Raw genomic sequence first — 72,089 nt, forward strand, 5'->3', positions numbered from 1 at the left:
TGAATGATATCGTTGATTTAATAGTCCATTAACATTCGTCACTGGTCTTCGATTTCATTATATTACGCAATCTAGAAATATGTTTACAGCCTATTCTATTCACAATTTCCAGTTTCAAATTTACAATTCTTCGCGAACTTCTTCATTTAAAACTCATCTTGTTAGTATATCATGAGCAAATAAAATATGTTATTACTTTTTATTTTTCCAATACAATGAATCAAATATTTTTTTCGTCGTTTACAAGAGCGAGAAAAAAGTGCAACTTTCTACATGCTTCAACCCTGAGAACAATTCCATCATATACAAAGACTTCAGTTCAAACCATTTAACAGCAACTCAGCACTCTTTCTTTACTAATGTAAATTTAAAAAGGAAAAAGAAAATAAAAACAAATTTTGACTATTACAAGAATATGACAACTCTAGATTAGGAAACGTACCGTTAAATAAAATTTGGGAGAACTATTAATTATTTTTAACAAAAAAAAGCTTCTTTTATTTAGACGCTAATAATTTAACTTAAAATCTTGTTTTTGATAATTGATCAGTGAAATTCAACAAGCAATGATGTAGGTGCAAGATAGTTTGAAGGATACAAATTTACCCGTTACTCTATTAAAATTACTACAGTACACTATTGTTCATGTCTCCCGTACCTAATTTTCCTTCAATAAAAAATGTTGCAAGAACCTACAGAACTTGAAATTTCAATTGTAAAAGAAACAGTATTATAGATTTATGAAGAGCTTCTTGGAGACGACAGTGAAAAGCAGTAAAAAATTAATACATAAATTTGATATGGGTAGAATATAAAGGACATGCTCACACAGCAAAATCATGTAGCATATGTCAAAGCTTCGCTACACCCACCGCCGCCTGTTTGCTCACCGTATAGTCAAATATCCCTTAACTTAAAACTAAAAATTGCTATATCATGAAAATTAAACGAACAAGAAGTGGGAAGAAACCAGATGCTGACACAAAATGCGGCTGTAAGTGATCAGCATTTTTTAAAAATTATTTATTTGAAAAATAAAGAAAAGAACACACACAAAAAAAAGTAATCGATCTTAAATATTTTGTTTTCTTAAGTCCTCTACGCCAGCGCTTTTTCAGGTTGTGTTTTTGAATTGAACGTTAATCCAAAAAGACAAGTAAAAAACAAAATAATAAGTAAAAGAAAACAATAATATTTACGTTAATTGTTTATCACACACTGTTGTGGAGAATCACAAACAAGCCTAAATTAAACAACCAATATATTATATGATTTCATAAGGCAACGATGATAAATTCTAATAACATATAGATGTATTATTATGAACTATTATTGAGAGCTTTCAATTAGTGGAAAGAAACTAATACAATCTTGTTCCATTAATACCAATACAAAAGTACGGAATTTGAATTAAAACGAAAATTTTCCTTGCTGGTATTTCTGGTTCTCTATGAAAGATCTATTCATTTACCAGATATATGAATGATTGGTACTATAAATGTAGCACGAAATGTTTTAACAATATAGTTCGCATAATGTAAACTATGCAACACCTTTCAAATTGGCTTAAAAGATAGTGGAACACTTGATTGCAATAAAATTTATTACTGATAATTTCTTCTCGTTTCTGTTTGTACGCGCTTAACCTATACACTTAGGAACCATTAATTAATGTTTTGAATAAACATTAATGGTAGAAAAGAGAAGAGCTAATCAGTTGTACCAATGCTCATTTATGCTTTATTAATTTACTGGGATAAAGACAGCTATGGGCATATCCTCTATATTACACAACATCCTTAGTACAATAACGCACTTTTTCAAAAATTTATTATTTCACCATCTTATTACAGTTTAACTATATAAAAAAAAATGTAACCGGATTATTATTCTTTATAACTTCTGATTGCTTTAGTACATGTACTGAAATTTTTGCAGCGCAGTAATGAAGTTTGTATTTGACATCAAAGTTCTCTTTTGCCGAAAATTAACATATCTATAACATCCAACAAAATTCAATAATACAACTCTAACTTAAAAAGATAATAACAGACATTTTCAGTGCTAACTGAAGCAAGCGAATGTAAAACACACACACACTCACATTTAGAGAGAAAAAAAAATGGAAGTGCAGAATTCGGAAAGGTGGCAATCGCAAGTTGCCAGCTTAAGCTAATAAATTTAAATTCATATTTGTAAATAGCACTTTCTTAACAAATGTAATTTGCTCCCAATAAAGAATTAAATGATACTAAGCAAAACAGAAAATAATTGTAAGCAAAACATGTGTAAAGGTACGCAAAACCAAAATAACTTAACGACTTACATGCTACGGTGTGTAAGGAAGCTAAGGGTAAATCAACAATAATTAAATTTTATTCCAACTAAAATAATTGCTTTCAACTTTTTAAATCACATAATTTTACTTCATTTGCAGCTCAGCTTATTACAATTGCTGACGCGAATTGCCCTTAGGACAATTACCAGATCCATTGATGGAATTAAAAGACACGTCCGCTCAGCCACAAATTCATTTATTTTAAAAAATTTATCTATATAACCCATACGATTTATACATTACACCCTCCGTTCGTTATTCACATACATCCTCATATCAACAAAATGATAACCTTCATCAACTTATTATTTACAAAACATGTGAAACTAGAATTAACTCTAAAATCATGGTTGGCAGCTCAGCGTATTACAATTGCTATCGCGAAATGCCCTTAGGACAATTACCAGATCCATTGATGGAATTAAAAGACAAGTCCGCTCAGCCACAAATTCATTTATTTTAAAAAAAAAAATATCTATATAACCCATACGATTTATACATTATACCCTCCGTTCGTTATTCACATACATCCTCATATCAACAAAATGATAACCATCAACTTATTATTTACAAAACATGTGAAACTAGAATTAACTCTAAAATCATGGTTGGCAGCTCAGCGTATTACAATTGCTATCGCGAAATGCCCTTAGGACAATTACCAGATCCATTGATGGAATTAAAAGACAAGTCCGCTCAGCCACAAATTCATTTATTTAAAAAAAAAAATCTATATAACCCATGCGATTTATACATTATACCCTCCGTTGGTTATTCAGATACATCCTCATATCAACAAAATGATAACCATCAACTTATTATTTACAAAACATGTGAAACCAGAATTAACAGTGAAGTCATGGTTGATTCCTTCACCCTTGTTACAAAATATAACCAACTGTTCATCATTGGCTTTTCAATTCTTTACCAATGCTGTAGGATACAATTTTATTCCAGTCTATCTTTGTTCGTGTAACCGGTAATTGCCTTTTCATTCTCTGCTTCCTTCACAAGTTTGATGAACACGTAGCAAAGGAATTCATTGTTCTGCAATGAAAAATGTTCAATTTATAAAATGCTACGAATCCAAAATATCTGGTAAACAATAATTAATGTTGGTAAGTTTTGCAGCTACCTTCTTAATAGGCCTTGTAAAATTCAATATGTATTATTTCCGTAGCTTTGGTACCTTTCTTAATAGTCTTCACTACAGTGAAATTGAACTATCGCTGATTTTAGAGTTTCTCTCTCATATCTTCAAAACAAACAAAAATATTCGAAAAGCAGAAACGTAGTGAACTAGACGATACGATTTTGCATATGATACCTTTACCACAATTCACCTATCTGCTTTTGGTATGCCGCTATTTACTGAACCCGCAAAAAAATGCAAAATCTATCTACAGTTCCAAATCGAAAGCAGATAGATGGTGTAATAACGGTTATCACATGCAAAATCGTATTGTCTAGATCACTACGTTTCTGTTTTTTGAATATTTTTATTTATTTATTTATTTATTTTGAAGATATTACAGAACTCGAAAATTTTGCTGTAGTGAAGACCCTTAACGGAGTCGAGTTAATTCAAAAGCACTTTATAACACTCATCAAAATATTATCTTGTACTTTTTGTGTGCAAGGATGGGGAGTGGTAAATTCAACAATTTTGAAATATCAGAATCCTTTCTTCTTTGGTATTTCTTTCTATAACATGCTTATTTCAAATGTTGCACTGGAAATAAATTTAAAAAAAGAACTTTCCTTTATAAATAAGTAAATAATAAACCTAAGTCTGTCATTCAATATACTTTTGTATTGTAAATGAAAATGAAATGTTATCTTTGTTTTACACCCAACGGTTATACCAGCTAGGCTAAAGGAGACTGCGAAGATGATAAATGAATGCAATGGTGGAATGAATAAAGTGGTTGGAAACGGGAGAACACCGAGAAAACCCACAATTAACTTCACAATGAACGAAGAGACTTCGGAACCAAAGATTAATTGTGTCAAGATCTAGTTACCATCCAGAATCTCATTTTGGTCAAGCATGAGTTGGCAACAAGAAACAAGATATGGGTTTTTATAAATATCAAACCAATAACGTTTATCATTTAATTTTTTAATAGGCAGAAAATGTAAATAAGTATTTTTAATAGGCACTTGTAAGTATCAATATATTTCCAATTTTCTACTTACGTTCCATAATTTAATCATGTGATATACACGAACACAAGTATATTGGATTTTAGAAGTTGGTACGAAAATAAAGAAAAAAAAATAAAAATTTATTTGTTTCGTGTGTTATATTGGAAAAACTATCTTATTAGAAGAAGCACCAAAGAAACAAGGACCCATTTTTTTAAAGATTTTTTTAATTCACCGCTCGCCGGCTTTGCAAGCACAAAGCAAAATTTGAAAAGTGATGTGATGTGCTTGTGAGTTACCCAATTCTATTGAGAAAATGAGCACGGACAAACTACACTTACTTTTATTATATATATTGATTATATGATAAGAATAACCTAAAATCAGTAGTTTACCCAGTTTAAAAAATATAATTTAAATTGATTTTTTTAAAATCAAATATATGTGTTCTAAGGAAAAAGGAAATTAAGATAAAATGATTCTCTTGAAAAAAAGGAGCGATTTTTATCAATCCTGGCAATAATACTTACTTTTTGCATTCAACCTGTTCAGCAACTTTTGGCTGACGAGAATACTGTCTTGCAAAAATATTGCAAGCGATTGTCGCTCTTCACGGCACCTCCGCACAATTTCCGCAGCTATCCTAAAAAATATAAACATATTTTCAAATAAATATAAAGTATATATACTTGCTACTTGGTCCACACAATAACATACTGGTTTGATGCAAAAGTTCATTCCATTTTTATGACTACTTGAAGAAACGGTTGCTTTCTTAACCATAATATTTAATCAAGAAAGTATGTGTTCAATCACCTTTCTACATCTCTCTGGTGGCTGCATAATCCCACGACCATAGTACTGAGGTTTCTGGCGAAAGAACTGACACAAGTGATTTTTCAGGTTTTCCAAGGAAAAGAGCTGTTTGAACCGAGACATCCCAGTCAAGTTACAAGAGTGTGTCGGGTGGCCAAAAACAGGTGTGGTCTAGCACTGTCGTGATGGAACACCATTTCTGTTGGCTAATTCAGGGAGCTTATGATCGACTGCTTGTTTTAATTCAGTGAGTTGTGAACAGTAATCGTCCGAATTGATTGTCTTGTTTTCAGGTATTAACTCATAGAAAAAAATTGCTTCCAGTCTCACCAAATGCATAGCATAACATTCTTCGAATCTAAAAAATGGCTTTTGAAATGTTTGAAGGTGTATCCCCGAGCTTACATCACGATGTATTACGCCTAACTTTGTTACACACAATACATTTTTGATCACCTGTAACTATCCGCTTTAAAAATGAATCGAGTTTCAATAAAGAATTGAAGGCAAAATTTCGGTCTATCAAATTTTTATTCGTTAACTGATGTGGCACCCTATATTATCCTTGCTGTTGACGTGGTCGCCTTGACACTGTTAACTGGTTGATTCCAAGATTTTCTCCAATCTCTTGAGTTGTTGTGTGGAGATTACTTTTAATCAAAACCAATATTTTATTGCCATCAGCCTCGGCCGGTCGTCCCGAACGTGGTGCATCACTAAAATTAATTGGTTTTCACGAAATTTTCTGAAGCACTCACAGTACGTGAAATTGTCAACGGCACCCTCACTGTACACGATACATTTCTTCTTTCGCGCCTGCGACGCATTATTGCCTTTAGGGAAATAAAAAAGTACAATACGTCGAAGGTGTTTCTGCCCAATTTGTGCTGCACAAAATGCAAACAACAAAACCAAATCATCAATTCTTTTCCCCCGCGTACTCATGGAAGTTGTCATAAACAGCAATACTTTACACGTCAAGAAGCAAACACTTCAGTTTCGCGCTTCAATGTCATCCAAGACCAAAAAAACGAGACGAGCTTTTGCATCAAACCTATAGGAAAAAAAGAATATTATTTCCGGTTTTTGACCCTAAAAAGTAAAGGACGTACGGCATGCATGAAAACATACAAAAGCTGGAAAAAAAAAATGTCAAGTATAACTTAAGTGACGTTCTGCCAAATCTATTTTCTTTATATTTCTTGTTCCCTCAAGTCTTCGGCTCCCTACGCTACGGGTTAAAATCACGCTTAATTAAGAGTTCTAGTTATTTACAACTAACTGCCTAATGCTCAAATCTAAATATGCTTAAAGCTTTCTTCCTATTTAGAAATAATTAACTTATAACAATGAAGTTTGTAAGCTGCAATTACATTGTCGCAACAGTTTTAAACCTACGAATTGCATGCACCCTATTGCTGCCAACTAGCGTCGGGTATATAGTCATATTAAAACAAAGGAAATATCGTACTGAAATTGAGTAATCACACTTAAGTATTTGGAAACTGTGGAAGCTAATTTTTAAAACTGACGAAGAAATTTATTAATTACGGAATATTCATAATGCTACTCCGTCAATATCTTCCATCTTCGTAATTATACGAAGCAATCAAATGTGAAGGAACGCACATACAGTAATTTGTCGTACTACGGCATATTCATGTCAAGTTAAATTCTACGTCTCACTGGTTTATCTTTTTTCTTTTCTTTTCTTTTTTTTTCATTCTATAGATTACATAATCCCTCAATACTTCACCTTTGTACATAAACCCTGAAAGCAGATTAACATGCAAAGCCGTCCCTCCTTTTATCATGTATTAAAAAAAAAATGCATTTTCCATGTTCAGTAATAGTAACCTGTATCTGCAAATTTTAAAACTTCCGTAACAGGGTGTTTACAATTTCCGTTTACATTAACCCTAGAAACACCATAAGTATGTGAGGGAGGGGGAAGAGGAGAGGTGCTGCGAGGCCCACAAATTATTATTATCAATGAACTTAAAAAAATGAAAATGAAATCTTTAAGTTTTACGTCCCATGGTTATGCCGGTTAGGCTAAAGGAGACGGTGATGATGAGAGATGAGTGAAATGGTGGAATGAAGAAAGTGGGAGGAAACGGGAGAACCCCGAGAAAACCCACGAGCACGGTGTTTGTCCACCACAAAGTTCACTTGCGCGGAGGCGGGGATCGAACCCGGGACCTCAAGCACCAGAGGTGAACGCTCTACCACTGAGCCACCGCGCCCCCATTCAATGAACTTAACTTCGTTACTGAATTGTTTCTTTGTTTTCTCTCTCTCTCTCTCTCTGTCTGCCTGTCTGCTGTCCGTTACTTGCGACTTTTTTTCACTTTTGAACCCTGAATTCGACAGAGCATCAAAAACTGAGAAAGTGATTAAATTTTTCGCGTCAGTCTTGCCGCTCCCGAGATATTGGCCAAAAAAATGGCCGATTTCCAGAGATTTAAGGAGCCATATCTCGGGAACTGTAAGTCATAGAGAGTTTCATATTGGTGTTGATCAATATCTAAAAGGATGGTAAATATGTTGCTACCAAATCGTAACCGGTGGCCACTGTCCAACGGACCACTGGTTTGGCCAATGGCCACCAATTATTATCGGTACCAAAATGTTTACCATCTTCTTAGGTATTGATTAACACCAACATCATCTCTCTATGACTTACCGTTTCCGTGATATTGGGCAAAAGATGGCCAATTTCTAGATATTTAAGGAGCCATGGCTCGGGAATCATAAGTTGTAGAGATGATATTGATGTTGATCAATAACTAAGAGGATGATAAATATTTTGATACCAAATAGTAACTGGTGGACACTCTCCGACTGGCTACTGGTTTGGCCAATGGCCACCAATTAATATCGGTACCAAAATGTTTACCATACTCTTAGGTATTGATTAACACCAACACCATCTCTCTATGACTTACCGTTTCCGTGATTTTGGCCAAAAAATGGCCAATTTCTAGATATTTAATGAGCCATAGCTCGGGAACCATAAGTTGTAGAGAGATGATATTGATGTTGATCAATACCTAAGAGAATAGTAAATATTTTGGTATCAAATAGTAACCGGTGGCCACTTTGGAAGTCTCACAGAGATCATATTGGTGTTGATCAATATCTAAGAGGATGTTGAACATTTTGGTACCATATAGTAACCGGTGGCCACTAATGAACTCTCTACTGGCCAACTGGCCACCGTTACCCAGATATCAGCCAATATAGTTCGAATTACTAGATATTTATGTAGCCATATTTCGAGAACTGTAAGTCATAGAGAGATGATATTTTGCTAATTTTTGCGAGAAAGAGAAGGTGCGGATAAAAAGATTTACTTTTACATCTAAGAACAATGACAATTATCGTTCCCGCTCCATCTCCATTCATTTTAAGTTCGTTCTGGCAATGCTTTTGGAGCATTCTCAACTGGTTTTATTTTGTAACTTTTATAACGATAGAAAAATTTTTAAAAAAATGATATTTTCAGGCTTGACCCGATTCGTCATAAACGTACTTGCTAAGTTTTTAGTGTCTTGTTTCTTCTATTTATAAATAAACAGAACGTTGTGGGCCTCAGAGTACCCCTCCTTGGTAATATTAAGGGGCTATTCACCAGATACACTAATTCATACATTCAAGTGTTTTGGCTATTTATTTTATTTTCCTGTGAAACAATTTTGGTATTACATCATGCAGGGACACACTGCATTGAAACTATTATGATCCAATGTTGACAACTACACATAATAAATATTTAGTATTTACATTTTATTTGATTATTTCCTTGGTACCTCAGGATTTTATTTTCTATTAGTTTATTTCTTAAAACCTGTTAACATCTAAATATGTCACTTCATATGTTCTCTCTCTCTCTCTCTCACTCACTCACTCACACACACACTATTGTATATATATATATATACAGATGGTGATCAGAAAAATGGAAACACATGTAGTTGGCAACACGTCAGATGTATGGGTTGGCAGTGGTGTCATGGCGCCCGCAGCGCCAGACCGCTGGTGGTGGTGTGTTAGATCGGTCTCCATACTACGTCAGGCGCAGTAGAACAGCAGTGTCCAGTGGCTGCAGCAGACGGAGATAGTGTAAAATGGGAGACCTCTCAGATTTTCAAAGAAGGCAAATTGTTGGTGCGCGGTTATGTGGAGTGAGTGTGACGGCAGTGGCTACTGTGTTAGGTGTGTCGCGCGGGACAGTGTCGAAGGTGATTATGACCTACACAACACACGGGAAAACCACATCGGGGAAGCGGAACAGTGGGCGGAAGAAAATCATGAGTGACAGGTCACGCCGGGTATTAAAGCGCATTGTCACGCAGAACCGTCGTGCCACTGCGGAGCAAGTGACGGAGGAACTCAATCAGCACCTCCCCCACCCTGTTTCGACAATCCCAGTCCGCCGCGAATTACATGACATGAACTTACGGGGTCGTGTTGCACGGGCCAAACCGCTCATCAGGGACCATAACGCTATCGCACGCCGCAAATGGTGCCGCGACCATGCAACTTGGACCGTTGGGGACTGGAAACGTGTGGAGAACGCCCAAAGAAGCTTATGATCTGCAGTGTCTCCGCCCAACTGTGAAACATGGCGGCGGCTCGGTGATGCTGTGAGCCGCAATATCATGGGTTTCATTGGGTCCTGTGGTCACACTTAGCGGACGAATCACTGCCAACGATTATGTCGCAATTTTAGGAGACCACCTGCATCCTATGGTCCGGATGTTGTTCCCGGATAATGACGCCATCTTCCAGGATGATAATGCACCCATTCACACAGCTGGCGTTGTTGTAGCGTGGTTTGAGGAACATCGGGATGAAGTTCAACACCTCCCCTGGGCCGCCCAATCCCCAGATCGCAACATAATTGAACATCTGTGGTCCGTCTTGGAAACACGACTCCGGCGACGATTTCCACCTCCATCCTCTCTCACAGAACTGGCCGATGCCCTACACGAGGAATGGTGTAAAATTCCACTTGCTACCATTCACGACCTCTATGCCTCCATCCCACGTTGCATCAAAGCTGTTCTGAAGGCGAAAGGTGGCCCGACACCATATTAATCTGGTAAGTTGCAATTTCGTTCAGGTGTTTCCATTTTTCAGATATATATAAACCACATGAACTGACAAAATAAAGAGGTTTCCGTGGAAAGCTAAAATTTGGCATCGTTGTAGCTTTCCCGGACTAACCGACAGGAAAATTGCCAAAAGTGAATATGTTTAATTTTTAGGGGGTCTAAAGGGGGGGTTGAAATTCTTCATGTTATTTATATGGGCCATTTTTTGGACCTATAATCTCATATTTTAGGCACTTGGAATTAGAATAAAAACTTGAAGTTCAGTGTGCTTGTATGTTTTCGTTAGCGTTACCTAAGTAGATCACCAAAAATAAAAATTTGCAACTGTAAAGTGGCTTTATAGGGAACTGAAAAATCCTTCCCATGTTATTTATATGGAACGTCTTCTACACCCCGAAGTGTTTAAACACTTCCGGCAGGATTAGAACAATAAAATTTGGCATGAATGAGCCTTCCGAGAATAACCCACACGACAATTGCCAAAAGTGAAGATTTTTACTTTTAAAGGAATCTAAAGAAGGAGATGAAGAAGTGCCTATGCTATTTAAATGGACGTTTTGCTGGGATACACAATCTTATCTTTTAGATATTTGAAATATGACTGTAGGCTGGATAACAATATTTTTACTATTTTATAATAATTATTTTCTATGCTAGCTTGATTCCTTTTCCCCAACCTTATATACAAAGGTGAGAATGCATTTAAGAACACTCGAATATATCGTCCAATTCGAACAAAATTCGTACTGCAGAATGTGTAGTAAGCGTGAGGGGCACACTGAGTTTCGTTGAAGGTCCAGTACGCAGGTCAATATAAAAGTCAGGCTGTAGCTTGTGTGCGTGTTAGTTGCGTCTGGATCCTGCAATGATCGGGGAGCCAGTAAAGGTCCACTGTGAAATTAAATGACTTTGAACATGACTGTATAGTAAGATTGGCAGAGGCAAGACGGTTGCTCCGCAGACTTGTCGCTCGCGGACGGTTATGACATGCCAGTGGTCTATCGTCGGTATACACAATAAGAGGCAAGGATTCCCATAATACATGTATCTCCAGACATTGTGTCATGCGGGGAAGTTCCTGGATAGGAAGATCATTCAGGTCACGCTAACTACTAACAAAGGCAATGACTGCCAGCACAATCAGACCCACCGTAACCCCCACTAACAGTAAGAACATTAAGCAATCATTGAAGGTAGGTATGCATTCCTGAGTTTGTTTCACAGGATTACTCCTGACATCTGCTCATCGAAGAAAACGTCATCGATCTTACCAGAAAAGAATGTGAAGTCAGTGATATTTCTGTCTGGAACACAGTGACTGCCGTGTGCGGGTACATAGATATGTAGGTAAGTGAAAAATCCAGCATTGGTTCACACTCGCCATAAATGACTCTGATATATCAACTAATAAGATTCACATGAACCTTGCCTCTAGTTTTCATTCAGGGTAGTGTGACTAGTGTATCGTACACAAAGGTGTCCGAAGTCATGAGATCGGCGCTCACGAGTTAGAAACTCACGCTCATTCGATCTCAACCTCACGAAGTGAGCATGACGTCGAAGGAACGTAATGCGATGTGAATATGATATCAAAGTGATGTTATGAGCGTGAGGTCGAGTGAATGTGATGTCAAAGTACATACAAAGTGAATGTGAAGTGCTTATGAAAATCTATTTCATATCACGACTCTCCTTTGATCCATTCTCTTGCCAGCGACCCTCCATAAAATTATTTCCGGCTTGCAATAAGCTTTCTGATTATTGCTGCTCATCGCTTGTGACGCACCAGAATTGGGTTTCACAATAGACATAATTTAGAATTGTATTTCAATGTACAGATTTTGTTGTATTAGTATCTTTCTTGTATTTCAATCTGCAGTTTTCACCAGTTTCATTTCTCTTTTATCATAATCGTTTTCTATAAGATTTTTTATTTGTTTACAATTTTGTTTAATATTTTCTGCTGTATTTTGATAATAGGTATAGAAATAAAAATACGCCTATTAACCCCTTCACATATGACTTCTTTCGGAATTTTTTTTGCAATGCTGTAAACATCTATGCCTTTTCTGGCGCTTACTTAAACTAACAGATGTTCACAAAGCACAGGAAACCTGTAAGCTTCTGCCTCCTATTGGCAGCAAGCGGGATACAGCCGCTCAAACATCGGAACGCGTGACACGCGTCAAAATACAGAAGTGAAAAGTGAGAGGAACGCGTCCAGCGCGTCAAAATATGGCAAGGGGTTAAAATAATAATTTTTAAAAATATTTTCCGCTATTATTTTCTAATCACGTTTATTTTTCTCAGCTCTGTTTGCTACCCCCAAGCTAAGAAAATACACTCCAATTCCATCTGGCAAAATTAACCTGAATGTCAAATTTCAGGTCAATTTATACTCATTTGTAATTTACTCAATCTTTCTAAGTTATCCTAGTGTGATAATGACTTCAAAAAACTCGATTTTCAATTATTATAGGAGCGTGGAGCTTTCGGCATCTATGGCATATAAGCCTGTCTCGTATGAGGGATGACGTACCTCGGCGACCACACTGCCCGGGGAATCGGGAAGGATTGATTGATTGAAAGAAGTTTGGCTGGATGCATCGACAGCGAGGTCTCTTGCCCCTTCTGTGACATTAAAGATAAAAAAGGAATAAAAGCATATTATTTCAGGAAAAATATAAATTAAATGCGCAGTCTATAGCATAATAAAAGGTATCAGTTCACTTAGGAGGTAAAATGTCATAGCATTTAAGAAATGTGCAAACTCAATACACAAACACAAGGACTGGTTAATATACAAAGACAGGTTAATCTTCTCTGCCGGAGCAGCTCAGCAACAGGTGAACACACATGGGACAGTCCGTAATTAGTACTAGATATGACTGCAGGAAAGAAAATAAAAAGCAGTCAGGACTTGAGCATAGTGTACGAAGGAGGAAACTTTGAGGATCATCTGGGCATCGTCTTCAAGGAAAGCATACCAGCTGGTAGTCCAAGTCGGGCTCGCTCAGGAGCAAGAGGAAGACACTCCACGAGAAGATTGCGGATAGTAAGTAATGCACCATAAAGGGTGCAGGAAGGCGGATTCTGCCTATGCAGCAGATAACCATGGGTCAGATGGCTATGTCCGATACGCAAGCGTACTAATTTTCGTTCTTCTAGTCGTAAAGGACGAGAACTCGTGACCCAAACACCAAGCCGAGGCTTGACAGCGTACAGTTTATTATGTAGGTGTTCGTCCCAGTCTGTCTACCAGCGCTGAAGGACATGGCAGCCGACGACAGGACGAAGATATGAGCTAGGAATAGGTAATTGATAGTCAGGTCCTGTAAGGACAGCTTCCTTGGCAGCACGGTCGGCACGCTTGTTCCCTGGAATACCAACATGGCCAGGCACCCAACAAAATTGTACATCACAGCCTGCCATACGTAAGAAATGTCAGGAAAGTAGAATTTGCTGCACAAGTGGGTGCAAAGTCGAGGCGTCAGTAAGGCTTCATAAAGCACTGCTAGAATCAGAGCACAGGAGAACATGTCGAAGATTGTGTCGATGAATATAATGTAGTCTGCAAAACAGCTACTACTTCAGCCGTAAACACTGTAGAGTTCGGATGGAGCGTGGAACCAGCGCTATGATCAGCCATGAGAAAGCCACGACCAACAGAGTCCGTATGCTTTGAACTGTCAGTGTAGAAGAGAGTGAAGGTTCAGTACTGATCCAGAAAAGAGAACTCCTTCTTGATTACTGGTGACAGACTTCTGGAATTGCGCTAGATGGAAGCTAATGACTGGTGGAAGAACAGTCCACAGAGGAATGGGCAGGAAGCCTAATGGACAAAGTGCAGGGACATTCATTCCAAGAGAAGTCGCAAGGTCTATACCACGAATGCACAAAGATCGAGTAGCAGTAGGTCGTGCTTAATAACGTTCATAGCGAGTATCAGATTCAATAGCGAATGCTGAAAGATGATCAGGTTGTTCACTAATATGGATGTAATAGCGCAAGAGCAGGCAATCCGGACGGTGGGAGAGAAAAGGTTCATGAGCCTCAACATAAAGACTAGAAATAGGGGTGGTCCAGAAGGCTCCAAGTGCTAGACGAAGTCCAAGATGAACAGTATAGAGGGAACGTACGATGGAAGGTCGGGCAGAACCATATGCAACATAGCCATAATCCATTTGTGAGCGGATAAGGCCACGATACAGACGTAGAAGCACCACATGATCAGCACCCCACGAAAGATGAGACACAAAACTTAGTAGGTTCATGGAGCGGAGACACCGCTACTAGAGGTATCGAATATGAATAGCCCATGTGAATAGTCTGTCAAACTGCAGGCCCAGAAAACAAACATGGTCCACAGGTACAGTGACGAAGGCGACAAAAAATGAACGCAGTGTGTTTTGGTGAACGAAAAGGTAAAACTAGTACTGTCAGACCATCGGTGAAGGCGGTTGAGCGCTAACTGCAACTGGCGAGTAATAGTACAGAGATCACGTGAGCGACAGTAGATCGTAAAATCATCCACATAAAGCAGCCCATGAACAGGAGTGGAGAACTGTGACATCACACTGTTCACCGCGACAGCAAAGTGACACTCAACACACTGCCCTACGGAACTCCATTCTCCTGCGGAAAGTGAGCAGAAAGAGTAGATCCATGTTTGACTCTAAAATAACGTTATTGAAGAAAGTTCTGGAGAAAGAGCCAAGTGGCCGTGTAAGCCACAGATGTGCAGTTGCTGTAAAATGTAGCGCCAAGCCGTGTTGTAGGCCTTTTCTAGGTCAAACAAGATTGCTATCAGAAGTTCTTGATGGCGGAAGACATCCTGGATAGCACTTTCAAGATGCGCCAGATGATCAGTAGTGGAACGAAAGCGCCGAAAGCCACACTGGAGATTGGAAATGAGTCCAGACTAAGCATGTATTTATAATCTTCTCCAAAAGTTCACACAGACAGCCAGTCAAGGCGATCGGGCGGTAGTTTCCACTAGACGTGGCAGGTTTGGCAGGCTTCAAAGTAGGAATATTATATGTTTCAAGCCAGGCAGCGGGAAAAGAATCTTGAAGACAAATACGATTGTACAGTTCAAGAAGATATTGCTTGCCATCTGCAGGAAGATGCCGGAGCACAGTATAACAGAGCAATCCTATCCTGATCAGGGTCAAGCGCGGTGTCCTTCGTAGAGCCCAAAACAGCATCAAGTTCAGCAGCGATAAAAGGCAGATTATAAGGTTCAGCATTCAAAAACGGAACTGAAGTGGTGCACGCTCGGTATGTTGTTTCTGAGTGAGGAACTCTGCTGAGTAGTGAGTAGAACTGGAAACAGATGTAAAATGACGTCCTAACTCAGCAACAATCCTATCCTGATCAGTGACCAGTACACCATTGATGACAAACTCAGGAATTGCAACAGAAGAAACATGCCCCTAGAGATGACAAAGCTGTGACCTGACTCCAGTCATGGAACTGCGAGCAGTAAGATATGAAACGTAAGTGCGCCAACTATGACGTTTAACTTGTTTAATCAGATAGCGAGAGCGAGCTGGAAGGAGGCGAAACTGAGCCAAATTATCAGCAGCAGGTACACGATGAAAAGTGTGGAGTGCTCGTCGTCGGTCCAGAATAACGTAATGAATCTTCTCAAACCACCGGACTTGAGTACAGGCTTTATAAACGTGGAGAAGTGTATTCGTCGTGCTCCTGAAAAGGAGCCTGGTTTCGTGTGAAGTGTGTGTGTTCATTGTGTATGTGAGTTTTTAGTGAACACAACAATGAAATCAGGATAAAATTTGGTCAAGTGGTTTAAAAATAACAAGCACACAACAATAATAATATTTTGTGTAAATCACCATTATAAACCAACACAAACATTATTTTAAAGAGAAGAACTCTTTAAAAAGTAAAAACTCATGAATCATCACTTCCTGTATTGCTGTCGTATCATCTGTTGGACTATAATGGTTGAGGTGAGTGATTTTTGTCATTTGTGGTAGTTAGATAACCCTCGTGGCAGCCTCACAGGACAGGCTACATAACTAATAAGGAGTAAATCAGAGAACATTAAGATTCTCAATAGTCATCTTAAGGGTCTTCACTAGAGCGAAATTAAACTACCGCTAATTTTAGAGTTTTCCTGTAATATCTTCAAAACAAATAAAAATTATTCGAAAAGCAGAAACGTAGTGAACTAGACGATACGATGTTGCATGTGATAACTTTACCACAATTCACCTATCTGCTTTTGGTATACCGCTATTTGCAGAACCCGCAAAAAATGCTAAATCTATATACAGTTGCAAATCGAAAGCAGATAGATGAGTTATGATAACGGTATCACATGCAAAATCATATTGTCCAGTTCACTACGTTTCTGCTTTTCGAATATTTTTATTTGTTTTGAAGATATTACAGAAAAACTCAAAAATTAGCGGTAGTTTAATTTCGCTGTAGTGAAGACCCTTAAGTTGAAGAAGCATCAACACGAGTGTAGTATAAGCAATCCTTCATACGTTAGTGCGCTGCGGGTTATCCGTACTTTTTAAGGGGTACTATGATGCAAAGGACACCACCATCGGTGAGAAAACAAAAACAGACAAGAGAAGACTCACCAGTTAGTCATTCCAACGCTCAAGCAACGCCTACAAGAATGGAAAAAGAGGAGGCGCGTAAAACAACAAGGAAGGAAAAGTATCACCAGACACAACCTACAAAAAACCTATGACATCCTACGGCTTTGACACAATTGATCAATATGAAAGCGAACTCAGCTACTTAGATAGCTTTCTAGATTGGAAAAAGGTAGGGGAAGGGTCATCTTGACAAACTAAAGAAAAGAATGGTCGTATGGGTTAAAGACAGAACACTTTTAGAAGGGAAACTCCAACAAATGGAGAAAATAAATGAGGAACTCCAGAGTAGATACAAGGATCTCCAGAAAGAAAAATTAATAATTGAAATGGAAATTATGATCGGACACCAGGGTTCAAGACTGGAGGATAAACACACAATCGAGAACCTTCAGGAGATCATAAAAGACCAGAAAAAGGAAATAGAAGAACTGAGGAAGGATACACAAGAAATAAGACAGGAAAGGGACAAACAAATACAAAAAAATGGAGAGCAAACTTAAAGAAAAAACGTCACAGCTGAGGAAATCAGAAGACAAAGGAAACCAACTGGGAAAGGAAAATAAAAAAACTGAAAGAGGAGGTAAAGGAACTAGGTCTCATGATGAAGAACACGGAAATGAAAACATTATGAGAAATTTCCATCTTAAAAGAAAAAATGGAAAATACAAATCTAAACGACGAACTAAGAGAAATAGAAAAAAAAATCGACAACCTAAAATCAGACAAAATGGAAACAGATGAAGAGTCTATATCATGGTCAGAAGTGGTGAGACAGGGAAGGAAGATCACAGAGAAGGAGAAACGGATTATGGAGGTATCGGCTAAGACAAAATCGGCACTAATCTTTAGACCAACAAAGGAGAAACCACCAAATAAACGGCACAAAGACTGGTCGAAGTCATTGATTCAAGGAAAGAAAAATTTTAAAAAACCCGGAATGAGAACCACGAAGGACATTGTCGTACTGGAAACCGCCACCAAGGAAGATATAAATAGAATAAAATCGAAAGAAGAAATTAGAAGTAACTTCAACTTTTAGGAAAACAGATAAAGGAATCCACTAATGATCATATATAGTGTTCCATCCGATCTGAAAGATGAAGAAATTATGGAAACAATGATCGAACAGAACTTCGAAGACAACTTACCGGAAGCAAAAGAGCAAATTAAGGCCAGATTTCGTGCAGGGAAAAAGAACCAAAAGAAGTGCCACTTGGTAATTGAAGTTACACCTAATATTAGAAAGTACTTAATAAATAAGGACAAGGTTTATATCGATTACAAATCACACTGGTGCCTAAGTGTTACATCTGTCAAGAGTTCGAGCACATCGCAAAATATTGTGATAACAAATATAAAACAAGATGCAGATACTGCGGTACACTGAGACACAAAAGTGAAGAGTGTGATGAAAAAAATAAAAACATTTGCGTTCCTTGCAAACTGAGACACAAAACATGTCAAACCTCAAATACAAAGAAATGTGTGTCCTATAAAGTAGCCCGAGAGAGGATAATTAGTAAAATAAACTATGGGTAAAGATATCCAACAAAAAGGTAAAAATAAGAAAAACAAATCCCCGAGCAAAGTTAAAAGAGACAGAATAAGACTGGAAGCATTCTTAGGAAGGAAGAGAAAAGAGAATATAACAACAAAGAACAAATATGTACAAACAGAAGATCCAGATACAGTGAAACAAATACAGAGCGAATTTACATTATTGGAAAATCGGAAGAAAAACCAAAAGAAGAAACATACATCGGAAGAAAAATTGGAAATACTCAAACTGGAAAATTCGTTCACAAATGGCGAAGAGAAGTACTTATTTCCACCCAAAGAAGAGCAAATCCAAGACTCAACAATTACAACATCCACAGATATTTCAGAAATATCTCCAATATTCACAGAACCACGGCCACTTTATGAAAAAAATGGAAAGACAATATAAGCTTGCCAAGTTGGAGGATAAGCAAATACTAACAGTGGCGTTTAGGCAAATAACAAGGGATCTTCATGAGAAGGGTAGATCTATAACATATCCCGTTCTGGAAGAAGTAGACAGGATGGAATTACGAACTTATGACTTACCGGCGAACGGATGGGAATTAGTAGATTTAATCGACGAAGCATTTGAACGACGGGGAATTTATTGGAATTTGGAAAATGTGTACAAAGAACTCGTTAATCCTCATGGACGAATATATTCCGACTTCAGCAAGTCCGGCAAGGAGGCATTGGTCCATACTAAATATGCATAATAAATTTACAAAATTAAAAATAGGCAAAACAACGCCCAAAGATCAAAAATTGCCACGATGGAATTAAGAAGATTTGTTGAAATCAATGAAATAGACATAGTAAACATACAGGAAGCATACAAGCAAGAGCAAATTAACAGCATTTCCGCCGACAGCAAGAATAATAGAGGAGGAAACGATCCGAAAGCAATAACGGTAATCATGAATAAAAATATTGAAGTACTAAAAATTGCGCAATATTGTGACGAATGGACAGTATGCACGGAGGTAATCTTCGCTAACAAATCCTTTTGGCTGATAAATTCTTACTTTCAATACAGTTTAAATATACAGGATTTCATACAGAAAATACAAACAATAATTTGGTAAAATCAAAGGACTAATTTTATTATTACAATAGATGCAAACGCAAAATCAAGTATGTGGGGCTCACCGATAACAGATGACAAAGGCGAAATCCTGGAAGATTTTATTCTACAAAATGGTTTAAGGTTATAAATAAAGGTAACAGACCAACATTCGCAGGCCCGAGAGGAAAGTCCTTCATTGATGTTACTTTAAGTACTATCCAATAGTGAACAAATAGTGAACTGGACAGTTCAAGACAATGTAACAACAAGCGATCATGCAGTAATAACATTTAACATAGAAGATACTACCCTTGGAACAAAAGGTGAGAATTATAACATACGAAAAATAGATTGGGAACTTTTCGAGAAAAACCTGTGCTTACCACAAATTGGTGACTACGACGACCTAGATAAATTGGTAACAGATAGAAAATAAAACAAAGAAATCTATAGAGGAATCAATTCTAGAAGTCAAGACAAAGAAAAAATATAATGACTTTTGGTCCCCAAAACTAGAAAGACTAAAGAAGATAGCAAAAGCAAAAAGAAAAAGCTACCAATCTACAATAAATCCTATACTTAAAGAAAGAAGACTAGAAAATTATAGGCTAGTGAAACAAAATATACAGAGGAATTATTAGCTGCTAAAAAGAAGAGTTGGGAACAATTTCTAAAAAATAATATAGAACTGGGACAATGGGGGCTTCCCTACAAACTAATCATGCAGAAAATTAACAACATAACGCTAACTACACTAAAGAATAATGATAATTCATATATGAAAACAACAGAATAAACTATACTTAAACTGTCAAATAAATTCTTTCCAAGAGATGACGTAAATGAAGAAACAGATCAACAACGAAAACTAAGAGAAGACTATAACCAAATTATCAGAAAAGAACATGAAGACCAAATAGACATAGTAACAAATGAGGAAATCGAACAAATAATAAAGAAATTGAAATCAGGAAAAGCCCCTGGACTAGACGGAATAAAAAATGGAATATATAAAAAGAAAAAAGAAATATGGATACCCTAACTAAATTATGTAATGCTTTACTAAGGAAGAGGAATTTTCGCTCCCTTGGAAGGAATCAAAATTAATAATATTAATGAAAAGTGAAGATAGAGACCCAAGAGATGTAAGCTCCTACAGACCAATATGCCTCCTCCGGAATATTTCCAAAATTTATGAAAAAACAATAGCTTCCAGATTACACAAATATAGGAATATTGAAGGAGATAACTTGCAATACGGCTTTAGGAGGGGCAAATCGACTGAGGACGCTCTAAATGCTTTTGTGGAGAAAATTTTGGATCGCAGGTGCGAGAAAAGTACGTATTAAACTTGTTTATAGATATAGAAGGGGCTTTCGACAATCTGTGGATTCCCTCGCTGGTACGAAGACTAAAAGAGCTAAAAATATCAGAATACCTAGTGAACACAATAAAAAATTATTTTAAAGACAGAAAAATAATAATAAAAGAAGAGAATGGAGATATAAGCATTAATACACAAAACGGGTGCCCACAGGGATTTATTCTAGGCCCATTGAATTCCAGCCATGTTTAGAAGCATTAAATAAAAATAAATGCGTAGATAGAGTAACAGCCTTTGTAGATGACCTAGCAGTAATAACATCAGCAAATACAAGAAGGGAAATAGAAGAAAATTCAAAAGAAATAATAAGAATATTTCAAGATTGGAGTTCAGAAAGTAAACTTAAAATTATCCATGAATATATATATATATATATATATATATATATATATATATATATATATATATATATATATATATATATATATATATATATATATATGATTTTCGGAACAAAACTGGCAAGGGACCCAATCATCAAAATTGGAGAAGAGAAAATAAAAAGAGTAAGCGAATTCAAATATCTTGGCATTCAGGTAGTTGATAAACTAAATTTTGGACATCACATAAATTACATTAGTGATAAATGACAGAAAGTTACTAATAAATATAGCAAGTAATAAATATAAGCTTCCACGAAAAATAATAAAAATATACCACGACTCAATTTTAGGGGCAACTATGAATTATGCTGCCAGCGTTTGAGCTCACAGGTTGTTAGAAAACAATACACTAAAACTGAAAATAGAAAGAACCCAAAGAAATATAATGATCAGACTAAGCGGAGCATTTGGTACTACTTCCCACAATGCACTAGCTGTATTGTTGGGGTTAAAACCAATGCATCTATTAATAATCCAACGGGCGGCAATGTATTGGTTTAAAAAAGGAAACAAAAGCAGAGTACAGGACCTAATAGGCCATGAAATAGATAGCATACAAGACAGAGCAAGTAATATTAGAAAAGTGGCAAAAAGACTGGAATAACTCAAGAGAAGGTAAGAAGAACACATAAATTAATCCCAAACATAAGTGAAAGACTAAGATGGAACCATTTTGAACCATAGTAAGAATTAGTATCACCCACAAACAGAAATGGGGATGGAAGCTGATGGGCAATCAGTTCAAGATCTGCAGCAGTACAGACGTCACGGCGAATAAGGTAGGCACAATAGATAGTAACAGGTTGCCTCAAGAAAGACACGGACAGCTAAAAGCTGCAAATCACTATTCACATGTAAGAAAGCAGAGTGATAGACATCAGAAACACGAATTGCCACACCATCAGCTGCACGGCCAGCAGTAAGGTGATCATGACGATAAAAAGTGTAGCCAGAGAGAACTGAGTTGCTTGTAGCAGTAAAATTAGTTTCCTGAAGATAGAAGATAGTAGGATGAAACCATGGCAACAATTGCTTAAATTCTTTATAGTGTGGGTAATAGCCATTCAGATTTCATTGAAGGAGAGACATTCAACGAGCGTCGGGAACAAGAAGCGGAGCGCTGCGCTTTTCTTTGTGACGGCTTTCCACAAGAGTGAAATTATCAAGATGCTGATCCACAATACCATCCATGAGAGACTAGTTATCACTGGGGAGACTGTGTGATGAATATTTCGGTTTCTTTGCTCCAGGCGGGCTAGAAGACTAGGTGCGTGGCGTGGAGATTTCTTCTTTTGCTGGTTAGAAGCAGCAGCTGTGAAAGAGATGAAGGCAGCCTTTGAAGACTGAGACAGCCTGAAGCTGTTTATTGAGTTGCTTCTTGGACAGTTGTTTGGTAGAAGCCTGGCTGTTCGACTGCTTCAAAAACAGGTCTATCTATGAACGAGAAGGAGAGGCAGTCGAGGTGGAGCCAGCAGCCAGAGCGGCAGGTGGCTGCAAGGTAGAAATTTGCTTACCGGTCTGAGGAGAGGAAATCATCATCCTGCGGAAGGGTAGGCTGCGAGGCTGAAGAAAACCTGGGCTTCGAGCGGAAGATACCTGATTTGGCAGAGGAAACAGTAACACGGGACTCCTTGGAGGAGACGGGCACACTGGGAACGTCAAGATCAGTCTGGATAGAAATGTCAACTGTTTGGGTACCTTGAGACCGAGTTGTCTTCAAAAGTGATGAGAATCTGGTGCCAAAGAAAACCTTCGGTTGAAGTTGGCGCTTAGCCCCAGCAGCATAAATCTTCTCAAGGACCACAAGTTCACGGATCTTATTTTCAGCCAGCAATTTGGCACATTGATGTGACCAGGCGGGATGAGCACCTTTACAGTTAATACACAGAGAACGTACATGGAGCCTGACCATGAGCTGGTGCGTTACAGTTTCCACAGATGGCAGAAGCATTACTTGATCGGACAGAGTGACCAAAGTGCTGGCAGTTGAATCATCATAATGGTAAGGGAATATAAGGTCGGACCTTTAAACGATGGTAAGCAACACTTGTGTGTGCTGGAAGGCTAGACATATCAAATGTAAGGATGTAGGAGTCCGTTAGCTGCAATATACCTTTCTTCTTACTGGAAATCCGATGGACAGCAATGACATGACTATCCGTAAGTTCTTCGCAGATTTCAACCTCCGGTACATCTGTGAAGTCGAAACATGTAATGACACCCTTGCTTGTATTAAATTGACGATGAGGCTCAACGATGACAGGAACAGACACTAACTGGGTACAAGATAAGAACAATCAGGTTTGCGTGTCAGAGACAGTTTGTACTAGTAATGTTCCATTTCTCAATTTTCGGATATATCCAGGTGGAAAGGTACCCGCCGTAATATGTTGTAATTGCCGATGTACAATAAACGGTGACAGTTTACTGAGGGCTCCAGCAGTGTCAGTAGATTTATCTTTGATAATTAAATATCTTAGTGCGAGATCAAGCTTTTCCTCTTTGCTGCGGATAGTGCCAATATCCGTGTAGGGTGTATGATACAAATCCTTAATGTATCAAAGCCCGAAGTCCTCCCTTCTTCAAAGTCTTCGTTCGAAGCGGCCAACGAATCTGGCAGGTCCTACCTGCGTGACCCTTGTCAGCAAGCTGAACTATGACACCAAGTCGAAGTGACTAGGAGGCACAGCCACTTGCACCGCCGACTGATGAGCACTAGCGAGAGGATCCACGTCTCACCGTATAAGGGGAAGGACCAATGGTTCTTTGGAGATTCCCGCACCGCAGACTCCTAGCATTTCCTTTCAGGGCATCACTCCATCCGATCCTGCTGGGTCCGTATGCGATTCACTCCTCCGTCCCATGGCCCCGGGTCCAGGCATCATCCAAATACAAATCCAGTTAGCATAAACAAGGCCATAACGAGGCTGTCGTCCAGGGAGAGCAACCGGCATCCGAGGTTTATTTTGAAGGTATGCTCGATCGCAGGTTTTAAATGCCGGGGAATCGGCCCGGCACAACCCCCAACCTGGAAGACTAATGGATGACTGCAATTCCGAAGAACTACGCGATTTCGGCGCCACATCCCGACGCCGGGCGGACGGAAATGGTCTGGGATCATTACGTGAGGTATCATACAGGCATCTACCTGGTGTAAATGAGGAAAATACCACTCAGGATGGCTGGACTGAAAAAGCTTTTCCACTTTTTCCACTGAATGTCCCCACTGGGAATCGAATCCGGGACCGCTTGCACCAAAGGGAAAGCGTTAGGGACTGCGTTACGCGAGGCTACAACGTGAATGCTGTATGTGTTTGAACACCCTGTATAACAATATTCTGCATATCCCACAAGTACCACGATGAGTTCACTATCATCTTATTTTGTACTATCATTGGGCTAGGGTAAACAGTGTTCATTGTAAAAATTCCAATGCGAAAATGGAAAATGAGCTACCAAAAAATAAAAATATAATCGCAAACACTAAGAAAGGGTCACTGTACGAACTTTTCAAAGCATACTTACAACTTCTCCTCCTCCAGTTTCAGCAGCTTTTTTAGAAGCTTTTCATTTTCAAGTTGCAACGCTTCCTTATCCTAAAAATAAATAATAATAAAAATGTGAGGATGACGATAGAGCTATATTTCATAGGCTAAAAAATAAAATTTCGTAGCGGGAATTCTAAATGAATCAGATCAGTAAAATCCAGCAGATATAGCAAAATGAAACAAAGCATGCAAAACGGAAAACTTTTAGTATTATGAACATTAAATTTATATATATAAAATTGAAAATCACTATGTTTGTGACTAAATCTCCTGAACCGCAAGACCAATCTCGATCAAATTTGTAACATGGATGAGTTTCAAGGCTGGGCTGGTTTCAGGCTATTCACTTTGATGGTAGAACTGAGGGTTGGGGGCGGGGTTATAAAAATAAATAAAACTTAACTCCTGAACCACTCGACCAATCTTGATCAAACTTTCAACATAGATTAGGTTCAGGCCTGGGATCGTTTTTATGATTTAAATTTGATGGAGCAATGTAGGGGAGGTGAAAGAGGGGAGATACATAAAAATCAATTTATATAAGACTGAAAGTGACTATTTTTGCAACTTAATAACTTCTGAACTATACGACCGATCTCAATCAAATTTTCAAGACACATGAGATTAGGGACAGGGATTACTTTAAGCTATTCACTTTGACGATAAAACGTAGCGGAGAGAAATTTAAAAATGATAAAAAATGACCGATATTAGTTAGTGTTGAATCCATAGTTTTCGGGGTCGATGAGAGAAACAGTGACACTTCTGAAATTGTTTCAATCCAAGTTCAGCCCTGATAGTTGGGGGAAGTGGATCAACATTTAAAAATGATTGAAAATGACTAATATTAGTGTCGAATCCATAGTTTTAGGAGTAGCTGAGACTAACAGTGACAATACTGATGCCGTGTGCCACAGCACGGTGGAGGGGCAGGGGGAGCTATATATAATAATGATCGAAAATGACCAATATTAGTCTAATCCATAGTTTTCGGAATCATTCAGATGAACAATGATATTTCCGATCCGATTTAAATCCAAAATCAGCCCCGCCACTTGGGGGAGAGGGAGAAAGATATATATATATATATATATATATATATATATATATATATATATATATATATATATATATAAATGATCGAAAATGGCCACTATCAGTGTGCAATTTATAGTGTTTTTGGGTCCCTTAGATGAACAGTGATATTTTCGATCCCGTTCTAATCCAAATTCAAACCCGCAACTTGGGGGAGGGGACAGAAGAGAGATTTAAAAATCATCGAAAATGACCGATATTAGTGCTGAAACCACATTTTTTGGGGTCGCTGAGCTGAATGGTGACACTTCCGATGCCATGGCCCGCAACGGGGAGGGGATATATATATATAAATGGTCAAAAATGACCGATATTAGTGTTGAATCTATAGTTCTTGCGGCCGCCGAGATGAACAATGACACTTCGGATGCTGTTCAAATCTATTCTCAGCCCCGACACTTGGGGGATGAGGAGCAGTGACAAACTTTAAAATGATCGAAGATGAGCAATATTAGTGGGCATTTAAATTATTTATTTCAAACCAGCGATGCGATGCGGGTAACATATGCTTGTTCCAGGTAAAATACGGTAACGAGTAGTGATCAATAACCACGCTAAACAAAACTAATTTCATAACTTGGCACTTGATAAAGCTGTCATGCCATACAGTATAGTTAAATTTTTGACTGCACTATATCAAACACTTTCGTTACGTTGTTTACATACAAGGTATAAAGTCTGTTAAGCTGCGTTTGGGCCTGAAAAAGGTGAGCTGCACACTGCACGATTATTGCACGCAATGTGACTCGTATTTCCGGTAAAAAGGTGTAAAAAATGAAGAACCATAAAAATTCACGTTTCAAGATTTTCAGCTTCCTCTTTTAATTCCTAATATTTTCTTTTTATTTTTCAAATCATCGATCAGTTGTGTTTTTCTTACTCCTCGCTTTCATTCTGTTTTTCCTTATATGGCAGTATAAGCAATGTCTTAGCAAGATTTGTCCAATCCAACTAGCCCTTCTACGAAAAATCCTGTCTAAAAGGATCCTCTTCTCTCCTACCCGTTTTACCACTTGACCAAGTTCTTTCTTACTTCAATATTAAGCCTGCTAGCTAAGAGTGATTTTTCTTGCTGAATACTTCTTTGGCTGTGGCAATTCTTGACCTTCTCTTTGGTGCAGTAAGCGTCTCTCATCAAAATACTTCCCAGATAGGCTTCTTTCACATTATCCGGCGATTTGCCGGATCCGTTTCCGGCAGTTTGCCCTTTCATATTATCCGGCGTTTTGCCGTGGATGAAAAATATCCGAGCAGGGTTGCTGTGCAACTGAAGAAACAAAACCTTGTGACTCTTGTCGTATTGTAGTGGTTGCAATTGACAGATGCAAAAAGTGTCTTTTTACTCGCCTTGTTAAGATAGACAGAAAAAAAGTCAGAGACACATATGGGTTCACCTTTTTTTTAGAGAAGTGGTAACTTGAAGGAGATTTTTCTATACTATTTCCACAATCGATAGACTTGAGCAAAATAGCTGCCAGGTTCTGGATATTTAAAATACGATCCCGGTATTCACCTGTTGTGACTGGGAAAACCAGGATTAAGTCCTTTCAGGATAGTCGGTGGTTGAGATCTATACCAGAATCCAGTGGCGGATGTAGAAGGTAAAAACTGGGAGGCTGCCAGACCCCAGACTATGAGAAGTATATATGAGTTTACTATAAAGTTTCAAAAATATATAAATAATAGCTTAAATTATTTTCGACGCCTTGAAAACTGTGTGCCTAGGCCCCCCGGCCCTGCGCTAGATCCGCCACTGTCAGAATCCCAAGTCAACACAACCACTGAAGCCCAAGGCTAATCTGTAAGCATTATTTATTATTATTATTATTATAGTATTTCGGGTTTATTTTTTATTTTAAGCGTTATGACTATTGACTCAAATCTCTTTAAAGCATTAGTCTAGTCCCTGTATTCAAGGGACATTCAAGAAATTACAACCATAGAGGTGTTAAAGATAATTATAAAATATATAAGGTACAGTATATTTATCAAATATCACATCATGGATTCTCTCTTGCTTTACGAAAGTACATAAAGGTATTATTACTAAATATGTAATATTGCTGAAATATTTGATGGTGTATATTTCAATTTTGGGGCACCACAAATTTATAGAATTACAAGTTCATTTGTCCAGTGCTACCCGGAAATTTATTTCTTCCAATCTCCTATTACATAGAAAAAAATAATTTATATTGATTTGGACTCTTTAATCAAGACCTATGGATTCAACACTGGTAGTATCGGTCATTTTCGATTATTTTTACATGTTATATTTTCCCATATACAGGGTTCATTATGAAAGTAATGAGCATGATGCTACCCTGATTCAACAATCCACCGCAGCGCGCGCTGCCGGCGCGAAAAAAGTAGTGGGTGGTCTGTCCTTCCAAACGCGCCCGGAGTCAGGTCTGCTGCGAGCAGTGACAGCGTGTGGATGTCGATCCGCGTGAAGCACGTTTTTACAAGTTGTAACACGGCGCGATGGAGGGTTCGCTCGAACAACGCTACGCCACAAAATTTGGCGTCAAGTTGAGTAAGAATGCTACGGAAACTTACCAGATGCTGAAAGAGGCCTACAAGCAGGAGTGTTTGTCAAGATCCCAGGTCGGAAAATGACAAGTCGTTCAAGGAGGGTCGGGAGGAGGTCGCCGACGAGCCCCGTTCTGGGCGTCCAACAACGGTCAGGACCGACAACAACGTTAACCGTGTGCGTGAAGTGTTGCGCTCAGACCATCGCGTGAGCATTCAACAAATCGCGGACACCCTAAACATGTCAACATTTGAGGTACATGGGATAGTGACCGAGGACCTGCAAATGCGAAAGGTCTGTGCGAAGCTTGTGCCGAAGGTGTGGACGAACGAACGAAAAGAACTTCGAGTTTTGCGCTGCAAGGAATTGTTGGCATTGTGTGAAAGTGATCCGGACTTTTTAGACTCGGTCGTAACTGGAGACGAATCCTGGATGTTCGAATATGATCCAGAATTCAAAAGGCAGAGTGCGGAGTGGCACACCTCATCCTTCCCCCGCCCGAAAAGGCGCGCATGAGCAAATCCCGAATCAAAACCATGCTCATTGTCTTCTTCGACGTTCGAGGAACCATCCATTTCGAGTTTGTGCCACCAAAACAACCTGCCAACGCAGGATTTTATCTAGAAGTGCTCAAGAGACTGAAACGCAGGGTCGCCCGCGTTCGAAGTGACATCAAAGACTCAATGCACCACGACAATGCACCAAGTCACACCGCCTTCACCGTCGTCGACTTCCTGGCCCGGAGCAGAACCCCAGTGGTCCCCCATCCCCCCTATAGTCCTGGCCTGGCCCCTAGTGATTTTTTTTGTTTACCCGTTTGAAGAGACACCTCAAAGGAAAACATTGGGACTCCGTGCAGAACATTCAAGCCCATGTTACAAGGTTTTTAAAAGCCATTCCAGCCGAGGACTTTAAAGATGCTTTCCAGGCGTGGAAAACACGTCTCCAGAAGTGTATCGGTGCAGAAGGAGCGTATTTTGAGGAATTTTAAAGATTTGTAACAATCGGAGCAATAAAACAGTTTTTCTAAAGCAATGCTCATTACTTTCATAATGAACCCTGTATTGTATGTAACAAGTCTGGTTAAAATTACTCCAGGCGTATTGGGCTAGAACATAACTACATACACACACACACATATTATATATATATATATAGTATATACGTAAAACACACGCATCAATATTATCGCAGCCACTCTCTCTCTTTCCTGGCAACCACTTGCTTTCTCCTCCAACACCCATCCGGCAGTTTGCCGCGTATATGTGAAGAGCTTCATTGCTTGTAATGTCCCGCTTGGCTATACATGGCGATCTGCCGCGCCGGATTTTAGTGGGGAGATCCGGCTGTTTTTGCTCGCCGGATCAATGTCCGGCGACCGCCGCACATATGAGAAGAGCTTCATTGCATGCAATGTCTTTCTACCTTGTTCGGCAATTCGCCGGAAACGGATCCGGCAAATCGCCGGACAATGTGAAAGGGCGGATACTTGAATTGCTCGACCTCTTCAAATTCTCTTTGTTCTACTCTGACCCGTAAGGGTGCGTTTCCATGGGATATTCTCACGACTTTCGAGTTTTCGATCTTGATTTCCATTCTATATAGCTGCTCAGTGTCAACTATTTTCTCAAACATCTCTTGTAGTCTTTCTTCAGTTTCAGCTATAACAACCGTATTGTCTACATGCCTGATTTTGTTAATGATCTGCCCTTTAATCTTGAAATCTCCAGTTCCCATTAACGTTTCCTTCATTAACCATGCAATGTAAATGTTGAATAATTGAAGTGACATACTACATCCTCGTCTGACTCCTTTTTCAATCTCCACGTTGTTGGTTTCTCCTTCATTCAAGCGCAACTTCACTCGTTGTCCTATGTACAGTTGCGAATGAGTCGTCTCTCTCTCCTGTTGGCCCAGATTTCTTTAAATATTTTCAGAAGTTTGGTCCAATTGACCCAGTAGAAAGCTTTCTAAGGCGATGAAGTACAAACACAACTATTTCTTTACATCAAGAACTCGTTCTAATATAATTCCTAACAACCGAATAGCATCTGTGGTGCTTTTCTCTTTCCGGAATCCAAACCGCTCTTACTATAACATCTCTCCTGTCCTACTTTCCAGCCGGCTGTTCAGTATGCGCGCAAAATTTCCAGTGTGGAAAATAAGGCTAACGGTTCTGTGATCCCTACACTTCTTTGCTTGGCTCTTTCTTGGGTAATGCGATCATTGTATCAAGAAAATCCTTTGGCCATTCTCGACTCAGGTAGATCTAGTTCATAAGTGAAGTCCGTACTTTCATTGCATTGCCCCTAATCCGCTGGTATGTCGTCGTCTCCAGTGGTCTTCCTCCTTCACATGTCCTTGGTGGCTTGTACTAAACTTTTCAATATACTGGGCCCTTTTTCTTCATCATCCATCTCTTCCTTTGCTTCGATCGCAATAGCTTTGAGGTGAGTTTGGGGCGCAATATCTGATCATACAGATCTTTTATGTATTCCTTCAAATTCCAAGGATTTTTGATAGTGACTACATGACCTTGTTCATCTCCGATTCCAAACGTACGTCTAATTTTGTTAGCTTTCTCTCCTAATTCTTGTCGTTTCTGAAACATTAGATCATATCTGCCGCGCTGCTGAAGCTTCATTATTTCTTCATGTATCTATTCCATATACATTTCTTTGGCTCTCTTCATTTCCCTTTTCTTTATTCAGCCTTCTGTATTCCTCCATCTTAAGCATTGCTTCAGTTATCCATGGTTTCCTCGGTTTTATTTCCATCCTGCCAATGTTATTGTGGAATGTGTCTAGCAGAATCTGTTTAACATTTTCCTAACTGTTTCCTAAATTGCTTACCATATCACCCATTGCACAGATTTTGTTTCTTTTCAATCTCTTCTTTCACATCAATGTTCACACTTCTTAGCCGCTTCAAGTTCCATTTTCAATTTCTTCTCCCATGTTTCTTGACTGACTTTAACCAAGTTTGCACTTCCACTGATAGAACGGCATTCGGTACAGGAGTTTGGACTAAAAAACGGAACCCACTATGGTTAGATAGGAAAATCAAAATCAGTCCAACTTCCTAACTCATTAACAACAACAAAAAAGACAAAAAATAATACTTACCAAACTAAGAGACTGCTTCTCCTTCTTCAGGTGATAGTCTGAAATATAAATACAATAAAACTCATATAGTAAAACCAGGTTATATGCATAGTTGTCTTTATTATTATTATTATTATTAACAACAACGCTAAAAAATGGCCACTTTCTACAAGAGGTAATTATGGTCAGAGCCGGCCTTAAGCCGATTGCTCCCAATCGGGCCCCGCGCTGGTGGCGCTTACTTAACCCCCAGTCTAATCTACTCTCTAGCGCCATTTTAACAGCATATTAGGCTCGAGAGCAAACAAGTGTGTTGTGGTCTCTATGACTAAATTTTGCTCCCAACACTTGTAATTAATACATGCCAGTCTGTTCGCGGGGCCCCCAACCAAGTGACTATGGTACCGTTAAATGTATTTGCTACTCTCGGTTGTCAAGTATACACAACAACATATTGCAATAGAGGCACATCCATGGACTCCACAAGGGAGGGTATGGTCCCTCTCTAACAAGTAAATGAATAGTTTGTATTAAGTTTCCTGCCATAAGCAAATATTTTCTGATTTTAATGCTGCAGTATATTTATTTTTACAACTTCTGTTCTAAAACTATAGGCTATATTATGTCCAGGGAGTATTCTGCACACCCCAACAACCTTAACACTCCCCCAAATTTCCTTACATATTCCCCTGGGCGTAAAAATATTGTTTTCTTTGTGTAAAAATGTATATCATTATTCTGGGTGCATACCCTCTATTATTTTGAACACCTCACTAACTAAAATTTCCTAGCGTTCCTACTGATTATGTCTTGTGATACTACCGTGAATAGTGAGATGGTATCAAATAAATCGACCTCAGTGCGACTTCTTTACATATCCTTTCTCTTATAGTAGCTATATTAAAAATACAAAACCAGAGAACAAACTTTGCCCTCTCCTGCAAAAGATCCCGTGGATGTACGTTTTCAAAAAACAAATCAAATCAGGAAAACCGAATGTACACTACGGCGTACTGGATAGGTGGCTGCTTATGAAGGTTTGTGTTATAACTCGAAAAATCCAATGGAAAATATGTCATTTATCTTCCATCAGTTCCTTAAGGTTTGTGATAGTTTCCAGTGTCGGACTAGCGCTGTCAGAGCTATGCGGAGATGAAAACTTCGAGGAGCACATCATCATGAGTAATCGTTTAAGACCTCTTGAGCTTTTTGCTATCTCGCTTCTAGTAACACCGTAACCTACAGAAAAATTCCGGAAGTCTTCAGTAATACGGAGCATTAAATTTTCCAATAGACTTTGCCCTAAAAGTGGTCTCAGTTTTGATTTAATGATCTTCAACTTAGAAAACAGGCATTCACAGGATCGGGTTAGTTGGAAGAGACACATCATATTTATACACACAATATAAATTGCTGTAAGTGCTTCCATTTAAAGTCAGCTCTGCAAGGCACACCTTGCTGTATATTATATAAATAGTGTATTCTACAAATAAATAATTAGTAGATTAAGAGTACCAGGCCTGGTTAATAATTTACGTAAGCGTATATATTGTGTGTATGTATATAGTCTATGTAAATTTGTGCTAATTCTTATTCATATTTTTTTTTAGCTTGTAAATTTCTTGTATGCAATTAGCGAAACTTCTTATAGTTGGATACAATTCTCAGGGAACGTGAGTCGTTGTAGTTGGAAATAGGAGAAGGAAATTTTTTGCCGAGGTAAACTCATAGTCCCCGCTACCCGCAAGAAGTTCCTGAGGCCGAGTTTTGCCTAACAGCTATAAAAAGAGGCGGAATTTGAAGTTAGGGCATTCTGAAAGGAATCCTCCAGAGTGATGGAGACATTTTTCGTTCCTTTATGTTTCTCAGAGTAAGAGAAACCGTTTTCACTAGAATATATAGGGAATTAATTTCTGACTTAAAAATGTTTGTTTTGTTTTTTCGATAGAGGATAGGACTCGCGAATTAAGATATAATTTGAGTTTAATAAATCAGTTTTAAAATGTTTTTGGAATCGCGTAAGGAACTATCGTGAACATTCCTGGTATTTGAATATGGGTTTTTGTATAAGTAAGGCGCGAGGAGAAGTGTGTAGGAAAATTAGAGAATTTTCAGTCAGGATTAAATAGTTTTTGCTCTCTCGTTTATATAAGAACGAAGAGAGAATTGAGTTTAAGTGAACTAAGAGTTGTTCACAGGGTGATAAATGGGTACCCGGTCTATTGATTGATATAAGATTCTTTTTAGGGATCTTAAACTTATTTTGAAGCGGAGTCTTGAAATATAGACGAAGCTGATAGAGTTTCCTACCACTTGATTTACCCTAGGATCCAGGTTACGGGTCCAAAATACCTTACCTAACCATACTCAAACCCAAGTTAATAGCTAGTTTTTTCCCAGTAAAGCAGTTCACATAAGAATGTTGCTTTACGCTTAAGGCAACTAGGTGAAGCATACTATGAATGATTAGTATAGCTGATAGAAAGAATTAAGGAGTAGATTTGTCAGCTTGTAAGAGAACGCGAGGCAAATTACTCAGAAGTCCAATCCCTTATTAGAAATCCATTTTTTCAGGAATTTCTCGCCTTAGATACATGATGGAGACATGTGAATGGTACCGCCTGAAAGACAGTTCTATTCTGAAGAGAATGATTAGCGAATTATAGTCCTTGGGTAATTAGGGATGTCTCAGGAATTTTTTTTCCCTGAGATCATAGTGTTTTATGGTAATTTGGGGCATTGTGGGAATTTTTGGTACAAATTCTCTCGCCCTTACTATTCAAATTAGAAACTTGAAATTTGGCACACACATTCAGTATACCAAGTACTATTTATCAGATTGTTTTTAGATGGCTACGATTACACAGAGGGGGTCCAGGGGGAGCCAAAGTTCGAGAAAAAATTTTCCCTCCGAAATTTTCACTTTGACATTCTTTTCCCGCTTCTGGTATATGGTGTGGGCATGCAAGTGATACCATTTGAAAGTCAGCCCTGTTCTGAAGAGAATGAGGTTTGAACCATGATCCTAGGATAAATAGTGACGATGCAGTAGCTGCTTGACTGAAAGTCTAAAATATACCCCAAAAAGCCGGGATACCAAAAGGGTTAAATGACCAGAACTTTAATTCAAAAATTTGCTAATTCCTTATAATCAATTGGAAGAAACAGAAAAAGGAATTAATAACTGTAATTCTCATTGAAAACGTTTAGCACGCATCAATATTTATCGGATGGGGCAAAAATTGCATGTTGTCTTCCTGCGTTGACGACTCACCTGCAACTGGCAACCCGTACTGGCAGGAATAAATACATAGAGCTTTATTCGCAGTGGAATTTTGATTCGGGTCAGGTACTTACCGAATTTTCTGGTCCTCTGCGTGACAAGCCTCTCCCAGGAACACCTACAGTACTAACTGCAGAAACCCTTCACACTGCAGAGTTACAAATGAAAAATTCTTCCAAGAAAGTATGTTCGAGAACTTGCAGCCTGATCCGGCTTACCTAAAACTACTGCTCACAGAGCCATGCAGAAGTTGAAAATTCACCCATATAGAATTCGTGCTGTACAAGAACTAAAGGAAACTGATACTGAAGCACGAGTGAGTTACTGTCATTGTTTCACTGCTGGTTCCGGGAAGACGGGGCTATGTGTCATACTTCTAATGAAACTTCAGAAATGTTACAAGAGTTATTTGATCAAATAATTTCCACAAAACTTGTGAGCAGCCCGCTCTCCAGATCTAGTATCGCTAAACTTCTTTCTGTAGGGTTTCTTGAAGGGAAAGGTATACGAAAACCCGAGTACGATAGAACAATTAAAAAAAATAAATAAATAAAAAACAACGATAAAACAGAGGCGGAAGCAATTAATAGGGATACCCTTCGGGAAGTTTCACGGAACATGATAACGCGCGTAAAATTATGTCTGGAAGAACGTGGGAGCCACTTTGAATACTTTCTGTAAAGTGCCTCCTTTCTTTCTTCAAGCCGGTACGGGCTGCCAGCTGCAGGTGAGTACTTATTTTTATTTATTGCATATTTTTATTTTATTATTATTATTGCAAAAAATCAATTTATTATTTTATTGGTAAATCACATTGCCCAATATGTTCGAGCATGACTTACACCTGTGGTAGTATCTTTGAAACTTGTCGCTAGAATACGCTATTTTATTTCTAAATTATGCTTTTTCTGAATACGTAAAAGGTACCCTTTAGAACTTTCAACGCTGCCAAACAAGATACCGTTTTGTCCCATCCGATAAATATTAATGCGCACTAAACAATTACATTAAAATTTATCGCGATTAATTCTTGGTACACACTGATTATATGGATCTACAAATTTGTAGAATTTACAGAAGAAATTTGTAATAATATTTAAATAGAGTATTGTGTAAATAATAAAACCATGGTGTGTTCTTATCTGTGAGGTGCTTATGTATGTGAAAATACATTACTGAAATTCAAACCTCGTATGCACTTATTCGCCCATAAGGTAAGTAATGACGGATTGACAATTTCTAAAATTTACAGAATAGATTAGTAATAACATTGTAATAGACCAGTAAGTGTAAAATCGAAGTACGTTGCATTGTTACGTCCGACACAGATTTGTACGTAGAAAACAAAAATCGAAATGTAACATGTTGCATACATTCTCCTTTATATAATCATTGATCACAGTATATATAAAGAGAAGGTGACTCAGGATACAAGTTTTTTTTTTCCTTCAGATTTGTAAGTTGAAAGGGTAACTGAAGATACCAATCACACATCTCTGTATTATGAAAGCAGTAGTTTTCCCCAATCCTCGATTAAGCGTATTACCGTCGCTGATGCGCCTGCCCCTATAGACTCATACCCTCGCTATTGCTCGGACCCTCCTCGCCCGACTCTGTTAGGTAGCATTTACGTTTTTTTAGTGGACTTCTAGGACAGGTTGGTTGGTGTTTGTGCACCTTCTAAAGTGTATCAGCAGGTACACTTTGAGCAGAAATAGTAATCTTTTGTCTCAGGATGTAGCATTGGAGAAAAAGAATCACTGTTGTTTCTATGTAATAGGTTAGGTTATGTAAGGGTTTCTATAAATGATCTGTTCAAAGTGCACTTTTGCCGGAAGAAGTATATATTTCATGAATTTATGTATGGATCCGTATAATCAACTAGCACGAAATTATTTTTCCTGTTCCTCGTAATTAATTATAAGGAATTTGTAAATTAACGAATTATGCTTCTGATCATTTAAACAATTACTAAAATTCAACGTTAAGATTTATATCACTGGTTTTATTCTCAAAATATTTCCATAGATAACGCTATCTTTCGTCACAAAAATCATGTCTCTTAACATTCTTACTTCAAAAAATATACTTGATCAAAGTTTGGGTTGCATTTCTTTTGGGGCACACTGTATAATTTAAAGACGAAATTGGCGCCCAGAAGTGGAAGGGAGAAAACAACTTTTGGGGACCTGTGGAAAAATATCTATTTTAAAGTTTACTTCATTTATTCACTAGCTGAATATACCCATTCTTCACATGTGGGCTGTATTTGGAAGTCAACACCTGTGGGAGTATCACCACTCATTTCAGCGACCGCGAAATCTATGGATTTGACACTAATATCGGTCATTTAGGGTTACTTTTACATGCCTACATACAATGGTAGCTGAGATTGGAAGTCATCGCTAATGGAAGTGTCACCACTGAACTCAGCGACAGCGAAAACTATGGATTTGACACTAATACATAACTCGGCATCCGCCCCCTACGGTGACCCCCGGCCAGCAACCGAATAAGGTGAATTTGAGAGTTAATGCGATCGGACATTTACCAATGTTCTCAGCGGCCGCGAAAACTATGAATTCGACGCTAATATAGATCATTTTCTACTACTTCTGCATGTCCTGGTAAACGCGCCCCCCTGGTTCGCATTTTGACAAAAACGCTTCGCCTCGGTGTGGGGCCTGGACAAAGGTACACTTGACCAAAATTTGGTAACTCTTGGTCCACTCGTCTGGTCCCCACGCAGCACACAGATAAACACACAAACTCTTTATTTTATTTATATTAGATTTTTTGCAAGTTTGAAATTCGCCGCAGCTACAAACAAGAGTTTTCTATTATATATATATATATACAGTGGCGGATCCAAGGGGGGGCTATAGCCCCTCCCTTGACGCTTAGATATACACTGGATAAAATGGACTTCAATCCTGCTTTACACTGGATAAAACGGCAAAATATGGTTTAGCCCCTCCCTTGATCATATCCTGGATCCGCCCCTGTATATATATGTATATATATATATATATATATATATATATATATATATATATATATATATGTATAATATCGATTTAATGCCAAGGGTAATGTTTAATCCACTGATAGTACATGAAGTGTTGCTTGGCTATTTTCATGAAAATCTCGAGATGGAAACAGTGCACAACCCAGGCGGAAGAAGATTCGTCAGTCTCTAAAAGGCGAACTACGGCAAGATTTTCACCTGGACAAAGTGACCTTTTGCCGCCCCTTAGTCCTAGCCTATATTTTATATTTCAGTGATTTTAATATTTAAACTAATTTTTCAAAAGGAACCCATATGTTAAACCCAGCAGACCTGGCTGTCATAAGAGAAATTCTCGAGCACTGTAAATAACCCTAAGTAAATACTCGCATAAACTGTTTGTTTTAATTAGGCCGGTAGACAGCCGAAGAATGTAAGGAGGTCTCGATCTAAACATAGTTCATTCGCAAGCCTACCGTGAAAATTTCATTGGGCTACCAAAAACATTAGGGGGGACCGGGCCCCCGTGGAGAGAGACCTGCTTTTGGTAATTTCTTTTCCTTTGAATGGAACAATAATGAGGATATGCATTACTAAAGTATGCTACAACATATACACCAAATGCCTTTCCATTGGGGCTATACAATACAGAATAAGAAACACGGGGCTTCTTAAAACTCCAACAAAGCTTTTTTACTTTTATTTGTTTGTTTGTGTGTGTGTGTGTGTGTAAGCTAGCCAAGAAGTAAGAACGCACATATAAATGAAAATTAGTATAATAATCAGGATTCTCTGTCGAGAGACATCTACGAACGTGTTAAAACTTTCAAGCAGGCAATATGAGGAAAAGCCAATCAACACTTACTCTGCACACTAATTTTTCAATTAGCATAATTCTCATAATAGTATGAGATAATATAAAATTTTGGAGAAACCATTATTTAAATAACTTACCCCACTTCATGTTTGGGAACGTGTTCGCATAAAAAGTTCTTTCTGGTGCAAAGATACATACAGCATCGTATATGTAAAACATTGACATCTCGTGGTATCCGTATGAACTAAATTTGCAGCAAGGTTGGAAATTTGTAAAACCACAAAGATCGTACAGCTTCATCAAAATTACGATCCTTTCTATTAAACACCGACCAATAAATAATAATAATAATATTATTATTATTATTATTAATAATAATAATAATAATAATAATAATAATAATAATAATAATAATAAGGTGCAGGTTTACTGTACGGATCCACAGATTGTAAAATGTACAAAAAATTGGAAAACTCTTTAATTTGCCCATTTTATGTAGAGTACAGAACCGAACAAACTCCTGCAGGGCTTCCAACCCGTTCCTACTAATACTACTATTACTAGTACTATTTATACTATGCATCCGTACAGTAAAACTGCACGAATAATAATAATAATAATAATAATAATAATAATAATAATAATAATAATAATAATAATAATAATGTTTGAAATATGTTTATTGGAAACAAACTGCATTACAGCCACAGGTGCCCCGAAGGAAAAAAAATGTGTTTACAAGCATATGGCGCATTCAAATAGAATTAACAACATACAACTAATTATACAAAAATAGATGAAATGGATAAAATGTTAGTTCAGAAAAATGACACAGTATAATATATATATATATATATATATATATATATATATATATATATATTAGTAATAATAATAATAATAATAATACTGTGTAACTTTTGAATTGTTGAACATTTATTTATGAGGTCAAGAGAAAACTTGAAATAAACCAATGACCACATCTGACAATGAAGCAGAAAAAAAGGCATTTAAGTTTGTGATCAGAGGCGCCGGAACCGGAGGGTAAGGGGGCAGCTGCCCCCCTAAAACTTTTAGAGGGTACAAAATACTCGTTTTGCCCCCTCACTTTCAAACTGTAAAAACATCACACAACAGTGATTATATGAACTATATTTTGCTAATGTGAAAAAATTCTCTATTCCAGATTCATTTTTGTCTTGGAGACATGGGACCGGGCGCTTTTTCTGATCCCATGTTAGAAACATTTAGGAAAAAAATTAAAAATTCTTATTTCCTTTAGTCCACATTCTCGAAACTCTGTAAATTCTTTAAAAAATTGTTGTTTAAGTAATCGTAAGTCTGCAATGTGGAACGAGTCATTGAGAGAGATTTTAAAGTTTAAAAATATAATAGTTTAAATAAGTAACAGGACATTTAAATACATTTTCTATAAAGTGAAATTAATGTTCTTACAAACAATATGCAGAGTGCAGTAAGTTTTATAGTGAGGAGTAAAAATGTATGAGGTAGGATTAATAATTCAGAACACATGAAAAATGCGAAGTCCCTTGTCGTTCCGTTTGTTTAAGATATGAGTGCAGAAACAGAACACCTATTTCAGCTCTGCTTTCCGACCCAGTTCGTAAACAACAAGAATAAGGAAGACAGTCGCTGCTTGTAATAATTAGTAGTCTTAGATATTTAGCTCACAGCGGTCAAGCAATCAGTGGACATACGGGTAATTTGATGTCGCTCCTGGATGAAAGCAAAATGGATGTCCCTGTTCTGAGCCAATGGATTAATCGACTGGATAACTGGCTTAGTGCTGATTGAAATAATGAAATTTTGAAGATTATGACACATGCAATACAGACAGACTTTTTAGAAGAAGTTAAAGAGTCTCAATTTTATGCAATCATAGCCGACTCCACCAGTGATATTTCAAAGAAGGATCAGTTGTCTCTGTGTGCACTGTGTTGACTCTGACTCATCAAACCCAAAAAAATATTTATGGGAATGATGACCCCACATGGCACAAAATCGGAAACATTAGAATTCGCGATGAAAGATATTCTAACGAGACTTAACCTAATGCAGAAAATATCCGCGGCCAGTGTTAAGATGGTGCAGCTAATATGTCAGGACGAGCGAATGGTGTGCAGAAGATAATTTTCACAACATCCAAAAGCTGTATGCATTCATTGCAGTAATCATGCATTAGATCTTTCACTTCAGCAAGTAGCACGAAAATGCTCATCTTTGTGTGGCGTACCGGCCATAGTGAAAGACGTTTGTATCATTAACCTGGATTCTGCAAAACGAGAGACAACAAATGCTGACATTGTTCTTGAATCCTGTAAAACTAACAACAAGCGTCATCCTAAACATTTGCTGCCTCTTTGTCCTACTTACTGCTGTGTTAGATGAAAATCTTTAATCAGATTTCAATCTACTACAAATGAATTCAAATCACGTTGAAAAAAGTCATCAGTAATACAAGTGGTCCAGATGATGGTAAAAAAAAAAAAAGTAATGCTAAAAGGGTATTTGGAAAGAATGAACAAATTCGGAATGATATTTTTTCTGATAGTCAGCATATGTGAAAAAATGAAATGAAATCTTTAAGTTTTATGTCCCCCAGTATATGTGCTTTTGTACCTTGCGAATTGGCAAAAGTGCTTCAAAATTCTGAAGCTTCTGGTTCTAGAGCTAAAAGAAACAACAGTGATTCTAGAGAATATTATGAGAAACCTACGAACGAACAGTGCATTTGAAAACATCTATATAAGGAAGCAAAAGAAAATGCAGACAGACTACACTTAAAATTGCCCACTTCATCAAGATTAATGAGAACACCAATTAGGTTGGAGCAGACTGATAATCATTCTATAGCAGTTACCCTAGAACCTGTATCAGTTCTTCGAAAAAGTATTCTACATCGAAATCATTGACTATTTGTTGAATGAAGTACAGCGTCGTTTCAATCATCCAGGTCTCAAGCAATTCATATAACTCGAGAAGATGCTTTGTGAAGAAACTGTATGTTGTGAGCAACTCTCAAGAGTTTATTTGAGGCAGGAATTGAGAGTTCATGCGTCGGATTTTAACCTGGATAGATTATGGGCTCAGCTCTCGCTGCTTCCATCTACTTCGATGACGACCACCAGCATATTAAAAATTATTAGTCCTGAAACTCGAACTGTTCGCAGCTTTTTCGACCAAATTGTTCGTCTAGAGAGTCTCGTTCTCACTTTGACAGCTTCTTCAGCATCTTGCAAAAGATCATTCAGCTCTTTGCGTCGTCTAAAGATATATTTGAGGACTTCCATGACGTAGAAAAGATTGTCTCATCTGCTGTTGTATGTGTATATTGACCAGATTTCAATCCGATATTTAAACACCATTGCAAGATAATTCATATCAAAGACAAGCGAAAGGAAAGCCACTTTTGGTCAATTTTGAAAAGAAATAAATTTAGAATCAAGTAAGTGAAAGTGTTAAGCGTTAAATAACCAATTCTTTATATTACAAAATAGCACCTAAAATTCAATATAAATTTGAATTATTCCTTATTAATTGTGTAGTACTTTATTAGTGTGAAGTGAAGTGAATATAATTACATTAGGAGGAGAGGTGAATGTAATAACAAACTGGATATACTGAAGTAAGTGTAGTAAAAAAAATACAGGTAACTCTGGATAATTAGTGTAATTGAATTTTCTATATAAATTTCATGAAGTCTTTAGTGAAAATATCATTTTTCCATTTCTGGCACGTAAGTAGAAAAAAATATATATTGTTATTTTTTACTTGATTATGTAGCCTGTTTTATAATGTTCTAAAAAGTACTAAAAATTTTTAGTTCTAAATAGGAATTTCTAATATTACAGTGTACTGCAACAACAGATCTGGATTTTTAAAAATATAATTTTAATTTCCTCGTTTCCAAGCGATTTAAGTAGCTTTAAGATTCTTTAATAGTGTCCGCGGGGTCATTTCCAATACAGTTAAAAATATGTACCGGTATATAAAATGGTAAAAATTGTACTTATAAACATTGTAAGCAGTACAATTTTTACAATTTTATATGTTTTTAATGGTGATTTCAGTGCTTGAAAATTTCTGCATCAGACCAAATCCAGCAGAAAACTGACACTAGATTAATTAATCTAAAGATGTATTTTCTAAACCAAGACGCTTCTCATAAATGAAAATTTTACAACCACGAAACTGTTTACAGCTGTATTGTATTATTATTATTATTATTATTATTATTATTATTATTATTATTATTAGTAGTAGTAGTAGTAGTAGTAGTAGTAGTAGTAGTAGTAGTGGTGGTAGTAGTAGTAGTAGTATCCAACCAAATAAAATTATTGTTAAATGACCAACATATATTCGTATTACCTTATCTATGTTTCATTCCCGTGTCTATTTTCAAGACAGCAGTTTGCCCCCCCCCAGCTGAAAAATACTTCTGACGCCACTGCTTGTGATAGTAATTTGCAGTATTTGCATTGTTTTGGATGTGTTGCGATCCGTCAATTTTGTGAACACCATCACAGAATGAGACCCTAGATCCCATTAATACTATAATGAAAATGTATTTCGCTTAGGCTTATATATAGTACGTATGTTATTTTGGGATCCACTATGTTACTACGTTTTATTTAGTTACAAATCACCCCCAAAACACAAGTGTTTATAGGTATGTTGTAAAAAGTTATTTTTCTGAGAAGATCTATCTTCAACCATACTAATCGTACATTGTTCCGGGTTGAATTCTCTGTGGATGAATATTTAAATTTGATCTTATTACGATGCTTCGTGTTCCACCTTATACTTCAGATCAGGGTACGTGATCCTATGGGGTGAAGGACAATTTCCTCCACTTAACTGGAAGAAAATTGTCCAACTATTTACTTATTGAGGGCTGAATAAAATGATACTATTGCCACAAGTCTGCAAATAACTTCCAGCATTTTATGCCATAACATGTACAGGGTGATCGAAAAGTCCTTACTACCTTTTATAAAATGAAGCGAGTGTAAATAACACTAATTCACAGTTGTAGGGACACGATAAGCCTAGGGGGATCTTCATAGTACATGTCATAACGGCGCCATAGTAGTAGAAAATGGATCGATCTGGCTCATATTAGACCATATTAAGCCAACTCAGGAGCCCCTGGGAAATCGAGCACCTTGAACCGTCAACCCACGGTCTTCTACGACCTCCATTTTAGGGGTGTATTTGTTCCCTTTTATGAACACTTTTTCAACCCCTTAGCAGAGACTACGAACACATAGCAGAAAGGATAATCTTTTATGAGTACATTTTAAGGGGTGGACTCGTTCCCTTTTATGATCACTTTTTCCACCCCTATTTAAACAGAGCAGAACTAGTAAAAGAGTATGGCTTATTTTCCACCCCTAATTGAACATAGCAGAAATTACATAAGACTACGAACACATGGCAGAGCAGATAATACATAAGACTACGTAACATAGCAGAGATGTATTCGTTCTCTTTTATGATCACTTTTTCAACCCCTATTTGAACATTTTACCATAGCATATAACATGGAGACTATGAACACATAGCAGAGCAGATAATACATAAGACTACGTAACATAGCAGGGATGCACTTGTTTCAACCCCTTTTTAACATAGCAGATAATACATAAGACTATTTAACATAGCAGGGCTGTACTCGTTTCAACCCCTATTTGAACATAGCAGATAATACATAAGACTACGTAACATAGCAGGGATGTATTCATTTCCTTTTATGAGCATTTTTAGGGGTGTATTCTTTCTCTTTTATGACCACTTTTTCCTCCCCTTATTTTACCATAGCAGAGAATACATAAGATTCATTCCCTTTTTCAACCCCTATTTTAGCAGACAATGAATACCTATGTAACATAGCAAACGGGGTGTACCGAACACACAACTGAATTCGTTCCACCCCTATTTAAACGTAGCAGATAATACATTAAGACTACGTACTTTTTCCACCCCTTATTTTACCATAGCAGAAAATACATGGAGACTACGAACACATAGTAGAGCAGATAATCTTTAAGAGGTGGACTCGTATGATCACTTTTTTCCACCCCTATTTGAACAAAGCAGATGATACATAAGACTATGTAACATAGCAGCAGTGTACTCGTTCCAACCCCTATTTTAACATAACAGAAATTACGAACACATAGCAGAGCAGATAATACATAAGATTCATTTCCTTTTATGAGCATATTTTCCTACCCCTATTTTAACATAGCAGAAATTACATAGAAGAGCAGAGAATACATAAGATTCATTCCCTTTTATGAGCATTTTTAGGGGTGTATTCGTTCTCTTTTATGACCACTTTTTCCACCCCTTATTTTACCATAGCAGAAATTACATAAGACTACGAACACATAGCAGAGCAGAGACACTCATGCGCAGAATCATTTACATTTCCGATTCGATACGCCCTTTGAACCGATTTGAATGAAACTCGGCATATGTGGGTTTTCGGACATGCTGATTACGAATATCATATTTATTTTTACCTGGGTCTTATAGCTCATGTGAGATGCGCCCTTTGTATGACACTTAAAACCCAATCACTCGTAAACGAAGCAACCTATTGAGATGGTGTTTCCACATTTAGTAATTGGTCACCAGCAACTACATGTTCCAAAAATACTGACCATCGAGGTCATAGGCCAAATATTTAAACGCGAATAACTCTTAAACAGAGCAACGTATTGAGGTGCTGTTTCCAAATCTAGTAATACGTCATCAACTACTACATGTTCCAAAAGTACTGACTATAGAGATCAAAGGTCAAATATTTAAGCTTTAATGACTTTAAACAAAGCCTGTGTGACCTATTCAGTTTTGTACCAAGCAGAGAGAAGTGAAGAATGAATAAACATGATTGGCTTGCTTCGAGAAAGGAAGCAAAGATATACCATTTTAACTAGCTTAGAATTTTAAATCATCTTGTACTATTTAAACAAACGAAAGGGTAAATTTGAATGACCTATTCAATTTTCTACCAACGAGAAATGCCATTTTATCTAGCTCAGAATTTTATATCATTTTGTACTACTCAAATGAACAAAAAAACCGAAGAAGGATCATTTTAACTAACTCAGATTTTTATACCATTTTGTACTACTCCAATAAACGAAGGAATAGAGTATTTAGTTTTGTACCAACCAGAAAAAATACAAGTGAAGAATGAATAAAATTTAGGTGGATTATTTCCTTTTGTACCAACTGGAAAAGAGAAGCAGAGCTACTTTAACTAGCTTAGAATTTTATATAATTATGTACTGTTTCAACAAACGAAAATTGACCATTTTAACTAGCTCAGAATTTATGTAACTTTTGAACTACTGAAATATTCTAATTTTGTATCAATCAGAAAAAAACTAAGAACCTTTTCGTGCTATTCAAGTGAACGAAAGAATAATTTCGATGTTCTACTTTTTATACCAACGAGAAAAAAGAACTAGCTGAATATTTTATATCATCTTGTACTATTTAAATATACGAAAAGAATAAATTTAAGTGACCTATTCAATTTTGTACCAATGAGAAATGCCATTTTAACTGGCTCAGAATTTTATACCTAGGATAAATTTGAATGGTCTATTTAGTTTTGTACCACCGAGAAAGACAAAGAAATACCTTTTTAACAAACTAAGAATATTGTGCCATTTTGGAGTATTCAAATAAACAAAGGAATAAATTTGACTGACTTATAATTTGTGTCAACTCTAAAAAGGATCATTTTATCTAACTCAATATCAATTAAACGAAGTAATGCATTTGAGTTAGCTATTTAATTTGAAAAACCGAAGCAGGATCATCTTACCTAGCTGATTATTTTATACCATTTTCTATTATTTCAACAAACAAACGAATAAATTTATATTAACCAGAAAAAAGCAAAAAGGACCATTTTAACTAGTTCAATTTTATATCATTTTAAACTAGTCTAATAAACGAAGGCATAAATATGAGTGAGCTATTTAATTTGTAGCAACCAGGGAAAAAACCGAAGAATGTCCATTTTAACTAGTTCAATATTTCTGTACAATTTTGAACTACCAAAATAAACGAAAGAATAAATTTGGATAATCTATTTTATTTTGTACCAATCAGAAGAAAATCAAAGAAGGGCAATTTTATACTTTTTTGTACCATTAAAAATCTGAGGATAACTTGAGTAGTCTAAGTTTTTGTACTCATTCGAAGAACCATTTTAAGTAGCTCAGCTTCTTCATACCTAATGTTGGCATTTAAATATGGGTGTCCTAACCATTTATATCAGGCTTAGATTCTTATGCCTTTTTTGTATTATTTGTACCAAACAGAAAAAAAGCTACACAGAGAAACAAAGGAATAAATTTGTAATAACAACAAAAAAAGCGAAGCTCAGCTTGATATACCATTTGAGTGGCTTATTGAATTTTGTACCAACGAGAAATGTCATTTCCAGGCCATGTTTTACTATTTAAACAAACGAAGGGCTAAATTTGAGAAAGCGAACATGGACTCAGAATTTTATATCATTTTTAATACTCAAATAAACGAAGAAATATATTTGGATGCATTATTTAATTTTGTACAAAGCAGAAAAGGATCATCATTCTATACTTTTTGTGCCATTTAAAACGGGTGTCCTATTTCCTTTTGTACCAACGAGAGAAAAGCCGAGAAGGATCATTATATACATTTTTGTAAAATTTGTACCTAACCGAAAAAAGCAAGGAAATACCACTTCACTAACTAATAATTTTTGTGCTAACCAAAAAAGCGAAGAATGACCTTTTTAACTAGCTCAGCATTTTATAACTTTTTGTGCTACACATTTGAGTGGTCTACCCAATTTCTTGACCATGTTGTAGTATTTAAAAAACAAAGGAATAAATTTGTACTAACCAGACTCAAAATTTTATATCATTTTGTAATACTCAAATGGATAAATTTGTGTGGCCTATTTAGTTTTGTAGCAAGCAGAAAAAGAAAAGAACTAACATTTTGTACTAATCAAATAAGCGAAGGAATAACTTTGGGTGGCCTATTTAGTTTTGTCCATTGTAACTAACTCAAACAAACGAAAGAATAAACTTGAGTGGCTTAAGCAAAGAAGGTCAATTTGTACCTTTTTGTGCTATTAAATTTGAGTGACCTATTCAATTTTGTACCAAGTAGAAAAAAATTGAAGAATGAATAAATTTTGTTTGCTACTTTACTTTTGTATTAGCAATGTAAAAAGCGGAGGAGATCTAATTATGTACATTTTGTGCTACTCAAATTCTACTTTCTGTACGAACCAGAGAAAAACAAAGAAAGACCATATTCTGCTACTCAAACAAACGAAGGAATAAGCTCAGAATTTCTATACCTTTTGTGCTATTCAAATAAACGAAGGAACGAAGAAGGATAATTTTATATCCTTTCGTACTAATCAAATAAACGAAGGAATATATTTGTGTGACCTATTCACTTTTATAGCAAGCAGAAAAAGCCCCTTTTAGTTTTGTACTAACCACGAAAAAAGGGAAGATGGCCCATTATAACAAGCTCGGTATTTTTATACCATTTTGCATTACTCTAATAAATTTGGGTGGTCTGTTTCATTTTTGTAACAATCAGAAGAAAAGTAAAGATGATACATGATACTCAAGTGGTATATCAAGCTGAGCTGAGCTTTCTTGTGGTTATTACAAATTTATTCCTTTGTTTATCTGCGTAGCTTTTTTTCTGTTTGGTACAAATATTACAAAAAAGGCATAAAAATCTAAGCCTGATATAAATGGTTAGGACACCCATATTTAAATGCCAACATTAGGTATGAAAAAGCTGAGCTACTTAAAATGGTTCTTTGAATGAGTACAAAAACTTAGACTACCCAAGTTATCCTCAGTTTTTCAATGGTACAAAAAAGTATAAAATTGCCCTTCTTTGATTTTCTTCTGATTGGTACAAAAATAAAATAGATTCTCCAAATTTATTCTTTCGTTTATTTGGGTAGTTCAAAACTGTACAGAAATATTGAACTAGTTAAAATGGACATTCTTCGGTTTTTTCTCTGGTTGCTACAAATTAAATAGCTCACTCATATTTATGCCTTCGTTTATTAGACTAGTTTAAAATGATATAAAATTCGCAGCTAGTTAAAATGGTCCTTTTTAGCTTTTTTCTGGTTAATATAAATTTATTCGTTTTTTTGTTGAAATAATAGAAAATGGTATAAAATAATCAGCTAGGTAAGATGATCCTGCTTTGGTTTTTCAAATTAAATAGCTAACTCAAATGCATTACTTCGTTTAATTGATTTTGAGTTAGATAAAATGATCCTTTTTAGAGTTGACACAAATTATGTCACTCAAATTTATTCCTTTGTTTATTTGAATACTCCAAAATGGTACAATATTCTTAGTTTGTTCAAAAGTTATTTCTTTGTTTTTCTCGGTGGTACAAAACTAAATACACCATTCAAATTTATCCCAAGTATAAAATTCTGAGCCAGTTAAAATGGCATTTCTCATTGGTACAAAATTGAATAGGTCACTTAAATTTATTCTTTCGTATATTTAAATAGTACAAGATGATATAAAATATTCAGCTAGTTCTTTTTCTCTCGTTGGTATAAAAAGTAGAACATCGAAATTATTCTTGCGTTCAGTTGAACAGCACGAAAAGGTTCTTTGTTTTTTTCTGATTGATACAAAAATAAAACATTTCAGTAGTTCAAAAGTTACATAAGTTCTGAGCTAGTTAAAATGGTCAATTTTCGGTTGTTTAAACAGTACATAATTATATAAAATTCTAAGCTAGTTAAAGTAGCTCTGCTTCTCTTTTCCAGTTGGTACAAAAGAAAATAATTCACCTAAATTTTATTCATTCTTCACTTCTTTTTTTCTGGTTGGTACAAAACTAAATGCTCTATTCCTTCGTTTATTGGAGTAGTACAAAATGGTATAAAAGTCTGAGTTAGTTAAAACGATCCTTCTTCGGTTTTTTTGTTTATTTGAGTAGTACAAAATGATATAAAATTCTGAGCTAAATAAAATGGCAATTCTCGTTGGTACAAGATTGAATAGGACATTCAAATTTATTCTTTCGTTTGTTTAAATAGTACAAGATGATTTAAAATTCTAAGCTAGTTAAAATGGTATATTTTTGCTTCCTTTCTCGAAGTAAGCCAGTCATATTTATTCATTCTTCACTTCTCTCTGCTTGGCAAAAAGCTGAATAGGTCACACAGGCTTTGTTTAAAGTCATTAAAGCTTAAATATTTGACCTTTGATCTCGATAGTCAGTACTTTTGGAACATGTAGTAGTTGATGACGTATTACTAGATTTGGAAACAGCACCTCAATACGTTGCTCTGTTTAAGAGTTATTCGCGTTTAAATATTTGACCTTTGACCTTGATGGTTAGTATTTTTGGAACATGTAGTTTCTGGTGACCAATTACTAAATGCGGAAACACCACCTCAATATGTTGCTTCGTTTACGAGTGATTGGGTTGTAAGTGTCATACAAAGGGCGTATCCCACATGAGCTATAAGACCCAGGTAAAAATAAATATGATATTCGTAATCAGCATGTCCGAAAACCCACATATGCCGAGTTTCATTCAAATCGGTTCAAAGGGCGTATCGAATCGGAAATGTAAATGATTCTGCGCATGCGTGTCTCTGCTCTGCTATGTGTTCGTAGTCTTATGTAATTTTTACTATGGTAAAATGGGGGTTCGAAAACTGATCATAAAAGAGAACGAGTACACCTTTTAAAATGTACTCATAAAAGGGAATGAATCTTATGTATTCTCTGCTCTGCTGTTTGTTCGTAGTCTCGGTGTAATTTTTGCTATGGTAAAATAAGGGGTGGAAAAAGTGGTCATAAAAGAGAACGAATACACCCCTAAAAATGCTCATAAAAGGGAATGAATCTTATGTATTCTCTGCTCTTCTATGTAATTTCTGCTATGTTAAAATAGGGGTAGGAAAATATGCTCATAAAAGGAAATGAATCTTATGTATTATCTGCTCTGCTATGTGTTCGTAATTTCTATTATGTTAAAATATGGGTTGGAACGAGTACACTGCTGCTATGTTACATAGTCTTATGTATCATCTGCTATGTTCAAATAGGGGTGGAAAAAAGTGATCATACGAGTCCACCTCTTAAGGATTATCTGCTCTACTATGTGTTCGTAGTCTCCATGTATTTTCTGCTATGGTAAAATAAGGGGTGGAAAAAGTACGTAGTCTTAATGTATTATCTGCTATGTTCAAATAGGAGTGGAACGAATACAGTTGTGTGTTCGGTACACCCCCTTTGCCATGTTACATAGGTATTCATTGTCTGCTAAAATAGGGGTTGAAAAAGGGAATGAATCTTATGTATTCTCTGCTATGGTAAAATAAGGGGTGGAAAAAGGGGACATAAAAGAGAACGAATACATCCCTAAAATGCTCATAAAAGGAAATGAATACATCCCTGCTATGTTACGTAGTCTTGTGTATTATCTGCTATGTTCAAATAGGGGTTGAAGCGGGTACAGTCCTGCTATGTTAAATAGTCTTATGTATTATCTACTATGTTAAAATTGGGGTTGAACGAATTGCATCCCTGCTATGTTACGTTGTCTTATGTATTATCTGCTCTGCTATGTGTTCATAGTCTCCATGTTCTCTGCTATGGTAAAATGTTCAAATAGGGGTTGAAAAAGTGATCATAAAAGAGAACGAATACATCTCTGCTATGTTACGTAGTCTTATGTATTATCTGCTCTGCTATGTGTTCGTAGTCTTATGTAATTTCTGCTATGTTCAATTAGGGGTGGAAAATAAGCCATACTCTTTTACTAGTTCTGCTCTGTTTAAATAGGGGTGGAAAAAGTGATCATAAAAGGGAACGAGTCCACCCCTTAAAATGTACTCATAAAAGATTATCCTTTCTGCTATGTGTTCGTAGTCTCTGCTAAGGGGTTGAAAAAGTGTTCATAAAAGGGAACAAATACACCCTTAAAATGGAGGTCGTAGAAGACCGTGGGTTGACGGTTCAAGGTGCTCGATTTCCCAGGGGCTCCTGAGTTGGCTTAATATGGTCTAATATGAGCCAGATCGATCCATTTTCTACTACTCGCCATCTTGTTGTCCACCATTTTCAATCTTATTCTGAAAAGTTAAATCGGAAGGGTATTATATGCTATAAGAAATGCGGTGTAATTAGATTTAAGATAACTGTAATAACTTCGAAGTAACGATCACATGAAAGACAAATTTATTTCTTATTTCCATTTGCTGAACCGTGCCATTAGCAAAAGCTGACCGGTAACTGCTGCATACACACCCGGTACAATATTAGAATTAATTTTCATCGCTCGTGGCCAATGAGAGTTAGTACATTCATAAAGATGACATCAAGAGGGTGACGTCGTAAACGAAATGTAGCATGATTTCTCATTGGTCTAGAGAGATTTTGCATGGGTTGTCTGCTATGTCAAGTCAGTGAACACTTACCCGCTGTAAACACTGACTGCGGAATGTAGATGAAACGGAAGGGCAACAGTCTACTGCATGATTTGACAGTTAAAACAAGAATAAACAGGATTGAACATCATTGATATAGCAAGCAGCAAGAGCAAGGAGTGGCTACTCATGGATTTTTTTTTTTTTTTGCTAAGGGTGCATTTTGACTTTCCTCTCCTCCTCCAGTGGCACTCTCCACCAGTGTTGCTGTGGGTGTGGTAAGACAATGTTAAAACTAGAGGAAAGAAATGAGCTTGAAAGCCTTGACTGGATTAACCATTCATCCTACTTTATTTTACTTCACAACAACGAATTTCCAATTGAATTTGAGTAGTGGAAATGGAAAAGGCTGAAAGTGCCACAAAGTAAAATTTCCAGTATTCAATAAAAACTTCCTAAAACTGTACTTTATCCTTTAAGGTGCTGCTCCTTGCGAGTACTCTAGAAACTAGTAGGAATTTTTCTGGCACTTTGGACCTTCTCTAGGTTATTGGCGATATCGTTTACAACACATTCCATGCAAAAAATCGATTTTTTATTTTTTGGCACTTTCAGCCTTTTCCATTTCCACTACTCATTTGTGAATGAAAAACCTCCTAGAGTAGGACGTCATTACTTAATACTTTGACCCCCTTCTACTCAAAAACACAAAACGAGCTTTGTTGTGTGTTATGGTATACTAAAGGACTAACTATTCCCAAAATTTCAGATTTTTAATCCAGGCCCATTGGAGATATAGGGTAGTGAGACATGCCACATTGGCATTATTCACCCATTTTACGATTTTTTTCAGGCCTTTGGGAGTAGTTACAGGTCTGTAAATTTTTGTGTATTAACTTTTGACCTCATACTACATGCACACATAAATTCAGACCTCTAAGTCAGTTGTTTCCTCTTCCCAAACATGTTTTCAATATCCAAATATGTTGCTGTTGTAGACCCTGATTTCACCCCTTTCAAGTGGCTTTGGGCAAAAATGTTAAGAAATCATAGTTTTAGCTCTTCACGAGTTGGAGACGTCCAGCAGTTTTCAATTTGGTAGTACAAATACATGCTGAGATATTCCAGACAACCTAAACGCCTAAAACCGAAAAAACGCAAAAATGGCGGAAGCCGCTGCGTCGCCACGGGATGTTGCAATTGTGGTTTTGAAGTACCCTGATATAGGATAAACATTCATGAAAAAAATAGATTTTTTGGAGATGGTCGAGGTGCACATGCTTGATCACTTAGAATGAATTGACTCAAGGAATGGCTACTGGAACTTATATATAAGAAATGTATACCTCAAATTGAAAACATCAGATAAAATTAACACAAAGCATCATTACCATGTAATCCTTCATAAGAGTAGTGCATACTTCCCACTAGGCACGAAACGTATTTCACACCTTTAACATGGAAGACTCGGGTTCGAGTCCCAGTGGGAGCTCGTGTGGATCGGATTCCACCTTAAGCCTGCGTCTCATATAGCTTCCCTGCTCAACGGGACGCTAAACCCAAATCAAATGTAATCCAATCCAACGAAACTCTTTTCCTTGTATATATATATATATATATACATATATTAATACATGTATATGTATATGTATATATATATATTAAATATCGATTTAATGCCAAGGGTAATGTTTAATCCACTGATAGTACATGAAGTGTTGCTTGGCTATTTTCATGAAAATCTCGTGATGGAAACAGTGCACAACCCAGGCGGAAGAAGATTCGTCAGTCTCTAAAAGGCGAACTATGGCAAGATTTTCACCTGGACAAAGTGACCTTTTGCCGTCCCTTAGTCCTAGCCTATATTTTACATTTCAGTGATTTTAATATTTTAACTCATTTTTCAAAAGGAACCCATATGTTAAACCCAGCAGACCTGGCTGTCATAAGAGAAATTCTCGAGCACTGTAAATAACCCTAAGTAAATACTCGCATAAACTGTTTGTTTTAATTAGGCCGGTAGACAGCCGAAGAATGTAAGGAGGTCTCGATCTAAACATAGTTCATTCGCAAGCCTACCGTGAAAATTTCATTGGGCTACCAAAAACATTAGGGGGGAACGGGCCCCCCGTGGAGAGAGACCTGCTTTTGGTAATTTCTTTTCTTTTGAATGGAACAATAATGAGGATATGCATTACTAAAGTATGCTACAACATATACACCGAATGTCTTTCCATTGGGGCTATACAATACAGAATAAGAAACACGGGGCTTCTTAAAACTCCAACAAAGCTTTTTTTCTTTTGTGTGTGTGTGTGTGTGTGTGTGTGTGTGTGTGTGTAAGCTAGCCAAGAAGTAAGAACGTACATATAAATGAAAATTAGTATAATAATCTGGATTCTCTGTCGAGAGACATCTACGAACGTGTTAAAACTTTTTTATTATTATTTTTTTTATTTTATTTTTATTTTTTATTTTTTTTAGCGGCTAGCCAAAGCGGCTAGCAACCTATAAGAGGGTTATGCCCTCTGTGAGGTGAGTGACGAAAAGGATTATAGGTGCGAGGTACAGTTGGTGGTCTATGCGCTTTATTGAAATTATTTATTATTGCGTCTTACATTAACTAAATAACAAAAGGACGTAAGGAACTTTGATCCTTACCATTATGAAAGGAAAAAAACATACATATATATAGCGAGTGATAACAATAACAAATAACTGAACGTAAATGGAAAATATATAATATGAATAAAAATATAATAGAGAAAAATTTATATAAGGATATACAAGATAAGTAGAACAAAATAATATAGATGATTACTGAAATTTTGATATGTTTGTAATGAGGATGAAGAATGAGGCGAGGTGCGAACACAGGACAACACGTGGGTTTTGTTAGTCAGACAAATGAAACTATCTTCTGCCTAGGGGCATCTCTAGGCGATGATGAGAAACAGGGGGAGCCCAAGTGAGTAAACAAAGGTAGTTACTGTGCATGATATGATGTGTGAATGAGCGGAAGATGTGCCTCAATAATGTAGTCAGAAATGAGTAAGAGCGAAGGATCTCTCGGAGGTAAAATGTACTGATAGAGTGTAAAAAGTAGAGTCAAGGTGGTATGGTAATAACGTTGTGGTGTGTGATTCAAAGCAAGGTATCGCATAGTATCATGAAGTAAAGGGTGCTGGGTTTGGAAGCGTTTGTTGATGTAAGTGAGACGTAGTTTTTCGAGGTAATACTGTAACGTGGGGAAAGTTATGCGTTGGTATAGTTCCTGGGTGGGGCTAGGTAATTGGACACGGAAGGCTATGCGGAAAGCGTGTCTTTCGAGGATCAAAAGTTTCTGGTAGAATTTAGCTGATGCAGCTATCCATGCAGTGAATCCATATGTTAAAGTAGGCCGTAAGAAAACTTTGTATGTATTTAAGATTGTCTGTGCGTTAAGTCCCCATGTCGTGCCAGTTAAACGTTTCAGTAAATTGAGTCTATTATATGCTTTCGCCGTGATAGTTGCAAGGTGTTTGTTCCATGTTAAGTGACGATCGTAAGTAATTCCGAGATAGGTGACTGTGTTACTGAGTCGAATAGGTTCATGATCTACATGAAGTGAGAGATGGCGAGGATTTCGACGTACTTTTGATCTTCGACGTGGTAGGAGAAAGACAATAGCTTGGATTTTAGCCGAATTTATGGTAAGTTTCCAAAGAATACACCAGGAGGTAAAGCGGTTAATTGCAATCTGTAAGACATGGTTTATTTGTTGAATGGTGTTACATAAAGCAAGGAAGGCGGTATCATCGGCATACTGAAATAGATGGATCCTATCGGGAAGCCTAGGCATGTCGGCAACATAAAGTAAGTAAAGTAATGGGGACAAGGCCGAACCTTGTGGTACGCCTGAGAGTAGAAAAATAGGGTGTGACAGGCTGTTGTTCACAGAGATGTATGCGAGGCGGTTGGAGATGAAACTGTAAATGAAACGAATATATATTATTGGCAGCTTTAATGCATGGAGTTTGTATATGAGCCCAGTATGCCACACTTTATCAAAGGCTTTTTCTAGATCGAATAGCACCAGACAGGAAGGTTGAAATGAATTATATTGCTGAGTGATGAGTGACGTAAGTCGGAGGAGCTGATCGTTTATAGAGAATGAGGGTCGGAAACCTGCTTGTGTGAAAGGAATAAGATTGCGATTGGTCAAATACTGATGTAAACGTTTAACTAATATGCGTTCCAGGATTTTGCTAAATGTAGAAGTTAATTGTATGGGACGGTAAGAAGCTACATCCTGTGGCGGTTTATTAGGTTTAAGGAACATTAGAGTTTTTGATGTCTTCCAAGAGACTGGAAAGTATCCAGTGCGGAATATGAAAGTATAGATATGCGCAAGTAAGACCAACCGACTGCCAGGACATTCTTTAATGTGTCGATACGTTATATTGTCTAAGCAAGCGGCTGTATTTCGTTTGTTGTGAACGACTTGAGTGATCTCTTGTATGGTAATCGGCATTGTTATGGGTGAATTGGCAGGTAGTGCATGGTGAATATTCGGTTGAAGTTGTGGTGAGGAAGTGTTAAGCCTGTCGACCACATGGGGAGCGTTGTCTGACATGGTAGGTGTGAATATAGTTTGTAAATGGTTGGCGAAAGCATTTGCTTTTGCAGTATCAGTAGATGCGGGAGTGTCACCTAGCAAGAGAGGATACTTTGGTGTGGAAGATTTTCCACATAGTATATTGAATCGTTTCCAATATTTGCTGGGATGAGTAGTGTCAGAAAGATTATTGCAAGCCTTTACCCAGCACCGAAGCTTGTAGGCCTTAATATAATTATGGACCATACGCTGGAGTTGTCTATGATGACGTAATGCTTCCGGATTGCGTGTTTGGAGAAATTCCCTGTAAGACTGGCGTGAGCGCTTGATCAGAGTGAGATATTGCGGAGGAAGATGAGGTGTAAATGAAGTAGTTGTAGAAGTTGGGATGCATGTGTTACTTGCATCTTGAATGACAGTGGTGATTCTGTCGACTGTAGCATCTATCTCTTCTTGAGTAGTAGGGTCCGTGAGATGAAGGGTGTGACGGGAAATGTGTAAGCGGTATTGTTCCCAATTAGCTTTATCAAAGCGTAAACTAGTCCGTGGTGGTAGTGAACGTGCAGTATTCAGTGAACGTGATTGATATGTTAATTTGATAGGTGCGTGGTCACTTCCGAGAAGGTCAAGAACTTCGACGGTGCAGTGAGTTATGAGATTATTAGAAACTATAACGATGTCGGGTGTGGTATCGGAAATTGGGCTAGTAGCTTGAGGGAGATGAACAATAATGCCTGTGGTGTTAGCTGTGATGAAATTCTGAAGATTTGTTTTTTCCTGATTGGTGCTACTGTGCATATTAAAATCGGCCATGATGATATACGAACGATAGGTATTCGAGATGTATTGCACAAATTGATACGGAAGGGGGTGCCCTGGTCTAATGTATATACTGGCCAGCGTAACGACGATATTTTTAAAATAAACTGTGGCAAGAAGGTATTCTGGTAAGGGCGTTGTGTTGTAGTGATGCTGCCGAAATGGTAAAGAAGGCGAGAAACCAATGGTTACTCCTCCGTTAGCTCGTAGTGCTGGAAGAGTGTTTTCTGCATGGATCATTGTATAATGTGGTAAACGGCAGGCATGAGACGAAGTCAGAAAGGTTTCATTAAGTAAGAAGGCCGTGACGTGGTGTTCTAGAAGAAGATGCTCAAATAAAAGTTTGTTTTTTGGAAGGGAGCGTATATTGAGAAACATGAAGACTAGAGCCATAACACAAAGAAATTTAATCGATGGATGAAGCATGAGATTTATGGAAGTGCACAGTATTACCCGAATAAGTAGCAGTGAAAGTAACATGGAATGTAGTTTTGGCCGCAAGTATAATTTGTTGTAAGATGTGAGGTCTGATAAACGGATGGATGTTTTGTAACGCTAGTGTTAAGAATGTAAGGAGTTGATCTAGATTAACAGGAGTGTTGAGCGGATGCGGAGGATCATGTGCCTGGGCCGGAGGCCGCAGTGGGACGATCAATTCAGGATGTTCCTGATCAGGTTCTGGTTTCGCTTTACATCTATAGCTGTACGTTGGATGTTGCTCATTACAAGTAGCGCATTTCGGAGATTGTTGAAGATTAGTACAGGCTCGGGTATTGTGAGGTCCGGCACAGTATCCACACTTACTTGTATTCTTGCAGTCTACCGTGTGGTGTGAATTATATAACTGGCAGCGTTCGCAGCGTACTGGCATAGGTGGGGTAGACCGTGAAGGCTCTACTCGGTGTGTGTGGTTATAGATGGATGCTCTGGATGCTAACAGTTCGTCAATAGTCTCTTGGTGTGAGGTGAGCACACGAACCATGTAAGTAGGGCCCCGGTCGTTGCGAATCCTAATTACTTTGGTGATCGTGTGTCCGTCCAGGGTCAGTTCTTCCTGTATCTCCTCATCTGTATACGACGGATCTACTCCGCGTATGACTACGGAAAGAAGGACTGGGCGTCGTGAAGGTGGAGGTTGCTTCCTTCGAGGTGTGTTGAGTGCTTCCAACTTCGCGTTTTTGCCAAAAGTGTCGATCGGTACCTTGTTCCTGATCGTGCTGAACAGTGATGGATCTGTTGCCTTCAATATAATGCCATTTCTGGTGTAGATGATGTGTGCAATGGATGCCCTTGGCAGGTATTTCCGAAGTTGGACAGCTACCATCTTTGGTGTGTTGAATTTTGGATCGAAGTTTGTGAGAAGCATCGAGTGAGTTGAAGCTGGCTGCTGATTGTCGGTGTGGGATCCGGTGGCTCCGATATCCATTGGTCCTGAATCTGAGTCTGTTTCTGAATCCAGGTGGTGCTTCTTTGCAGGAGGAGAATGCTGAAGACGGGTGGCGTAGCTATCATTCTTGTCAGATGTTTGCGGTGATCTTGATCGGATGGAGGAATGAGAGATTACAGATGCTGCTGAGTCAATCGATCCTACTGAGTCCGTTCGTTGGAGATGATGCTTGGTTGTGTTCTTAGAACGAGCTGAAGATTGATCCTTACGCAGTTTCACCTTCGTAGAGCTCTCGGAGGGTCCGCTAACAACTTGTGGTAGTCCATGGTGTTTTCCCTTGTTCTTACGACCTCCGACTGAGCCTGAGTCTGCCATGAAAAGGTCCGTCCGTGGGCGGCTGCCCATTGGTGTGAATACGGCAGCAAAGGTGAATGTAATGTAAAGTGCGGTGATGAAATGATATATTAGATATAGTAGGTTTGACTACCCGTTCGGATAGTAGTCAAGGTGCAGCAGTTCACTTGCCAAACCTGTTGTACCGGTCGCCCTTGGCTGGATCAGTCTGACGAAACGGTACGCCACGGGATGACAAAACAAAAGGCCGAGGATGTGGAAAAGGAAGGAAAATCAAAACTCGTCACCTCTTATCAGGTAACGCTTCAGAGCCTTGTAGAGACAAGCTCTGGAAAGTATGCGTGTTAAAACTTTCAAGCAGGCAATATGAGGAAAAGCCAATCAACACTTACTCTGCACACTAATTTTTCAATTAGCATAATTCTCATAATAGTATGAGATAATATAAAATTTTGGAGAAACCATTATTTAAATAACTTACCCCACTTCATGTTTGCGAACGTGTTCGCATAAAAAGTTCTTTCTGGTGCAAAGATACATACAGCATCGTATATGTAAAACATTGACATCTCGTGGTATCCGTATGAACTATATTTGCAGCAAGGTTGGAAATTTGTAAAACCACAAAGATCGTACAGCTTCATCAAAATTACGATCCTTTCTATTAAACACCGACCAATAAATAATAATAATAATAATAATAATAATAATAATAATAATAATAAGGTGCAGGTTTACTGTACGGATCCACAGATTGTAAAATGTACAAAAAATTGGAAAACTCTTTAATTTGCCCATTTTATGTAGAGTACAGAACCGAACAAACTCCTGCAGGGCTTCCAACCCGTTCCTACTAATACTACTATTACTAGTACTATTTATACTATGGATCCGTACAGTAAAACTGCACGAATAATAATAATAGTAATAATAATAATAATAATAATAATAATAATAATAATAATAATAATAATAATGTTTGAAATATGTTTATTGGAAACAAACTGCATTACAGCCACAGGTGCCCCGAAGGAAAAAAAATGTGTTTACAAGCATAGGGCGCATTCAAATAGAATTAACAACATACAACTAATTATACAAAAATAGATGAAATGGATAAAATGTTAGTTCAGAAAAATGACACAGTATAATTTATATATATATATATATATATATATATATATATATATATATATATATATATATATATATATATATATATATATATATATATATATATATATATTAGTAATAATAATAATAATAATAATACTGTGTAGCTTTTGAATTGTTGAACATTTATTTATAAGGTCAAGAGAAAACTTGAAATAAACCAATGACCACATCTGACAATGAAGCAGAAAAATGGCATTTAAGTTTGTGATCAGGGGCGCCGGAACCGGAGGGTAAGGGGGCAGTTGCCTCCCTAAAACTTTTAGAGGGTACAAAATACTCGTTTTGCCCCCTCACTTTCAAACTGTAAAAACATCACACAACAGTGATTATATGAACTATATTTTGCTAATGTGAAAAAATTCTCTATTCCAGATTCATTTTTGTCTTGGAGACATGGGACCGGGCGCTTTTTCTGATCCCACGTTAGAAAGATTTAGAGAAAAAAATTAAAAATTCTTATTTCCATTAGTCTACATTCTCAAAACTCTGTAAATTCTTTAAAAAAATGTTGTTTAAGTAATCGTAAGTCTGCAATGTGAAACGAGTCATTGAGCGAGATTTTAAAGTTTAAAAATATAATAGTTTAAATAAGTAACAGGACATTTAAATACATTTTCTATAAAGTGAAATTAATGTTCTTACAAACAATATGCAGAGTGCAGTAAGTTTTATAGTGAGGAGTAAAAATGTATGAGGTAGGATTAATAATTCAGAACTTATGAAAAATGCGAAGTCCCTTGTCATTCCGTTTGTTTAAGATATGAGTGCAGAAACAGAACACCTATTTCAGCTCTGCTTTCCGACCCAGTTCGTAAACAACAAGAATAAGGAAGACAGTCGCTGCTTGTAATAATTAGTAGTCTTAGATATTTAGCTCACAGCGGTCAAGCAATCAGTGGACATACGGGTAATTTGATGTCGCTCCTGGATGAAAGCAAAATGGATGTCCCTGTTCTGAGCCAATGGATTAATCGACTGGATAACTGACTTAGTGCTGATTGAAATAATGAAATTTTGAAGATTATGACACATGCAATACAGACAGACTTTTTAGAAGAAGTTAAAGAGTCTCAATTTTATTCAATCATAGCCGACTCCACCAGTGATATTTCAAAGAAGGATCAGTTGTCTCTGTGTGCACTGTGTTGACTCTGACTCATCAAACCCAAAAAAATATTTATGGGAATGATGACCCCACATGGCACAAAATCGGAAACATTAGAATTCGCGATGAAAGATATTCTAACGAGACTTAACCTAATGCAGAAAATATCCGCGGCCAGTGTTAAGATGGTGCAGCTAATATGTCAGGACGAGCGAATGGTGTGCAGAAGATAATTTTCACAACATCCAAAAGCTGTATGCATTCATTGCAGTAATCATGCATTAGATCTTTCACTTCAGCAAGTAGCACGAAAATGCTCATCTTTGTGTGGCGTACCGGCCATAGTGAAAGACGTTTGTATCATTAACCTGGATTCTGCAAAACGAGAGTCAACAAATGCTGACATTGTTCCTGAATCCTGTAAAACTAACAACGAGCGTCATCCTAAACATTTGCTGCATCTTTGTCCTACTCGCTGCTGTGTTAGATGAAAATCTTTAATCAGATTTCAATCTACTACAAATGAATTCAAATCACGTTGAAAAAAGTCATCAGTAATATAAGTGGTCCAGATGATGGTAAAAAAAAGTAATGCTAAAAGGGTATTTGAAAAGAATGAACAAATTCGGAATGATATTTTTTCTGATAGTCAGCATATGTGAAAAAATGAAATGAAATCTTTAAGTTTTACGTCCCCCAGTATATGTGCTTTTGTATCTTGCGAATAATTGGCAAAAGTGCTTCAAAATTCTGAAGCTTCTGGTTCTAGAGCTAAAAAAAACAACAGTGATTCTAGAGAATATTATGAGAAACCTACGAACGAACAGTGCATTTGAAAACATCTATATAAGGAAGCAAAAGAAAATGCAGACAGACCACACTTAAAATTGCCCACTTCATCAAGATTAAAGAGAACACCAATTAGGTTGGAGCAGACTGATAATCATTCTATAGCAGTTACCCTAGAACCTGTATCAGTTCTTCGAAAAAGTATTCTACATCGAAATCATTGACTATTTGTTGAATGAAGTACAGCGTCGTTTCAATCATCCAGGTCTCAAACAATTCATATAACTCGAGAAGATGCTTTGTGAAGAAACTGTATGTTGTGAGCATCTCTCAAGAGATTATTTGAGGCAGGAATTGAGAGTTCATGCGTCGGATTTTAACCTGGATAGACTATGGACTCAGCTCTCGCTGCTTCCATCTACTTCGATGACGACCACCAGCATATTAAAAATTATTAGTCCTGAAACTCGACCTGTTCGCAGCCTTCTCGAATTTCTTGACCATGTAGTACTATTTAAAAAAACAAAGGAATAAGTTTGTACTAACCAGACTCAAAATTTTATATCATTTTGTAATACTCAAATGGATAAATTTGTGTGGTCTATTTAGTTTGGTAGCAAGCAGAAAAAGAAAAGAACTAACATTTTGTACTAATCAAATAAGCGAAGGAATAAATTTGGGTGGCCTATTTAGTTTTGTCCATTGTAACTAACTCAAACAAACGAAAGAATAAACTTGAGTGGCTTAAGCAAAGAAGGTCAATTTGTACCTTTTTGTGCTATTAAATTTGAGTGACCTATTCAATTTTGTACCAAGTAGAAAAAATTGAAGAATGAATAAATTTTGTTTGCTTCTTTACTTTTGTATTAGCAATGTAAAAAGCGGAGAAGGTCTAATTATGTACATTTTGTGCTACTGAAATTCTACTTTCTGTACGAACCAGAGAAAAACAAAGAAAGACCATATTCTGCTACTCAAACAAACGAAGGAATAAGCTCAGAATTTCTATACCTTTTGTGCTATTCAAATAAACGAAGGAACGAAGAAGGATAATTTTATATCCTTTCGTACTAATCAAATAAACGAAGGAATAAATTTGTGTGACCTATTCACTTTTATAGCAAGCAGAAAAAGCCCCTTTTAGTTTTGTACTAACCACAAAAAAAAGGGAAGATGGCCCATTATAACAAGCTCGGTATTTTTATACCATTTTGCATTACTCTAATAAATTTGGGTGGTCTATTTCATTTTTGTAACAATCAGAAGAAAAGTAAAGATGATACATTTTAACAAGCTCAGAATTTTATACCTTTGTGAGGGATTAAAATAAACGAGTGTTTCATTTAGTTGTGGTGCTACATTTTGTATATTTTTTTCATCCAGATCAGTTTATTTATTTCTTTTAAAGAAAACATTCCGTAACTTTGGAGAACAGGCTTCAGTCCGAAAGACCGCCCCCCTAACCTTCGCAAAACTATTACTGCTGGTAATTAGTAATAATAACGATTTAAAAACAATAAGGAAGGAAGTCGGCCAACTCACAGTACATGCACTATTTCTACATTCACAGATAGAATGAAGAAAAGCTTTGTCAGAATGGTCGAATGCTGGGTTGAATCCCTGACTTCCAGATAGAAGCGCAAAAGCTATCCACTGAGTCATGTTTGTTGTGCAGTTATATTTAGCTTAAATATATTCCGGTCTTTTTTTTTGGTAGGGGGGCGAGTTCCGTAATGATATGTTGAATCCCTCTTGTTAAAAATTCAGAAAACTTGAGAATTGCGTAAGCCGTGATGGTGGTTATATAAAACTTAACTGTAGAATTTCAAGAATATACAGAACCAAAAGGTCTAGATGTGAAGCCTTTAAGTGTATCATATAAATCTAAGTATTTCTCTTATGTTTTAATTTAATTTTATTTTGTTTCAAAAAGAGGGTATGGAATATTTTGAAGTACAAATACTGCATACTATTTTGCTAGTTTTTTGTGTATTTTTAAAAAGAAGTATTTACTTTTAGGGTTTCCTGGTTTACAGCAGCTTTTTTTTAATAACTGGTTTAAACCAAAAAAATAAAAAGAACGAAAAATGTGAATCGTGTGAACTTCATGGTGACATTTCCAGATACCAAACCATCTGCAATAGTTTTATTTCCTTTTTACCTTTTAATCAAGGTGTCCCATGTTCAATTCTCGTTCGAACCAAACCCTTCTTTCATGCGTAAACCAAGTAGCGGTTCGGATGTCACTTTAAGCGAAAGTCTTCTTGATAACCTCGGTATTACGTAAGGATGTTAAGCCTAAACATACGAAACGAAACCAAATTGTATATTTCTGCTCGCCTGAATGCCTGCTGTTTAATAAAGAAGCCAAGGTTGATTAAATATATTGATAGAAATTGGCAAAATTTATCGATTGCCTACGTAGCTTCCAACATTAGCTTGGATTGGACTTTCAATGATATCTACATACTAAATTTGTAATTTAATACCTCAGTTTTAGCGTACTGATTATGATACGTTGACCTTTAAATTTTACATGCAAAGCAATAACAGGATTTTCCCGTTATTGTTTTACATTTAACCCTCTCCGGATCCTGGCATTTTGGGCAATTTTTTAGACTTTCAGTCAAGCAGCTACTGCATCGTCACTATTTATCCTAGGATCATGGTTCATACCTCATTCTCTTCAGAATAGAGCAGGCTTTCAAATGGTATCACTTCCATGCCCATACCATATACCAGGAGAGGGAAAATTGATGTCAAAGGGAAAATTTTGATGGGATTTTTTTGTCCAACTTTGGGCCTCCCTGCCCCCAAACCCTGTGTGAACGTAGAGACCTACAAAAAATCTGATGAATAGTACTTGGTAAACTAAATGTGTGTACTAAATTTCAAGTTGCTATCTTGAATAGTAAGGGCGGGAGAAATTTTATCAGGAATTCCCACCATGCCGAAAACGACAGCAAAACACCATGATGTCAGGGAAAAAATTTCCTGAGACATCCCTAATTACCCTAGGGCCATGTTTCACCCATCATTCTCTTCAGAACAGAACTGCCTTTCAGACGGTATGACTCACGTGTCTCTATCATGTATGCAAAGGGGGAAAATTCCCAAAAAAGGATTTTTTGGTCTAAACTTTTGCCCCTCTGGACCCCCCCTGTTTTTACGCAGAAATCGGAAAAAAACTTCTGGTAAATACTACTCGGTGGACTGAATGTTTGTGCAAAATTTCAATCTCCTACGTGAAAAAATAGGCCCGCCAGAAAAAATTTCCCTACCATGCCCCACTTTTACCCTATACAGAAGTATATTTGGATAAAAATTCACTGAGACGGCCCTAATTACCCTAGAATAATAATTCGACCGTCGTTCTCTTCAGAATGGAACTGCCTTTCAGGCGGTATGACTCACCTGGTCCTATCATGTATGTGAGGCGGGAAAATGACGAAAAACGTGATTTTTGGGGTAAAAATTTCCCTTTTTTAACTATTTGCCCCTCTTGTTCCCACCCCACCCCCCTGTTTTAACACTGACATCGGAACAAAAAATCTGGTAAATACTACTCGATGGACTGAATGTTTGTGCAAAATTTCAGTTTTCTACGTTCAAAAATAAGCCCGCCAAAAAATATATATACCGACAATGCTCCATTTTTTCCCTATATAGAAGTATATTTTTTAAAAATTCCCTGAGACATCCCTAATTACCCTAGGATAATAATTCGACCGTCGTTCTCTTTAGAATGGAACTGCCTTTCAGACGGTATGACTCACGTGGTCCTATCATGTATGTAAGGCGGGAAAATGACGAAAAAGAGGATTTTTGGGGTAAAAAATCCCTTTTTTTTTACCCCTTTTGCCCCTCTGGTTCCCCCCCTGTTTTAGCACTGACATCGGAACAAAAAATCTGGTAAATACTACTCCGTAGACTGAATATTTGTGCAAAATTTCAATCTTCTACGTAGAAAAATAAGCCCGCCAAAAAATATTGAACATAGGCTTAGAAAATGAGAAAAGAAATGTTTGACTTATGACGTCATCACCTCCTATGTCTGGACGAAGGACGGTCTGAAACCATACGTAATGTCTTCTACAAGGCCTCTGGACTTCGAACACACAAAAAAAAAACCGGACGAAAAAGCTCAAATAGAAGAGAAATAACGCAATGTACCATGAAAAACGCGTATCGGGCATATTGTACCATGGATCCGGAAAGGGTTAAAGTAATGACGGGATTTTCCCGATGGCTAGGGTGGGAGTTTCTCAATTTAAAAAATTTACTGACCGGATTTCTTTAAGCTGATGGGACCTCTTCCAGCGTTATCCCACTGTTGCATAATAACACCAAGGCGAAACAAACTTATTTCTGTGAATATGTAATATAAATACATAAAGCAAAATATCTAAATCAAAAATCCTGGTTTAAACCAAAAAAAAACCTTGTTTAATCTTCCCCCAAAAACAGGTTTTTGACATTTTCAAAAACAACCATGGTTCTTGCCAACCCTGCTTACTTTTGTATATAGGAGGTTAAAAAATTCTTGTTATATACATTGGTTAATCCTTTGGAATTCATAACGTAAATATGTTGAAGAAAAATTGTTTGAAATATCTTTTCGAAATTCATAGTTTATTTTCGAGGTTTTATATTATTATCGGCATCAACCACTAATTAAATGACTTTTTGTGTTATAGAGAAGCGAAACAAAGTCTGCTTTATCAATTTAAAGCAGAATTTTGAAAAAAGCCTAAAATTTCCCAAGCAAAAAAGCGAAGCAGAAAAAAAACGAGTTTTTTTCCCAAAAAGCCGGTTTTTTCCGAGCCCTTGCATCTCTCTCTCTCTCTCTCTCTCTCTCTCTCTCTATATATATATATATATATATATATATATATATATATATATATATATAAATGGTTAACTATTCTCTGTTTCACATAAGCTGATAGGAAAAAGAAGAAGTTTTTCCCCCCACCACGCTCAAGTACAGGTGAATATTGGTGTTCTGTCTTCCACCATCAGCCCCCACACACGGAGGTATAGAGTGTATCTAAATATGTCTAGGCCTAAATAATAAATTATAACTTTCAAAATAACACTGCGTATTTTAAAACACTTAATTACATTTACTTGCATTAGTGAGTAAGTAGCACGTGTGTCATTTTAATGGAAATCTTATTGAACAGTTGTATTGTTTATTTTCCTTCGTTTTTAACAGTCGGGGCTATGACATAATGTTGGAATGGCAAGGGATGCCAGGGTTGGTAATTGAATTGGTATTTGCTGCTTTAATACATTAATTTCGTAATATAAAATCGGAAACCAAGTACAATATGTATGGGTAAATTATCAGTGCGTTAAGATAATAACAATAGAACCTGAAATAATAATAATAATAATAATAATAATAATAATAATAATAATAATAATAATAATAATAATAAAACACTTCTTGTTTCCTCTCTTATATACATGTGTTCTTACATTAAAAAGAACCAGAAGAAAAATAACCATATATATACACACTGATAATAATGAATAAATGCGTCTCGCACCGGGCGCCTCAATTCAGGCAAATGCCCTGGTTTCTACTGATTATTTTTCAATGAAATCATTTTCCTACGTTTTTCTCTTCGTACGTGCATTTGATGTGATGGTGGCAAAGTATTTTTTTTTTGTTTGTTTGCTGTTTATTAATACGCGGCGATAAATTTACGGTAAAGCATCATACATACAGGATTCATCAACATTGAAGTCTTCTGAGTTTATTAAGGGCGAAGTTGTTATGGTGGGCTTAGGAAAACAATCCCAGATTGATTGAAGCCTGACACGAAGTAGTAACTACAGATGCTACGTAATTTGAACAGGCCCATATCTGAGTCTGTCGTATCAAGCAAAATTATAATATTGGAGCTTAAGCATCATAGTGAATTTGAAGCCCCTAAAATCCCATAAAATTTGGCGCCTTGTGCGGTTGCAATCCTCACCCGGCCCTTTCGTTGGCCTTGAGTTTAGCCAATTGATAATAGAAGAAATTGACTTTTGAATTGTTACTTGACTATTTTAATAAAAGCGGAGTTGTCAACAGTCCTGACGACCGTTGAGGGGGGGGGGGTAATAGAAGTTTGGAAATGAAATTAAATCTTTGAGTTTTACGTATCGCAGTTATGCCGGGTAGGCTAAAGGAGACTGTGATGACGAGAATGAATGAAACAGTGCAAAGAAAAAAGTAGGAGGAAACAGGAGAACTCCGAGAAAATCTGCAAAAACAGTGGTTGTCCACCACAAAGATCACTAAGCACGAGCTGGTATCGAACCAGGGCCTTATGCCCCAGAGGTGAACGCTCTACCACGGAGCCACCACGGCCCCAACAAAAGTTTTTAGTTCTCACAGAACTCTTGTCTGGAGGCCAATGCAATTAATGGGTGTTATACATACTTGAATTTCATTATTTTAAACAGTCTATAGAGAGTTGAGTGAGAAAAGCAGGGCAGTTCATCATCGTTATTTATACTAGCTATCAGTATTTTATTTAACGTTGGCAATTCATTACGGGAAAAGATCTGATGTACCGTATCTTTGATCGAATTGCCGATTTCGTGAAGTCGTCATAGTTTTACTAGAGCAGAAATACTTGTACGCGTATTTTTGGGACTTCTTAATTTATTTTCATTAAATTTAGCCTCCCGCCTACTTCTATAAACAGTTGCCTTTCCTACACTTGTCTGTTTCCCAGTCATGTCGGCGAATTCTTCAACAATTACATTAGAGTGTTGTTCTCTTAAAGCAAGGAATATATTCAAAAGGCAACGCTTCTCACCACTTCGTAACGCTTTCCCGGGCTCATGTTTTATCGCAGAACTACTGCAAGCATCATGAATTGTCGCTCCACAAAGCACTAAATTATTTATAATTTAATATGCACTAAACTTTGTTTCAGATAATGTAAACTATTCAAAATATAATGGATAAAAAATACAATTTAATATGCTCTAATTTCACATGGCACTATATATAATATAGTTGCCACACACGCTAAATTCATACAATATTTGCTCAGGTCGATAGTCTGCGCACTCGATACTCAGAGAGCTAGATTAGACCCTACCTTTCTTGTAATCGTAAATAAAGACAGAATGTCGAAAAGATTGGTTTGTTTTCTCTCCAGATTCTTAAGTGAAACAATGATGGAAATTAACTTTATAACGAATTAGTTCTCATTTCTAGAAATGCAATTTAATAAATAGGACTAAAGCCAAAACTTTCATACATAAATAGTAAAAAATACTTTTCTTAAAGACAAAAATTAAAAACAGTAATTGTTTGTTATTCGGGGTTGACAGGTAAAAACAGCAGTGCTTTCTCACCATCAGGTGCGAGCGAATTGACGTACGAATTTAGTGTGTACACGATTCTGTTTATTAGAAAAGCTTCCCTCCCTGTGAAGGTCAACGGCTTGCTTTCCCCTCCTTACTGGAGAGTAGTGTATCAGGTTGCCTGGAATAGATAATAATTGATAATTTAAGGATTTGCTTCTTTCTACAAGGTATGTGTTCTTGTGAAAATCTTTTGTAACACGATGGGAAGCAAAAAGATCGACCGGGTTAATGCAGACAAAAGATTGGTTGCTATTTTAAATTTCTATGACTAGAAATATATTGGGGAAAATAATATAAGGTTCTTGGATGTATTGCACATAGCACCGCTTTATGGAGTACATGGTTAGTTGGTTGATTTTTCATTTTAGGTCTCCTTAACATTCAGACTATATGAAACGTGGCTCTAAAGCTTAACGAGGAAAATGAACAACTTGAATTGGCAACTAAATGGGACACTTATTCAGGGGTGCCCACATGGGAGGCTATGACGCAAATTGCGTCATTGAAATATTTTATTGGTGAAAATCTATATAAATATGATTGAAGGGGGTGTAAAAATTAATCGAAAAGATTTTATTTTCATGGAAGAACACCTACGGATAACACAATGCATAAATTTTTCTTTTGTCCTTTATACCACGATACTGTCCATTTTGGTTAATGGTTGAAACGGTTTTAAGCTTTTCGGTTGCATTTATAAAAGTCTTGATTAATAAATTGTCATTCTGAAAATAGTGGTTCGAACGTATTGATTTATTTTTCATGAAAGTGTTTGTACATAACATTTAAATTTCAATTGTCATAATTATACAGTCAGACTGGGAGGGGGTAATTTAGACGGTTAGGGAGTGCGTCATGGACATCAGGGGAGCACCACTGCCTTATTGCCATGTCAAACGTGTGCATGAGAGTATTACTTAATAATGGTTACATTGTTACTTATCCCTTATTGCATTCGTGGTTTGTCTCCTGATAGGGTATAAGTGGATAACCCCTTACTTTTTGTCGTTTATTACATTCCCCAAAATTTCACCTCGTTTGGAATGACGCTCTTGAATTACAGCGCAGAATTTTCGTTACCAGCTTCTTGTAGCACAACAGCACTCTTTTTCGTAACACCCGGCAGAGAGAATGAAGTAGCCGTTGTTGTGTCACACCCGAAAACAATGACAGTGTGGTGACGCGAGTAAGAGTAAAAAGTAGTTCCTAAGAATCAATTATCATCTGAAGTGAATTGAAAGTTTTATGTGATGACAATTTCTTATAGAAACAGAAAACTGTAATTAAACTGGATTACGCCTGGTAAGTGTGACACTGATAATTTTTACTTACAATTTAAAGTGAGTTAGCATTATGCATTGGCGTAGGAATACTAAAAGTGACAAGAGTTTGCCCGCGAGAAGAAGTAGTAGTTCGCTACGGAAAGGATGGCGTAAAAGGACGAATTTTAAGTGAGGCCGCACGCATCTGATTAAACATTAACAAATACTAAACTTCTGCTGCTTTATTTGATGAGGTTTTGCATAGAAATGTTGTAGATCATATCGCAATTATTATAATGGAGTGATTGCAAAGAACCAATAAAAAAGGTTAATATCTGTAGCACCAACTCACTGACAGGAAACCACGCCGGATTATAGAAGTTTCAAGAAGGAAATTAAGAAACTTTGATCAAATCGTACTGCATCAAGTATCTATCTGCGAAGAAAAGATTTTCATCATGAATCCCCCAATTTTCCCCAATAGTTTATTTCCGTATGTAAAGTAGTGAAGTGATGAGTAAAGAAAACTGAAAGTGATGTGTGTATATGTGCTATACGTGTCAGTGAAAAGATAATCCGGCACTTCGATAAAATATTATCATTTTTGCTACTAATATTTTTTTTTACCGGAATTATTCAAAATATGGGCTATTAAAGGTATAACTACTACTATCCTCCTAAACGTTATTTTGTACTAAAATATGGATAAATAAGTATTTTATAGTGTGTGACTTGAAGCTTCCGAAAAATAAATATATCACAATTCATTGTACGTTTAGATATTTGATTGAAAGAAAACAAAATATCATTTGAATGAATATATTTTGGTTGAAATCATTATATATATGTGTTGGAATAGGCATTAAGTAATTATTTCTTTGGAAATCACGTGATTGAAGACATTAATTATCCAATTGC

General features: G+C 37.0%; 1 protein-coding gene across 1 annotated transcript; it reads right to left on the reverse strand.

Annotated features, from left to right (window-relative positions):
* Positions 1-2,518: 2,518 nt before the first annotated feature.
* LOC145688220 (uncharacterized) lies at positions 2,519-39,044 on the reverse strand. The gene is made up of 5 exons (XM_081762125.1): positions 38,960-39,044; positions 31,737-31,774; positions 24,961-25,031; positions 5,017-5,129; positions 2,519-3,385 (listed from the first exon to the last, which is right to left on the reverse strand). Exons 1-5 carry the CDS (start codon positions 39,039-39,041, stop codon positions 3,378-3,380), a joined length of 312 nt encoding a protein of 103 aa, XP_081618251.1. The 5' UTR covers positions 39,042-39,044; the 3' UTR covers positions 2,519-3,377.
* Positions 39,045-72,089: the final 33,045 nt, after the last annotated feature.

The sequence above is a fragment of the Thermobia domestica genome, chromosome 6, assembly GCF_964235325.1.
Source record: "Thermobia domestica chromosome 6, izTheDome1.hap1.1, whole genome shotgun sequence".
NCBI lineage: Eukaryota > Metazoa > Arthropoda > Insecta > Zygentoma > Lepismatidae > Thermobia > Thermobia domestica.

Excerpts from the sequence above, each read along its gene's own strand:
- LOC145688220 (XM_081762125.1), bottom strand. The coding sequence starts at position 39,041 with ATGTTTTACATATACGATGCTGTATGTATCTTTGCACCAGAAAGAACT. Across the intron at positions 31,775-38,959 it reads GTTCCCAAACATGAAGTGGG|ACTATCACCTGAAGAAGGAG; the intron begins GTAAGTTATTTA and ends TTTATATTTCAG. Across the intron at positions 25,032-31,736 it reads AGAAGCAGTCTCTTAGTTTG|GATAAGGAAGCGTTGCAACT; the intron begins GTAAGTATTATT and ends ATTTATTTTTAG.